The sequence below is a fragment of the Lynx canadensis genome, chromosome B1 (assembly GCF_007474595.2).
Source record: "Lynx canadensis isolate LIC74 chromosome B1, mLynCan4.pri.v2, whole genome shotgun sequence".
Taxonomy (NCBI): Eukaryota; Metazoa; Chordata; class Mammalia; order Carnivora; family Felidae; genus Lynx; species Lynx canadensis.
The window spans coordinates 149,980,403-150,041,909 of NC_044306.2; the positions used below are offsets into that span (position 1 = coordinate 149,980,403).

The 61,507-nt window shown below is 36.3% G+C and overlaps 1 protein-coding gene across 4 annotated transcripts; it reads right to left on the reverse strand.

Annotated features, from left to right (window-relative positions):
- Positions 1–2,363: 2,363 nt before the first annotated feature.
- LOC115512586 (UDP-glucuronosyltransferase 2A1-like) lies at positions 2,364–50,426 on the reverse strand. Of its 4 annotated transcripts, none has more exons than XM_030313754.1 (6): positions 50,310–50,426; positions 22,540–22,688; positions 17,455–17,586; positions 8,586–8,673; positions 6,591–6,810; positions 2,364–4,653 (listed from the first exon to the last, which is right to left on the reverse strand). In XM_030313754.1, exons 2-6 carry the CDS (start codon positions 22,660–22,662, stop codon positions 4,374–4,376), a joined length of 843 nt encoding a protein of 280 aa, XP_030169614.1. In that variant the 5' UTR covers positions 22,663–22,688; positions 50,310–50,426; the 3' UTR covers positions 2,364–4,373. The 4 variants fall into 4 exon arrangements, with proteins under 4 accessions (XP_030169614.1, XP_030169611.1, XP_030169613.1 ...); XM_030313751.1 differs by lacking the exon at positions 50,310–50,426 and adding an exon at positions 28,764–29,571; XM_030313753.1 differs by lacking the exon at positions 50,310–50,426 and adding an exon at positions 29,329–29,389.
- Positions 50,427–61,507: the final 11,081 nt, after the last annotated feature.

Genomic DNA, 61,507 nt, shown 5'->3' on the forward strand with positions numbered 1-61,507 from the left:
CCATCAGCCCAGAGCCCGACGCGGGGCTCGAACTCACGGACCGCGAGATCGTGACCTGGCTGAAGTCGGACGCTTAACCGACTGCGCCACCCAGGCGCCCCGCTAGGTCATTTCTAAAATAACACTGTGATAAAAGTAGTGTAGGTTTCTTGGAAGGAGTTTAGATCAGGCATGAGCCTGGCATGTAGTTCAAAAACAATGAGAAAGCTGATCTTATAATTTTAGAAAAACACTAAGATTGCAGAGGGAGAAGAGTGTTTGTTTCTTTTTCCTAGGTTAGACATAATTCTGCCCACTTATTTTTTAACCAAGTGTATATCTGTACACTCTTACCCCAGCTGAGAATGTTCGAGTTGTTAACCTTATTTTTTGGAAGAAAATGGATTGATTGGCTTGATCACATTCTGGATGGGCAAGTGAGGAAACATTAAATTCAGGAACCTATGTCCCAACATTTTTGTTGCCATTTCCCACCTGAAACTAGAAAAAGGACTAGCGATTTTGAACTGGCTTTTGGTTTTTCTCCTCTACTCCACAGAGTTTTAGTGGACTCATCATGGCCTATGAATCTCTCTCAGGAGATAAAATAAGTATGCTATTCCCAAATTTTACACTGCATTTGGTTTGGCAAAAGAGGGAGTATGAGCAAAGGCAGGAGTTAGAGGTCATTTTAATCTAGAGTCAGAGCTTGTAAACTCAACACTTTGCCAATTCTATACTGGTTAACAGGTAGTGGGAGTAACATGACTCCCTCTGAAACTTCTTACAGGTTTCACACTTTATCTAGAAACCACCCCACCCCCTCCAATGGGAATAAAGCCTGCCTGATGGATGAATTTAGAAATTCTTTTGCTCCTAGCCATACTGCCCAAATTTTATCCTTAATTTATAACATATAACTTCCTGAAAGCAATCCAAAGCAAGACTTGAGGAATTTAAGCAAATGAGTAAAAAGATACCTGGTTACATGTGCATTTTGAAATATTACCTCCTTTTGTAGAAAGCAATGTATCGTATGATAGAGTTTAAAGTTTATCTAACTTTCCATAAGATCTGGGCAAGGGCCACTGATTATGTTGTGTTTTCTTCTGTGAGATTTTTGATTACTGATCTCAGTGAAAGCACTGCAATACCATCTTCCCCAGAGCTCTGGGCAAATTCTTCCATTTCCTATAAAGAAAGAATTTCCTCATCTATGAAAGAAAGTCAACATAGGATTTTTTCAAAAAAGAAATGGGAGCATATATTGGAAATAAAGTGTTAATACAAACTCTTATGTCTAGGAGTTCTTGGAAAGGAGACAGGAACTAAAATGAGGCATGCTAATCAGCATAAAGGATCCCCAGGACAGAGGAGGTAGCTTCCCTTAATCAAAGAATCATGATTTGATAATCTGACAATCACTTTAGAAGTAAAAAGTAAGTGTCTGCATTTCATGGTATCATACGGATTGCTGGTATCATATGTGAAGGGAGTTCAACTGAGCGGATGAAAGGACCGTCTCTGGGAAAAATAATTGACGGGAATTAAAGTGAGAGATTAAGATTTCAGTCTCTTTAGCTGCGTTTAGAGCCAGACTCAGAACAATGGCAGAACTGAAGTGGGATTGAGAAGCAAAGAACCCGGGGAGAAAATAAAAGTGAGATTAGAAGGCACGTAGTGATTCAGTGTAAATTGTGGAACTTACATTTTTCTGTTCCATAGGCACCAGACACATTTTAGTCTCAACTATAACAGTTTAAAATATCATAAATATAGAGGTGCCTGGGTGGCTCAGTCAGTTAAGCCTCTGACTTCAGTTCAGGTCATGATCTTATGCTTCCTGAGTTCAAGCCCAGCCTCAGGCTCCGTACTGACAGCTCAGAGCCTGGAGTCTGCTTTGAATTTTGTGTCTGCCTCTCTTTCTGCCCCTCCCCTGCTTGCACTCTCTCTCACTCTTTCTCTCTCAAAAAGAAGCATTAATTTTTTAAAAAAATAAAATCCCACAAATACAAAAAAGAAATTCACAAATACTATTCCCTTTAATGTAGGGAGTATGGTAGATCTGAGCCTGCAGGTGAATCATTACTTTTGGTAAAATATGTAGAATATAACAGAAACAAATCCCTCATTGAAAAAGCCAAACAAGGGGCGCCTGGGTGGCGCAGTCGGTTAAGCGTCCGACTTCAGCCAGGTCACGATCTCGCGGTCCGTGAGTTCCAGCCCCGCGTCGGGCTCTGGGCTGATGGCTCAGAGCCTGGAGCCTGCTTCCGATTCTGTGTCTCCCTCTCTCTCTGCCCCTCCCCCGTTCATGCTCTGTCTCTCTCTGTCCCAAAAAAATAAATAAACGTTGAAAAAGCCAAACAAGTTTAAAAATCAAAACATACAATATGAATGAATTTTTATTCACAACATGTAGAACATTCTTTGTGTTAACATATGTGCTCATGTACAAAACAATTACATCTACCTATTAGCATTTTCAATTAAATTATGATCTACGTTTTAATTGACTAGAAAAGCCAGAAGTCATTCAACTCCTGAAAAATGTGTTCTTATTAAAACTTAAACTGGAAAAAATATAATGCTTCAATGGTTTTATTTAGCCTTTGTATACCTAAAATTATTATCAGAGTTTATATATTTAATATTATGCTTTATAGATTATTTAAATAGGCAAATATTTCTTTTTAAGAAAAGCTTTCATCTCCACAAGGTAGAATATATTCCTTTAATTGTTAAGGTAGTTGTTTTGAATAAACCCGGGAATTGCTAACAAGGTATGCAAATCTTTACTTTAACTCCTTTATATTATGTCATTTTATAACAAAGAAGAGAAGGAATATCTTTAAACTATGATTTTAAAGACTATTATAGGAAAGCACATTATCTAATTGCCAGATAAAATAATTCAGCACTATGATACATTGCTTTGATAGATCTTAAACCAAGCAGCATTAGGGTTTACATTTTGAAACTTTATTCTTCAAAGCATCATAATTATTTTCAAACCTCATCAAATTGAGAAAATATGTTGTTTCTTTACATTTCTTTATTGTTAATTTAACACCTAAGAATTGTTTGCCTTGCTGTTATTTAGGCCACTATTCCTGTAAAACACAGATAATCCTCCAAATGATTTATATTGTTCTAAGATGCAGCTATAATTTTAGGTCTATTAAACTTGGATTATAAATATCAAACTGTGGTAAATCATTTACTGAGCTTGTTTAATACATAATTCCAGTTGGATTAAATAATTCTTCAACCTCAAGGGTAAAGAATTGGCAGATGTACTGGAAGATAGTTTTTTTAGAAAAGAAAGGGAGAGAGAATCCTTACTTCTATTGAAATTTAATGTATATCCTCATGCTTACTGCAGATTTATGGCGAATGCTAGTTATCAAGAAGCCTAAGTATTTGTGCTTGGTATGGTGGTCACAGTACAGTTTTTGAGAGGACCAGGAGAAGTGCTGGGGTAAGGGAAAGGATGAAATGGGAAAACCCACTGCATTTCTGTTAGATGGAGAAATCATCCCCACAGCAGACAGAATTCTGAGAAATGCATATCCCCCCCCTCAAATTATCTGCAGTGCAGTTAAAGAGTTATAGTTTTGTCTCTTCTTTCCAAACATGGATATTATAAGTAAAATTGGTGGGAAGAGTAAAGGGCAGGTATTAAATTATAATTGTTTGGTTTTGTTCCACCATACCATCTATAATTCTAAGTAATCAAAATCAACTAGTTCTCTAAAGTCACAAAGTATTACAGTACAAATCTGGTACTATTATTATTAATTTTTAAATCAAGGGCAATCTTCAAATCAAAGACAAAAAATAGTGTTTTGTACTCCAAGGGGAACAAAGACCGATGTGTCATATGAAATGAAATTAACGGTTTTAAAACATGATTCACAGCAGTAGAAACTTTGAATCTCCTAATATTTCTATTAGAAGGGAACCTCTGGCTATAGCATGCTTTTTTCTACTTTGTCTAGTTTAGAGAATATGCAATAATTATAACATACTGGATGCAAAATGATGTTAAGTATTTAGAAAACGTTTAATATGATTAGTACTGAAAATAGAATTTATTATTGCATTCCTGAGTTCTCAAACACCATCCTAATTTGTTGAGCTAAAACAAGTGAATAAAGTACTAGGATTTTAGTAGTAGGAACCTCCATGTGTTTATCTTCTCTTTTTAAAGAATAAGGTATTATATACATCTTAACTCCAAATCATGTGGTGAAATCCTTGGGTGATTCTTTGATCTTTGACTTCATAAGCTGAGGAATGGACAAGAACTGGGAAAACTAGGAAAGGAATCTGTTCAAATCACTGGCTGGTTAATTCAGATGGGCCCTGTTTTCTATCTAAACTATTAAAGAAAACTATTCTCTCTTGTTCTTCTTCCCTGTCTTACCACATTTCCAGCAACAAAACAGGCAACATTTTGTGACCAGGAATATAGTAGTAGCCACACAGGCCAGCAGGAACCCAATCACATCCAACGAGTGGTACTGGACCCAGGTGAGGTCATGGGAGGTTGGCCGAAGGTGTTTGGCTCCTTTGTGGCGCATGACAAACTCGATCCAGAAGACTGCTCGATCCAAGGGCTTTGTAGGCTGATCATGGTGAATTCTTGATAACCTCATAGCGTTCTCTTTATAGCTAAAGATTGGATACATAGATAGCAATTTGAAAAAATTCATTAAGAACATGAGATACCTAAAATTATGTTTCTATCATTAAAAGGATATTACATAATTATATAAGAAATTGTCATAAATGATATCGAGTACAGAATGCCTATGACAATTTATTTCCTCTTGAGAGATTTCTAGATACGTTGGCCCTATCAGCAGAATTGTTTGTAGTTTAAGTAATAATTGGAAGTAAGGGAGAAAAGACTTGCTAATTGGAAATACCATTAAAAAGTTTAGAAATAGGAATGTAGAGGTACACCTGGTTGGCTCAGTGGGTTAAGCCTCTGGCTCCTGGTTTTGGCTCAGGTCATGATCTCACGGTTTGTGGGTTCAACCCTGAATGGGGCTCCTTGCTGACAGTGTGGAGCCTGCTTGGATTCTCTCTCTCTCCCTCTTTCTGCCCCTCCCCTATTCATGTGCACTCACGAGCTATCTCTCACTCTCTCAAAATAAATGAAACTTAAAAAAAAAAAAAAGAAATACAGAATATGTAGGTTAGAATACAGACTTTTGATCTCATTTGCTAAGCAAGGTATTAGGAATGAGCTAGTGATAGGAAGCAGTATTGAGGGGCAGGCCAATGATAAGGGACCCCCTCTCCCCCTGCCTGAGTTTGAGCTGGAGTGTTAGTGGGATGATGCAAGCAAAATGAATCTGTGTTCCTTTTCTTCTTGGGATGTTATTTTCAGTTTGTTGTTGTTGTTGTCGTTGTTGTTGTTGTTCTGATGTGTTGCTAAAATTTGTTAAGTAGACTCTAGTTCTTTTCTGGAGATGTTTTCTTTCCTGGAGGGCTCTATAAGGTTGAACTTTGCCAGGCAACAGAGAGGCTAGGGTCTTCTATCTTGCTGTTTGGATCTCTCAATTGTATTGTATCTTCTTTCTCTTGTTTTAAGTTAGTATATACCAATATAGGATTTTAAAAAATGTTTTAATGTTTATTTATTTTTGAGAGAGACAGACAGAATGCAAATGTGGGAAGGGCAGAGAGAGAGGGAGCCACAGAATCTGAAGAAGGCTCCAGGCTCTGAGCTGTCAGCACAGAGCCGGACACAGGGCTCAAACTCACAAACTGTGAGATCATGACCTGCACTGAAGTCAAGACGCTTAACTTACTGAGCTACCCAGGCACCCCAATATAGAATTTTTTTAATCAAAAAGTAGCATGATCCAATTTTTATAAAATTATTTCTTTTTCTTCCCTATTTATAGATTAGCAAAATGAAATATCTGAAGTAATATTTCTCTACTGCTAACTAGTTATATCTGCATCAGGAAAGTTATTTTTTATTTTTATTTCTCTATTTTTTGTTATATTGCCTAATTCTTTATACTGGTAATATTTGCAATTTTTAAGAAATAAACAATAAAATTGTTAGGAAAAAATAAAGATCTGCGTCTCTTCAACAATAACTTATTTTCTTTAAATAAACAGTATTTCTTTGAGGTTGTAATCTATTACCTATTAACAGTAGGTGAATCAAAAGGCCTGCATAAAATTTGAGAAGTATAAAACAATTGAATCTGATATTAGTTATTTGCTATTGATTACCTAAAAGTGTCAGCTTAGGGCACCTGGGTGACTCAGTCATTAAGCATCTGACTTCGGCTTAGGTCATGATCTCACGGTGAGTTTGAGTCCCACATCCGGTGAGCTCCAGCCCCACTTTCGGTGAACACGAGCCCTGTTTCAGGTGAGCCCTGCTTCTCTCTCTCTCTCTCTCTCTCTCACCCCCTCCTTTCTCTCCCTCTTTCCTTCCTGAGATTCTCTCTCTCCCTGGCCCCCTGCTCACTTGCACCCTCTCTCTCCATCTCAAAAAAGTATCAGTTTAAAAATTGAATGAAACAATTTACTCCTTTTAAAACACCAGATGCTTCTCAGAAAAGAATATATTCTATACTCACGAAGGGTTGTTAATAACTGCCTTCAAAGCGTTAAGTAGATCGGAACTTGTCATTGTATGTAAGTCTACTTTAAGAGCTGCCCCTCTGGCTTTCACACGAGCAATATTATCATACTGATCACCAAATATGGGAATTCCCACCATAGGGACCCCATGGTAAATAGCTTCATAGATCCCATTGGTTCCACAGTGAGTGATAAAAGCTCTGGTCTTGGGATGACCTAAGAGGAAAAAACATATCATTATTCAAAGTTGTGAGAGTTTCAGAAACAGAAAATCGTGACACCTAAAACCATTGATTCAATTAGGTAACATATACTTAAATTCAAGTTAATTAACATGCCATGTAGTATTGGTTTCAGGAGTAGAATCCAGTGATTCATCACTTTCATATAAAACCCAGTGCTCATCCCACAAGCATCCTCCTTAATGCCCATCACTCATTTAGGCCCCTCCCTCCCTCCCTTCCTCCAGGAACCCTCAGTTTGTTCCATTTTTTTATGGTTATTTATTTTTGAGAGAGAGAGAGAAAGAGAGAGCATGAGCTGGGGAGGGACAGAGAGAGAGGGAAACACAGGATCCGAAGAAGGCTCCAGGCTCCAAGCTGTCAGCACAGACCCCTACATGGGGCTTGAACTCACCAAGCGTGAGAACATGACCTGAGCCAAAGTCGGATGCTTAACTGACTGAACCACCTAGGCACCCATTCTATGTCTTTAAAAGTCTCTTATGATTTAGGCAGCATCTTCTACACAATTCTGTGCCATGAGACTATATATAAATTCCTATAAGATCTAAAGAAAGCAGCAATTCGTTATTCCAGGCTAAGCAGCAATTACTTACTCTAGCAAGTAAGTCATTTCACAAACCTCTAAGAAGGTCTGTGTGGACTTTAAATGATGGAGAGTAGTTGCCAGTTGGACAAATTGGGGTGAGGAATTAATAAAAAAAAGGATGGAGGGATTTAAAAAATGAAATTCTTGTATGGATAAGGGAAGGAGTGGTGGGAGGTACAGGGTTTCAGTGGGAGAATGTTGGCATAACAGTCTAGGAAGATAAATTAGGGAAAGTTCATGAAGCACTCTGCTTAATAAAATGGGATTTTACATTTGATTTTATAGTAGTATAGAGACATTTATAATATTAGAGATGGTGAATAGGATTCTCACTTTTTTTTTTTTTCAAACAGAGGAGGAAAGAAGAGAGGTGGGAGTAAGTGGATATAGAGAACCAGGAGGCTGCTGCAGTATTTTATGCAAGAGTTAATGAGAGCCTGATCTAAAAGTGTGTTGACTCTGACTCTGAGGAGTCATAAATGGGAGAATTATATTTTGATTGTAATTTAGAGCTCGGGAAAGATTTGCTCCTTGACCAAACTCTAGTCAAATTTCTTTGAACTCTCTTCTCAACTAGGCTCTGATTTTGGAGCTTCTGAATTTCTCTCTGCATTGCCCAATTTTAGCAAGAATCCTACTAAATCAGTTTAGCTAGACTCCCCCAGTTTGGTATCTGATCACCCATATTTATATCTGATTGGTTTCCTCATCCTTCACTTTCCCCAGGTGGTGTCTGATGACCCTGGTCTGTTTTCGGCAAGAATCTGCTTAGGTTGGTGTAGCCAGAATCCCTCCCTTGCCCTGATGTTTCCTCTTAGTATTTTTCTACCCAGTGACCCCCACTCTGCTCCTTGGCTATAAGATCCCCACTTTTTCTTATTGTATTCAGAGTTGAGTCCAGTCTCTCTGCTTCACTGCAAAAGTCCATGAACTAGTATCTATATTCATCATAATGGTCTTGAATAAAGTGTGCCTCACAGTTTTTAACAAGTATCATGAAGAATTTTTTCTTTAACAAGTTCCAGAAGAAATGTGAAGAAGAAATTAAAGAGTTTTTTGCTTGTTTTTAACACAAATTTGTTGGATTGATCCGTTACTAAATTATCATTCAGAGGATCCCTCATTCAGCTCTGTTGAGTTTTGCTTCTCTTTGGTCTTACCAAGAAGATCATTCTGGGGAATCCATTCATATAGCCGGGTATTGGGTCCTAACGTGTCTGGTTTCTTTCCTGTGTATCTCCACAGAACCTGTTAAAATATATACCTTTAATCTATTAGAAGATTCTCAGAAGCACATCCTTTCAAAATGAGACACTTACTCAGAATTAGCCTAGTTCAATGCCTCCCTGTAACAAATGAACAAAATAAGGCCTTAAATGATTAAGTAATGAATGTTTAAAGCACTGAAATGGCAACTATGTTTTCAAATGCTTGCAATAATCCTAATAGACTGTCATCATCAGGGCCATTCTCAGTAGGTGAAGAAACAAAAACAGACAATCTGTATATGGAATAACTACATATTGGTGTTATTAGGCCTTTGTGGTTAAGGGAATTTTTTTAAACAACGTTTCCAGAAGCAAAGGAGAAGGATGTTACATTCCCTTTAGGAATTTGTAAGTGTTTTGAACTTTTGTTATAAACTTGACAGTGACATAGAAGCAAGTATTGTTGGGGTGCCTGGGTGGCTTAGTTGGTTAACCGTCTGACATCAGCTCAGGTCATGATCTCATGGTTCGTGAGACTGAGCCCCACGTTGGGCTCTGTGCTGACAGCTTGGAGCCTGGGGCCTTCTTCGGATCCTGTGCTTCCCTCTCTCTCTCTGTCCCTCCTCTGCTTGTGCTCTCTCTCTCTCAAAAATAAATAAATAAAACATTTTTTAAAAAAGAAGCAATGTCTTTTTTATTGTGGTCGAATATATGTAATGATATTTAGCATTTTAATGTATTATAAGTATACAATACAGTGGCATTAAATACATTCACAATATTGTAGAACCATTACTACTATTTTTAACTCAAATGTGTCTGTCCATCATCTCCAACATGAACTCTGTATCATTAAACAATTAACTCCCTATTCCTCCCACTTGGCAGACTTTGGTTACCTTTATTCTACTTTCTGTCTCTATGAATTTGACTGCTCTAGGTACCTCATCTAAGTGTAATCATACAGTATTTGTCTTTTTCTGACTGCCTTATTTCACTTAGCATTATGTCCTCAAGGTTCATTCATGTTATATCATATCAGAATTTCCTTCCTTTTTAAGGCTGAATAATACTCCATTGTGTGTATATACCACATTTTGTTTATCCATTTATTTGGTGGTTGTGAATAATGCTGCTATGACCATTGGTGTACAAATATCTCGTTGAGTCCCTGATTTCATTTGTTTGGGGTTTTTTTGGATATGTAGGTAGGATTGTAAACACTGGGTCATATGAGAGTTTTACGTTTAATTCTTTGAAAAACAAAACTGTTTTTCATAGCTACTACATTATTTTGCACTCCTACCAACAATGTGCAAGAGTTCCAATTTCTCCACATTTTCACTAACACTTGTTATTTCCCAATTTTTAAATAATAGCTATACTAATGGATTTGAAGTGTTATATCTTTTGTGCTTTTGATTGCAATTTCCTTAATGATTAATGATGTTGAGGACCTTTTCATGTACTTATTGGCCATTGTATATATTCTTTGGAGAAATATCTGTTCAAGTCCTTTTCCATTTTTGAATTGGGTTTTTGTTGTTGAGTTTTAGGTGTCCTTTATGTATTGTGCACATTAATCCCTTATCAGATACATGATTTACAAAGCTTTTCTCCAAATCTGTATGTTGTGTTACTTTCTTGGTAGTATCTTTTGATGCACAAAAGTTCTTAATTTGATGAAGTCCATTTTTTTCTTTTGTTGCCTATGCCTCTGGTGTCATATCCGTGAAATCAAGGCCAAATCCAATGTGATGAAGTTTTCCTCCAATATTGTCTTCTATACGTTTTATAGTTTTTCTTCTAAAGTTTAGGTTTGTGATCCATTTTGAGTTAGTTTTTGTATACGGTGTAAGATAGGGTTTTAACTTCATTCTTTGGCATGTAGATATCAGGATTTTACCAGCACTTTTTCAGAGACTCTCCTTTCCCTACTGGTCTTGTTACCTTTGTTGAAAATCAACTGATCATATATGTGAGGGTTAACTTTTATTCTGTCTTTCATGCCACTGGTTTATATGTCTCTTCTGCCAGTTCCACATTGTTTAATTTACTGTGGTTTTATAGTAAATTTCAAATTTCAGAGTTGAAAAATGGGAGTCCTCTAACTTTATCCTTTTTCATAGATTGTTTTGTCAATTTATGGCTCTTGCAGTTCCATATGAAATTGAGGATTGGATTTTCATTTGTACAAAAAAGTCTGTTAGAATTTTGATAGGCATTGCATTAAATCTGTACATTGCTTTCGATCATGTTGACAACTTAACCATGTTAAGTTTTTCTATCCATGCACATGGTATGACTTTACTTATTTAGATATTCTCTGGTTTCTTGAAGAAATGATGTTTTGTTGTTTTCAACATACAAATATTTCACCTCCTTGGTTAGATTTATTCCTAAGTATTTGATTTGTTTGGTTGCTCTTGGGAATGGAATTGTTTTCTTAATTTTATGCTCAGATTGTTCAAATATGTGTGTATAAACACAGCTGATTTTTGTGTATTGATTCCACAATTTTGTTGAGTTTGATTATTAGCTCTATTAGCTCTTTGTGGATTTTTGGGGATTTTCTATGTATAGGATGATGTCATCTGCAAATAAACATTATTTTACTCTTTTGTTCCAATTTGGATGCTTTTTCATTTCTTTTTCTAGTGTAATATGCCCAGACCATAACTTCTGGTACAATGCTAAATAGCAGCAATGAGATTAGGCATCCTTGTATTGTTCTTGATTTTAGGGAGAAAACTTTTAGTTTCTGCCATTAAGTGTGATGTTAGCTATGGGTTTTCCAAGTTTACTCTTTATCATATATTGAGGAATTTACCCTCTATTCCTAGATTTCTGAGATTTTTTTATTATTAAAGAATGTTGGATTTTATCAAATTCCATTTTTGGGTAAGTTGAAATAATCATGTGATTTTTTTTTTCCTTCATAAGTATTAATGTGATGTATTGCACTGATTAATTTACTTCGGCTGAACTACTCTGGCATTCCTGGGATAAATCCCATTTATGGTGAAACACCTTTCAATATTATAGTGGATATCATTTTTTTAAATAATTTTTTTCTAGTGGATTTTATTTGCAAATATTTTATTGAGTATTTTTACATCTATATTTACAAGGGATCTTGGTCTGTAATTTTACTTTCTCTTACTGTCTTTATCTGGCTTTTGTATAAGGGCAGATTTGGCCTCAGAACCATTTAGGAAGTGATCCCTCCTCTTCAATTTTTTTGAAGAATTTGAAAAGCATTAGTTTATTTACTTATTTCTTAACTGTTTGGTAGTATTTACCAGTGAAGCTATATGTCCAGGGGCTTTTGCCATTGAGAGGTTTTTGATTACCAATTCAATGTTTTGAGTTGGTATAGGTTTGTTGAAATATTTGTTTCTTTTTTAAAGTAAATTGTGTTTTTCAAGGAATTTATCCATTTCTCTTAGGTTGTCTAATTAGTTGATATACAATTGTTCCTAATAAGCTCTTATAATCCTTTTTATCTCTGTGAAGTCAGTAATCTGCCCAGGTTCATTTCTGATATTAATTATTTGCATCTTCTTTTACTTTTTTTTAATTCCTCTTTGCCAGCCTGGCTAGAAGTTTCAGAAATTTGTTGATATTTTCAAAGAACCAACTTTTGGTTTCATTGATTTTCTTTATTATTTTTCTATTCTGTCTTATTTCTGCTCTAATGTTATTTCATTCCTTCTGGTAACTTTGGGTTTAGTTAGCTTTCTTTTTAGGTGTTCTTTTTAGGTGGTTCTTTAAGGTGTAAAATTAGGTGTTGACTTTAGATCTTGCCTCTTTTTCAATGTAGACATTTATAGCTATAAACTTTCCTCTGAGCACTGCTTTCATTGCATCTCATAAATTTTGGTGTATTGTCTTCATTCATTTTCAAAGTATTTGTAATTACTCTTGTGATTTATTTTTTGGCTTATAAGTTGTAAAGTACAATAGGATACGTTAACTCTGCTCCTTCATAGCTACATCCCCCACTCTCTGTTCCTGATGACACAAGATACACATTTATACATTATGTTTATAAAAATAGATTAGATTAATAATGGCTATTTATGCATTTTTTTTTAATTTTTTTTTTTCAACGTTTATTTATTTTTGGGACAGAGAGAGACAGAGCATGAACGGGGGAGGGGCAGAGAGAGAGGGAGACACAGAATCGGAAGCAGGCTCCAGGCTCTGAGCCATCAGCCCAGAGCCCGACGCGGGGCTCGAACTCATGGACCGCGAGATCGTGACCTGGCTGAAGTCGGACGCCTAACTGACTGCGCCACCCAGGCGCCCCGCTATTTATGCATTTTAAAAAAAATCTTTGAGAAGGTTTTAAAAAGTAGAATACAATTAAATTTTTGAGAAGATTTTAAAAAGAGGAATACAGTGGCACAAAAACAGACACTCAGATCAATGGAACAGAATACATAACCCAGAACTGGACCCACAAACGTATGGCCAACTAATCTTTGACAAAGCAGGAAAGAATATACAATGGAATAAAGACAGTCTCTTCAGCAAATGGTGCTGGGAAAACTGGACGGCGACATGCAAAAAAATGAACTTGGACTGCTTTCTTACACCATACAGAAATATAAACTTAAAATGGATGAAAGACCTAAATGTGACAGGAAGCCATCAAAATCCTCAAGAAGAAAGCAGGCAAAAACCTCTTTGACCTTGGCCGCAGCAACTTCTTACTCAACATTGTCTCCCGAGGCAAGGGAAACAAAAGCAAAAATGAACTATTGGTACCTCATCAAAATAAAAAGCTTATGCACAGGGAAGGAAACAATCATCAAAACTAAAAGGCAACCGACCAGAATCAGAGAAGATATTTGCTAACGACATATCAGATAAAGGGTTATAAAGAACTGATCAAACTCAACACCCAAAAAACAAATAATCCAGTGAAGAAATGGGCAAAAGACATGAATAGACACTTCTCCAAAGAAGACATCCAGATGGCCAACAGACACATGAACAAATGCTCCACATCATTCACCATCAGGGAAATACAAATCAAAACCACAATGAGATACCACCTCACACCAGTCAGAATGGCTAACATTAATAACTCAGGCAACAACAGATGTTGGCAAGGACGCGGAGAAACAGGATCTCTTTTGCATTGTTGGTAGGAATGCAAACTGGTGCAGCCACTCTGGAAAACAGTGTGGAGGTTCCTCAAAAAACTAAAAATAGAACTACCCTATGACTCAGCAATTGCACTACTAGGCATTTATCCAAGGGATACAGGTGTGCTGTTTCAAAGGGACATATGCACCCCAATGTTCATAGCAGCACTATCAACAATAGCCAAAGTATGCAAAGAGCCCAAATGTCCATCAATGGATGAATGGATAAAGAAGAGGTGGTATATATATACAATGGAGTATTATTTGGCAATCAAAAAGAATGAAATATTGCCATCTGCAACTATGTGGGTGGAACTAGAGGGTATTGTGCTAAGCGAATTTAGTTGGTCAGAGAAAGACAAAAATCATATGACTTCACTCATATGAGGACTTTAAGAGACAAAACAGATGAACATAAGGGAAGGAAAGCAAAAATAATATAAAAACAGGGAGGGGGACAAAACATAAGAGATTCTTAAATATGGAGATCAAACAAAGGGTTACTGGAGGGATTGTGGGAGGGGGGGATGGGCTAAATGGGTAAGGGACTTTAAGGAATCTACTCCTGAAATCATTGTTGCACTATATGCTGACTAACTTGGATGTAAATTTAAAAAATGAATTAAATTTAAAAAAATAAATAAGAAAAAAAGTAAAAAGTCAAATACAATTACAACTACAATAATACTAGCTTTTGTAATTGCCTTAGTTTTTACCTTTGCTGCACATCTTTATTTTTTCACGATTTTGTGTTACTGTCTAGTAGCCTTTCATTTCCACCATAAAGACCTTTCATTTCTTGCAGGGGAGGTCTAGTGGTAATGATCTCCCTTGTTTTTGTTTACTTGTTAATGTTTTAATTTCTGACCTCATATATGAAAGAAATGTGCCTGAAATGAAAATCTCAGTTGGCAATTTTTTCTTTCAGCACTTTGAATATATCACCCATTACCTTTTGGCCTCAAGGTTTCTGTTGAGAAATGGTCTAGTCACCTGTTATGTGTTGAGTTGCTTCCCAAGATTCTCTCATTGTCTTTGTCTTTCAACAACTTGATTATGTATCTTAGTGTGGATCCCTTTGAGTTTATTCTACTTTAAATTCATTAAGCTTCTGGGATTTTTAGATTTGTGTCTTTCATTGAATTTGGGATCTTTTAAGCCATTATTTCCTCAAATTATTTTTGCCCATTACTCTCAGGGACTCTCAGAGTGTGTTTGTTCTTCCACTTTATACTATCCCATAAGACCTTTAGGCTTTGTTCACTTTTTTCTTTTTGTCCTTCTGTCTTGATAATTTCAATTATTCTTTCTTCAAGTTTGTTGATTCTTCTGCTGGCTCATATCTGATTTTGAATCCCTGAAGTGAATTTTTTATTTCAGTTATTGTAATTTTTAGCTGCAGAATTTCTTTTTGGTCATTCTTATGATATCCTTCTCTTTACTGATATTCTTATTTTGTTCCTACATCATTTTCTTCTCTTTATCAAGGTCTTCCTTTAACTATTTGAGCATCTTTAGGGCAACTGTTTTCTTTATCTAGTACTTCCAACAGCTAGGCTTCTTCAGGAATGGTTTCTCTCAGGGTGCCTGAGTGGCTCAGTTGGTTAAACATCTGATTGGGCTCAGGTCATGATCTCACGGTTCATAGGTTTGAGCTCTGTGTTGGGCTCCACACTGCTGGTGTGGAGACGGCTTAGGATTCTCTCTCTCTCTCTCTCTCTCTCAAAATAAGTAAATAAACTTAAAAAAAAGGAACGGTTTCTCTCAATATATTTTGGTCCTTTTGATAGGCCATAGTTTTACATACCTTTGTATGCCTTGTCACTTTTTTTGTTGTTGAGAACTGGACAAACGATTTTTGTAATCAATATAATAACTTTGGAAATCAGATTTTTTTAGGCAATTTTTTTTTTTAATTTTAGAGAGAGAGCATACAGGCAAGGTATTGGGCAGAGGGGGAGAGAGGGAGAGGAAGAGAGAGAGAGAGAGAGAGAGGGAGGGAGAGAATCTTAAACAGGCTCCATGTTCAGCATGGAGCACAATGCAGGGCTTGATTCCATGACCTTGGAACACGACCTGACCTGAAATCAAGAGTGGGACGCTCAACCAACTGAACCACCCAGTGCCCCTGGAAATAGGATTCTCTCTTTCCTTAGGGTTTGAGGCTTATTTATTTTCATTATTGAAAAGTGTCTCTTTGCTAGGAATCAGACTGAGGTGAATGCTTTAGATCTTCTATATCTAAAGCATTTTTTTTGAACCTGTATCTTTCCCTTGACATGGATATTGCTTTCTAAATTCCATTGTATGTCAGGTTGTTTTGAATGGCCTCATTCCTTAATGTCTGGCTCACAGGCAGAGAAAAGAGGGAAAAAGAAAAAAAAAAAAAAAAACAACAGTGCTGCTTCAACTAATGAGTGTTGAAATAATTATGACCAACTTTTGTTTCTACATATCAGTGGATGGAAGGCAGTAGTTAGCAATCAGAATGCAGAATCATAATATTTAGAGGATAAGATCCTTTTTGTCCATCTTGGCTCCACCAAATCACACAGTAATACAGGCAGGTTAGCTGCCATGAGGCTGGGTGATACAGGATCTGAAGCTCCTGCAATGCCAAAATTAACTACAATTGACCAAAATTAATTACAATTGATCAGCCAATATTTCTCCGCAAATTGCAAGTGCTCAGATAGACTGCAGAGTTCTAATACAGTTACTTCAGAGTTTTTGCTAGTATAATTGCTGTTTAGGTGCTTCCTTGGTGCTTCCTACTTTACCTTGATGTCACCTCTAAACATATTTCAATACAATTAAAAATTTAATACTTTTATGAAGATTTTTAAAAATTAAATATTTAAATGGGTACTGCTTCCACAAACAATTTTCCAAAGGAATTTAGTTATGAATTTAAGCATTGTCATGATTGTTTGGAACTTAAAAATACATGTAATTGTCTATTTTGACTAAAGCTAGAAAACAAAAAAATATCCCTGGTAGTTTAAGAACATTATTAAGTTATAACCTAGAATGTTATTAACTTAAAAATCAGATTTTGCTAGGAACATCATAGAGTGAAATGCACAAATTTTTTACTGTATTACTAAAATTTTTAACTGTTTAAGAGAATCCTTATTTAGGAGTATTCTAGGAAGCTAAGCTGTCAGTTCCAGGCTAAACCAGGACCTGGTTCAAAACCATCAATTAAAAGTCCCAATTATATATAGTCCCAATTATGTCCCAATTATGAATTAAGTTCATATTTTTAAAATATCTTTTCCTTTACTATCATATTCGTTATAACTGGCATGTGTGCCTCAGACTTAAAAATAAACAAGAACAACAAAATAAGATTAGATTACACAGAAGCCTTAAATCCTAGACATAGAGCCAACAGATTGCTTCAGATTAGTGAATGATTTATTTTATCCTATTAGTAAAAATAAAAATACTACAATATGTGTTCCTGATAGTAATGCCAAGTTTAAAGCAAGATAATAATCAAATGTTTTTAGTGGCCCTCTCTAGCATTTAATACTTTTTCCTCAAAGTTCAGTTAAATTGATATTAACAATACTAATAGCTTTTCTTAACATTCGTTAAGTAGATTTTTAAGGAGAACTTCAAAATGGCTGCCCCTCAAAAAAAAGATAAAATTATCTGACCTTCTGTGGAATCTGGGCAAGGGCTGATGCAATTAGATTAGACTTTTCTTCTGTGAGGTTTTTGATCATTGAACCCAGAGTAAATACCACAACTCCATCCTTTCCAGAGCTTTGGACAAACTCTTCTAACTCCTGTAAAGAAAACAGTCTTTGTAATAATGAAAATTTAGAGCTTACAAGAACAAGAAAGCCATATAACTTTAGCACTGTGTTTGAATTATTGAACAGTTCTGTCTTTCCATGTTAACCATTTTGGAGTATGAAATATAATCACTGGTTATCAGGCAAATAAAAATAATTTACTTTGGAGGTTCCCTTCCAATGTGTTCTAAACACTTTTGAGGTATGTTTGTGTGTGCCTGTGTTTACAAATTATTGACTATGTGTTATCTCCTGCCATGTGCTGAGGTCTTTGGATGCATTATTTAACTTAGATATATGGTGAACTTAAGAGATACGTATACATTTCCACATGGGAGAGCTGTTTCAGAGAGGTTAAGTAATTTGTCCAACGCTACACAGCAGTAGCCGGCAGAACCAAATTTCTAAGTGAAGCTTGTTGACTGTACAGCCAGTGACCATACTTAGTACTCTCTACTGCCTCTAACATCCTCTCCATAATGCCCCAAATGTGGCATTTGATTACTGCTCTAAGTTAAATTCTTCTGGTACTTCACTTTATATTTAGCCTTGGATGCTAAGAAGATTATCATGAACTTTTATGTTCATTCACAGCCAGAATAATGATATGCTAATGGCATACTTACTTTTTTTCTGTTTCTAAATTTAAATTTTCTTTTGGTTACATTTGTGCTTTATATAAGCTTCCAGTACCACATTTAGAAATCAGGTAGCCATACAACTTATCAGATAAGTAACACAGAAATACGTATAATATAATACCTGTAAGTGACAATAATATTATGGAAATATATGGCTTTGCATTAAAGATAAAAATGGCATATTTAATCATGTTGAAGTCAAAAGCAATCTTTTTATCCCATTTTCAAGTACTAAATAAACTAAGCCAATCAAGTAAGACAAGAAAAAAAAAATGTATGATGATTGAAAGGGGAAGACAGGAAAGAGATTCATTTTAAGGAATTGGATCACATGATTATGGAGGCCGACAGGTCCAAAATCTGCAGGACAGGCTATCAGTCTGGAGACTCAGAGAAAAGCCAATACTGTCTTTCAGGTCTGAAGGCTGTCTGCTGTCAGAATTCTCTTTTGCTTCAGAATGGTCAGACTTTTGTTTTATTCAAGCCTTCAGAGGTTCACCAACATAATGGAGAGCAATTTGCTTTACTCAAAATCCACCTATTTAAATGTTAATTTTATCCAAAAATTACCTTGCAGAAACACCCAGAATAATATTTGACAAAATATTTAAGTATTTGGCCCAGGAAAGCTGACAGATAAAATTAACTATCACACTGTGATGATAGATGGATTGACTTAATATGTAAACCCAACAGTCTCTTTAATTTTCAATTACAGCAAAATCTTCTTGAGAAATTGGCAAATATTCTATAATGTATGTAGAAGAATATCTTTCATAAATAATTAATGAACTTTGGAAAATAAAAGGAAATACTTGAGAGTACCTCAGATAATAATATGTAATATGTAACATGAAATATGTAAAATGATTGCTCTGATCTCCTACTAGATGATGTGAACAATAGAACAAAAGTAGTAAAACCAGAAAAAGAACTGAGTATATGAAAGCCTGCCATGGGATAAGAGTGATGTCAGAAGTTAGTGAGACAATCAGTGAGAAAAAAAATCACACTGAGTAGATTATTAGGAGTGGTGTAATAATATATAAATTATTGAGACAAAAAAGGGAAGTGAATATTTATCTCCTACATATGTTTATATGATATTGTAATAATAATATAAAATCTAAATAAGCCTGTTCAAGCCTTTAACTGACTAGATCACCTACATGATGGGGAGCAATTTGTTTTACTCAGAATCCACCTATTTGTTAATTCTTTAATATGCAAGCATTTTCACAAAATTTCATTCCTTGGATAATTCAGGTGTTTAGTTTTGGTATTAGAATATTGCAGGATTTTCAGTAATATCCCTAATTATAAAAAGCAGATTAAGGACACTAAATGTATGTTACCTACAAATAGAAGAGTCAATGTGAATGTACAAAGTAACCCATAATGAGGATGAAAAGTGAAGTAATCATGAGGTTTGAGGCTCTAACAGAAAGAAACATGATGACAAAATCTGATAAAACTTGATTCTTTCCACAAATAATAACCACATTTGTGTGCTGTTTTTGAGTTAGTGTTTGTACACTTTTGTAGTGTCCCTGGGGTCCTACTATGCTCTGGTGGGAAGAGATAGGGGAAATAAGATTGCATTGGAGAAACATATATTACTGGTGAAATAAATAATTATGTAAATACACACAAACATAGATTATGTAAACACATATGGCATGTTATGGTATCAGTAATAAGGCAATAGGAGGGTTCTGAATAGTACTGGATTATTAAAATATAGCAAATACGCCTATAAGTAAATCTTACACTATCCTGACAGTTTTTTCTTTGTCTTTAGAACTGAATCTATACAGTGCATGGATATTTTATCAAAAACTATGAAATAACGTAAAGAAGGCTCAGAATATTTAAGTGATTACTTATTTTTTAATGTTTATTTTGAGAGAGCAAGTAGGGGAGGGATGGAGAGAAAGGAAGAAAGAAAATCCCAAGCAGATTCCATAAGGTCAGCACAGAGCCCAAAATGGACCTTGATCTCATAAACTGTGAGATCATGACCTGAGATAAAATCAGTAGTTGGAGCTTAATAGGCTGAGCCACCCAGATGCCCCTAAGTGATTACTTTCTGAGCAAAAGCAATAGTTTAGAATAATATAGAATGGATTTCCAATATTAAGTTGTCAAAATATTAATTTATATAATGAAATAAAGTAAAACTTCCTGTTACATGGTTTAAAAATTCCCAAATATTCTGTCTCTTCGATGAGTATTCCATATACTTTCTGGTCTTACTGAAAATTGGATTTTGCCCTATAATCCTTTAAGTATACTCTATTCATTCTACCATACTTATATCAGTCAGGGTCCAGATAGACACTTGATCTGTGTTCTCCTCTCTTCTGACTGTATTTCCAACAGTTTCCTCTACTATGCCTTAAAAAAGTATCTTCATCTTTATGTTTTTAATCATAAAAACATATCAATATCAATAACCCATGATTCCTAATGCCAATTGTCAATCTTTTAGGAACAGCCCCCGTTCACAGAGGCATCTAGTTCGTAGTCTTATGCTCCACCCCAACTTCTGTTTTTACTCTGGGTAACTTAATGTTCACGATAAGCACCCAATATGAAATCATGTTTTTTTTATCCCTTGACATCCCTAATTTAAGACCATTGCTTATTTAAAAGGTAAAACCATGGAGGCAGTAAAAAAGTGGTGATCCCAGGGATTTAGGGATAGGGATAGATGAATAAGTGGAGAATAGGAGATTTTTAGGGCAGTGAAACTGTTCCGTATGATACCAAAAGGGCCGATACATGACATTATACATGTATCAAAACCTATAATATATATAACATAAAGAGTTAAATTTAAGTTATGGAAATTGGTTGATATTGATTGTAACAACTGTGCCCCACTAGTGTGGGATATTTATGGTGGAAGAAGCTGTGTGTAGGAAAGAGGCAGGAAAGGGTGGGAATTCTCTATATTTGCTGCTAAATTTTGCTGTGAATGTAAATGGCTCTAAAAACAGTGTATTAAAATTAAAAGAAGAAAAACACAAATACTGCCTATCCCCTGAGATTAAGACACTGTATTCAACAGCTGCTTACTTAACATCGTGTTGGTACCTCAAATTTAGCATGCCCAAATATGAACACATTATTTTCCCTCACAGCTGCTCCCCTTTAATTCTTCACTTTAGTAAATGCCACTATTCTCTGCTAAATTGCCTGTAAGAAACCAACAAAGACATATACACAGAAACAACAAGCCAAGGATTCATTCTCGAACTCTCTCCCTTAATCCCCACCTCCAGCCAATCACCAAATCATAATGATTTTTTTTGTAAGTACTTCTTAAATCTCTCTACTTCTACTCAAAAATTACTATCATATTATAGTTTGGATCTCTATAGTCTCTTGCAGGAATTATTGCAACTGTATCTCAGCTCATTTCCCTGTGTTAAATCTTGCTTCATTCCAAACAATAGTCAATGTTTATGAAAAGGTAAGCTGTATCACATTGCTGTTTAAAAATTATACACTGATCTTTCATTGATCTTAAATTTGAAGAATACTTAGTATTGCCCATTTGTTGTTGTTGTTGTTGTTGTTGTTTTTTAATAAACTATCTCCTGATAACCTTTTCAGTCTAATTTCTCTTCTTTGTTAAAACCAAACAGTTCATCATTGTTGAACTTTTGCCAGGTTTTTTGGATGGGCCATTATAGCTCTATATGAAATATTCTCAGAGTATTATAATTTCCCCACTATTATCCATTTCTAAGACTAGGTTATGCTAAATAACATGCAGCTACAAAATCTCAGTGGCCTAAGACAACAATTTATTTTTTTCTTATGTTGAATCCTTATCTATTGAGCTGCAGCTGGTTTATCCATTCTTTAATCGGGAACTCAGGTTGATATATTATCTAGAACACTACCTGTAGCTACTATCTGTAGCCCTTTGACATAACAAAGGAAAAGAGAACTCTGTAGTAACCAGATCTGACAATTAAATAGTGGGCCTAGAAGGGATACATACCACTTTAGCTCAGTCTCATTGTGCAGAGTACTCCATGGTTCCACTATACTCAGGGGCTAGGAATCTCATCCTTAGCAAATATGTGGCATAGCTGATGAACAACATCACTAGTGGTTGCCATGATAATGTTATAAGATACCTACGGTAGTATAATAGTCTAAGAAAATAATGTCCATTAATTGCTGTGTCTATGTTTTCAGCTTAGGGATTAAACATTATAAATAATAAACTAGAAATAATTCCAGGAGATAAAAAGTTAAACAATCAAAAATAAACACACTTATTTACCTTCGGCAGGGGCTTTGCAGGTTTGCAGTGCAGTCCTCCAACAAATTCAATGTTAGGTAAATAAGGGTAAGGAAATTCAATATCCCAGTAAGTTCGAATCAACCATATTTCAGCTTTCCCCATAATCTCACATAATGTGGCAGGTTTTCCTGAATAAAAATGAAGGATAATGGAAAACAAACTGGTATGTTAAATAGGAAATGTTTGACCATCTAATTTTCTAAGAAAAATCTTTAAAGAACCAATATTGGGCCCATGCAAACCATACAAAATCAATTCACCTTTTCCCCCTGAAGGCACATAATAGTGAGATTTTGAATAACCAAGCAAGGATTTAAGTCTAGAACAAGACCAAAAGCCTGCTGCTTTCTCCTGCCAATGGAGTCTGTCTCTTCAGCTAAGCCTGAGCCCTACTTCATGCTCAGAATTGGCAAATACTCTCAGCAAAGGATAAGAAACAAGCAGTGATCCTTGGCTCATTGTAGTAGAGTCTCTGACTCTTCTGGAATTACAATGTATCTCATTCTTGTTGCTCCAAAAGCCTTTTGATTTCTTTAAAAACTGACCTTTGAAATTCATCTGTCTTCTCGTGTTTTCGAGTGTGCTATAAACACCTAATCACACCCAGCCAGGAATAGAAATCTTTTAATACATTTTTGAAAAGTCTTATCTCCTTTGCTATGCAAAATTAAAGTTCCTGTTTCACAAGAGTTTGTCCTCTTTGATGGCAAAATATTAGCTATTCTGACATATTTAGTTGACTGACAGCAACAAAGGAGTGCCTTTCAACTGATGTGGCAACCAATTGAACATTAACAGAATAAAAACTCAAATTAGTGGCTGAATTAAATGATTTTCCTTATTTAGGAGCCAGAGCTTTATTTCTGAATTCTAGTCAATTACTATGGTATAAGGAAACTTACCCAGAGGTTTTGTGTCCTTTTGAAATATATATTCAGTATTGCTGATACGAGGAAATTGTAACTATATAGTTTTCCACCATAAGGCCTTTTAAATATTCTCCTTGATAATTCTAAATATGCTAAAATTTTGATCAGAAAATATGAGGGATTTTGAATTGACCAGGACAATCTATCTGTATAAGCAATCACAAACAAATCTCAGTAATTTATGGGTTTGATTCTGGTAATGGCAATGGTATTGAAAATCCAACTTCATACTCAGTACATACTCCATTTTAGTGACTTCCTGGTGTCAGCCACGGATGTAATCTTCTTCTCTTTGTGTAATGCTTCACTCGCCCCACCTTTTTTATAACAGTTTTGTAATTTATATGCCATACAATACTTCCTTCTAAAATACACAGTTCAGTAGTTTTTAGTATATTCATAAAGTTATGCAGCCATCACCATTATTTAATTTTAGAATATTTTCATTACCCCCTCTAAAAAACCCTGTATCCATTGGCAGTCATTCTGTTTCCCCTTCTTTGCAGCCTCTGACAACCACTACTCTACTTTCAGTCTGTATTGGTCTGTTCCAGGATAATCTCACTCATTTCATATAAATAAATTACAAATGGTCTTTTGTGCTCCCATTTTTCACTTAGCATAATGTTTTCAAGGTTCATCCATGTTGTAGTCTGTACCAGTTCATTACTTTTTATCGCTTAATAAGATTTCTTTATATGGATATGCTTCATTTTCTTTATCCATTTATCAGTTGATGATCATTTAGGTTGTTTTCATTTTGGGCTACTATGAATAATGCTGCTATGAGCATTCATGTATATGTTTGTGTGGGCACATGTTTTTATTTATTGTGGATACACAGCTAAGAGTAGAATTGCTGGGTCATAATGGTTGATTCACTTCTTCATAACAAGATAGTATCTTTTTGCTGTTGAATCTCCATTCCTGAGATATTAATTTAGGACACTTAATGCAATTTATTGAAATGAAGTCAATATAGTACAAGGGAAGTAAAAATAATTGATTTGGATAGAGATTTTTAGAAACCATTGTCTCAAATTTGGAAGTCAAAAGAAACCACAGCATGCCTTTTTGATGTCATACTGAGACACTGTTAAACAATAAATGATGGAAGAATTATTTAATTCTTTAGAAGAATGTGCCTATATTTTACTTTTTTATTACTGATTCCCTATTTACTTTTGAGTCCACATATAGTTAGGTTAAATGTTAGCTTGCATATTTCTGTCTGGTAGAAAATATCATCCCCCAAATTATGATTTTATTGCTCTATATGACATTAAGCAGTTTTGTGTCTAACTTTAGTAGTATTACCCTAACATTACTTTTTCTCCCCAGTTGTTTACAAGTAGCTCCTCAAAATATATTTGAACCACACTTGCATTCTTAACTGGTTTCCTCCTCAATGATTGAATATATATACACACATATATATATATATATATTCATATATATATATGTGTGTGTATGTATATATATGCATACATATATACATATATATTTATGATTCATTTAATGATTGTATAAGAATTATGGGTTGTATTTTTTTCAAAAATAATTCAAAAAATACTTGGAATACATTACATAATGAAGATCCTAAATTCTGAATAACCCTAAATAAAAAATAACTTTATTCTACTAAAGTAATAGAATTTTTAAACTTCTGAGTCAAAGAAATGTTTTCCGTCTACCTATCAAGCCTTCACATTTTTCTTTCTCAGATTATTGATATATTCCCAAAAAGAATATTCTAGGGTGCCAAGAGCTAAGAATCAGAGACAAAGTCATGTTCCATCAATGATGGTTCACTATAAAAGAGGTTCCAAAACTTCATGTTAAGTTTCTGGAACCAGAAATAAACAGACAACTTAGATCCAGCAACAGATCACTCACCGCTTTATTCATGACTCAGAAAATGTCTCCAAGATGAGATGCTGTTACCTTTGCTCAGTTTTGCCTTTTGCTGTTTGGCCCCTGACCATGGGTAAGTGATGGGCATAGCAGATTCTGTCCACATGTTTTTAGGGCCAAATCTAGAAGAAATAAGCACCTGCTTCCATCCACAGAAGGCCCAGAAAAAGTCACAGTGCTGTGTGTTAGATCTTATACTGTCCTGAACTAATCACTGGCATATCTTGGGCAGCATACTTCATCAGCAAAGGCAATGCTGTTTGATATCGATTATATGCAGAATCTAGAAAAATCAAACTCATGATAAGAGAGATCCGATTCGTGGTTGCCAGAGGCAGAGTGTAGAGTGGACGAATGGGACGAAGGTTGTCAAAAGATGTCCATTTCCAGTTATAAGATAATAAACACTGGGGAATATAGTGTACAACATAATCATTATAGCTAAGAATACTATTTTGTTTATTTGCAAGTTTCTAAGAGAGTAGATCTCAAAAGTTCTCACCATAAGGAAAACAATTGTAAGTATGTGAGGTAATGGGTGCAAACTTATTATGGTAATCATTTCACAGTAATATATCTCTCAAATCATTGCGATGAGTATCTTATAAAATGTTATACATAAACTGTATCTCAGTAAAAGTGCAAAAATTCATAACAAGAAAAGAGTTTTGGTTATCACCTATTACTCATGATCTTATTGGAGCAGTCAGTCAATGGAATACGCAGCACACACACATACACACACACTCACACACTCACAAAATCACACAAAAACAAAAAACAACCCTCCAAAACAAACCAAAAAGTGAGATCAACTTCTGAAAGAAAAAAAATGACTGTCATTACTTACTGACTTTTTATGAATTGTCAGTCTAATCTATATCTAACTTAAATACTAGTAGAGTTGCTAAGGGATTATATTTAGGTTGCTGAATTCAAGAGTGAAATACAAAAGCACCAACGGATCTCCTTTATCTTTATAACTATAAAAAAGAGATATTAATGGTAACTAGACTATAAAAATAATGCTAGAAATAAGAGTTTTAGCAAAGAATGGTAAAATATTACTGATTGTTATAAAAAAGATCTGAATAAAAATTTGTTTTGAAAAACTTTAGATGTTCAAGAGGTCAGTTTTCCCCTGATTGATCTCTGAATTCAGTGTAAACTTAACTCAGTAAACACATAGAATGCTTCATAAACTTTCTGTAAAGTTCATTTGAGAGGAAAGATGCAGAAGGCTATCTACAAACATTTTATAATAAACAAACATAGTAGGAATTTATACTCTTAAGCTCCAGAGATATAACTGAAGAATCTTATGTGGGAGTTTTTTTCCTGACATTATTTTGTTCTGGCATTGAGAAGAATGAATAGAGAGAGACCTAAAAGCAAAGTGAAACTAATATGTATAATGTGAAAATGTCTCCCACAAGGAAGTGTGATTCAACGGTAATAGTTGATAAGCTATTTGGCCATGTTAAAATTTACACTTAAGGTATTAATATTCTAAATCTTTAGGGTTACATAGAAAAACTTCATAGGGAGGGTAAGTGATTATTTTGTTATTGTTAAGATGCCAGTAGTAATGCCCAGGGACCAAGTTGTTGAGAAGAGTGATTTTGCTTTTAAAATATACTTTAAAGAGAAAGACAAGGATGTAAGATGTCCAAAATATGCAGACTTGTAAATTGGAAGACTAGGCAAGCATAAAATAATAATGAAGATACTTTCTATTCTTACAGCTTTTTTTTTTTTTATGTTTATTTTTGAGAGAGAGAATGAGCACACAAGTTGGGAAGCGGCAGAGGCAGAGGGAGACACAGAATCCGAAGCAGACTCCACACAGAATCCGAAGCAGGCTCCAGGCTCCTGGCTGTCAGGACAGAGCCCAACACGGGGCTCAAACCCACAAACTGCGAGATCATGACCTGAGCCAAAGTCGGTGCTCACTCAACTGACTGAGCCACTCAGGCGCCCCTATTTATATAGCTTTTTGTAATGTAAAACAAGACAAGCCGTAACAGCAAAAACTTCCTAACCTTTTGGAAAAAAGAATTATTATTTTTAATGTTTATTTATTAGAGAGGGAGGGGGGAGGGGCAGAGAGAGACAGAGACAGAACCCAAAGCAGGCTCCAGCCTCTGAGCTGTCAGCACAAAGCCCAATGAAGGGTATCATGTGGTATCATGACCTGAGCTGAAGTTGGGACACCTTAACCAACTGAGCCACCTAGGCGCCCCTGGGAAAAGAATTATAATGGAACTTCCCATTGAACTAATCTATAGTATGGGAATGTAGAATATAAAGAGGTAAAAGGAATTGCTGAAATAAGAGAGAAACAGTGTGCTCAGGGTCAAAGCTCACAATTTGACCTCTAATGCAATTTTGAATAGAACAAAAAAACAAAACAGTGAGATTTAAAAATCTGGAAACATGGTCTTTTAGGGGAAAAAAAAATCACATTTTGCCATTGGGAGAGAACTACATATGAAACCAATATATATTTATTTATTTTCTAGTTTTGTGCTCATCACATGCTAAACCCTGCAACCAGCAATAAAACCTAAATTGGATGCAAACAGAAAGCCTGAGAAAAAGCAAGTCGATCCGGAAAAAAAAAAAAAAAAAAAAAAAAAAAAAAAAACCAAAAAACCAGACTGTATAAAAGCAAAACTAAACGAGAGGAATAGTCCAGAATTATGTCAAATTCAGCACACAGTTTTCTAGATATTGCAAAAACATTAGTAGCAGCAACCAGGATTTATGTGTATACATAGAGAATATTCTTCCTGTGATAATTTGTAAAAAATCAATCATCCAAAACCAAAAAAATTTTTTTTTGTTTTTTTTTTTTACTGAAAAAGCTTGGGTCCTCACTTAAAAATATTTTTTTAAGGGATGCCTGAGTGGCTCAATCAGTTAAATGTCTGACTTGGTCTCAGATCATGATCTCATAGTTTGTGGGTTCAGAGCTTGGAGCCTGTCTTTAGATTCTAACCCTCTCTCTCTGTCCTTCTGCTACTTGCACTCTATCAAAAATAAATAAAACACATACAAAAATTTTTTAAAATACCTTTTTTAAGATTTTATATCGTCAGGTAAATATTTACATTTTATTTTATTTTTTAAGTGTTTATTTTGAGAGAGAAAGCACACAGGTGTGAGTGCATGAGTGGGGGGAGAAGCAAAGAGCGAGGAGAGAGAGAGAGAATCCCAAGCAGGCCTCGGACTTGATCTCATGATCACAAGATCATGACCTGAGTCACAATCAAGAGTCAGATGTTTAACCAACTCAGCCACCCAGTCACCCTTTTTCTTATGAAGTAAGAATCTTTAATGCATGCAAATATATCTTACCTAAAGCCTTGCTGTAATAGTCATCCCATTCCGGAAATACAAAATATAAAAACATAATATCAGTCACTGTGTACAGTAACCAATTCTCTAGTCTCTGTACAAAAGTCATGCGGTCTGTCAGTCCTGATGTGATGCCAGGAACATATGAAGAAGGGATAGGAAGCTGAGCACACAGTCTCTCAATGACATTCCCATAAGAAAATCGAAAAGAGTATATAAATGGAATATTGAGGAGCTCAGCCAACAATTCCCCACAAAAGCTTAAGGGATCAGCTAAACAGATATCAAACTTAGCTGCTTGTAGCCTGCTGAGTAACTCCTTATTTGTGATAGCACTCTCACACATTCTTTTGGCTGTCCTAGAAAACCTGTAGACAAGTTCTGTCACTTTTCCTTGCATGCTCCACCATGAAAGTTTTGGCAGTTCAAAGGAAACATCATAGAGAATACCATTGAGCTCTTCCATGAGAGTTTCTTTAGTTACTGGAAGTTGAAGGATCTCCACATTAAAGGGAATCTTGGTATGATCAAACAGATAACTTGGTGAAGGTACCAGGACAGTTACCTCATGCCCATGAAGCTGGAGTTGATCCAGGATAACTTTTAAATTAATCCAGTGACTAAAATCCAAGGGCCACACAAGTATTTTCCCAGTCCTTCCAGAGTCGAAGAAATATAGATGTAGCATGAAAAGAACCCAGAAACCTTTTACAGTCCTCATGATCAACTCTTGCTCTAACTAAACCGAGGCTTAAACCAAGTTCATGAAGTTCACAATCCCACAGATCTCTTTCATGACTTTCTCAATTTATAGTAGGTTGAGCTGAACTTTGGAGTACATAGTTGGTTTTACCAAATGCAGCTGTTTTGTTTTAAAAAAAAATCAATACAGTTGGGGCGCCTGGGTGGCTCAGTCGGTTAGGCATCCAACTTTGGCTCAGGTCATGATCTAGTGATTCGTGAATTTGAGCCATGCGTCAGGCTCTGTGCTGACCCCTCAGAGCCTGGAGCCCACTTCAGATTCTGTGTCTCCCTCTCTCTGCCCCTCCTCCACTCGTGCGAGCGCGTGTTCTCTCTCTCCCTCCCCCTCAAAAATAAACAAACATTAAAAAAATGTTTTTAATCAGTACAAACAATGAAATGAGTTAGGAAGAAAATAGAATGAGAGTTTTAAAACTTCTTTTAGAGGATATGAAAACAAAAAAACTTAAACACAAATTGAGAATAAATTCTAAATGATGTTAAAATCCATCACCATGTAAAGCATTATTCAATTAAGATTGGGTATTTTGGTAACTTTTTCTCTGGTATCTTAAGTTCCTTAGAACAGAATGGTCTGTGTAGTATTTTTCTTATGGACAACTCTGCTAGGAATTCTAGAGGAAAGAGGTTATCACCTACTTCCAGAAGCAGAGTATATGTGCCAGAGGCATTAGGGCAGGGAGAAAATTTAAATCCAAATGTTCTCATGCTGAATTCAGTGCCCTTTCTGCCAAATCACATCTATCTTTAAGAAAAAAAATATTTTTTTTCTTTTGCTATTACTTCATATATGAATTCAAGTTCTGATTCTAGATCAGATTCATATTATGTTGAAAAGAAACAGAATAAAGGCAAGTCATGAAGAAGATACCTTAATAATCTTATTCTTCCTTCCAGCACATTCAATTCTATTTTCTTTACTTTCTTGTTCTAACAAACTTTTTATAATGTAAAATTCTACTTTCTTTTTTTTTGCTTGGATCCCTACACCTGGAAACCACCACCCCATGGAGAAATGGGTCCAATGATATTTAGGACAATAACTTTATCAATAATCCTTTTGCTTAAAAAATTGATTTTAGGGGCGCCTGGGTGGCTCAGTCGGTTGAGTCTGACCTCGGCTCAGGTCATGATTTCACAGCCCATGGATTCGAGCCCCACATGGGACCCTGTGCTGACAGCTCAGAGCCTGAGGCTGCTTTCGATTCTGTGTCTCCCTCTCTCTCTGCCCCTTCCCTACTTGTGCTCTGTCTCTCTTTCTCTCCCTCTCAAAAAACTAAAAAAATTTTTTCTTAAAAAAATTGATTTTATACAAGGAATTAGTAAGAAATATATCATAATAACATTATCATTTCCAATATCATAAGAATATCTGACTAATAAAAAACAGGATTGAGCAATTATTCAATTGATCACCGTATCTATAAGTTCTACTCCCAAGTTATATATTGATCTGTTCTTCTCTGTCAGTTGTTACTATCACTTTAAACCTAGCCATTTTCATATCCAACTTGGATTTACTGCAATAGTTTTCTAACATCCCTACTTTCATTTTTACACTCTCATAACCCGCTTTATACAAAGAAACTTTCCTGACTTTCAAAAAGTTTATTTCAGAGAATGTCAGTCTTGGGTAAAATATGTTAACTCTCTTTTTCGTATATGTTAAAATCTGTATTCTCTGAAATGGACCCATGAATCCTGACTGATATTCTAATCTTATGTTATTCTACTTTATTCCTCCATCCACATCAGCTATATTTGAGCTTTTTTATTATTAGCAATTGTTTTCTGAAGTGGTATCAGCAAGAATTATGGACTCCATCAGGAAGCCTGCCTACCAGCTTTTGGGGACATCTCATCTTCACACCTCCCTTCCCCAGCTAGGCCCACAGTTGTCCCCAACACTGCATGTACCTCACTCCTATTAGCTTGACAGCTCAAGGTGCATGACCCCATTGTGGTGAGACTAAGCCTTTGTAGACAGCTTTTGGGCAAGTGAAAAAGGCTAGCCTGGATCTGTGGGATTGGGAGAGTTTACACAAACTTAAACATCTCAGGGTTCTGCCCTAGGGAAAATGAATGGGAAGCTCTCAACACTAGGTCTGTTTTTGTGGGTTAGGTTAAGTCATACAATCTGAAGACATCCCCTCAAGAGGGAATAAGAAGTAAGGAGCAGACATATCCATAGAAAAGGACTGAGAAAGCTAGTTGGACTGACGGATGAAGGTGTTTTTTTTCCCCCCAGAGCCAGTCAGCAAACCCTGGAGGGAATGATCACTTCTTTAATGTGAAAACTGACACAAGACTTCAAGGAACAAGAAAAGTCAAGGAAATATGACACCACCAAAGAACAAAAAGAAATGCAAATCTGTGAACTGCCTGCAAAAATTACAAATTAGATTGTTCTAAGGAAGCAGAGTAAGCTTAAGAGAACACAGAAAAATCAATGAAATCAGAAAAACAATATATGTACACAATGGGAGTTTCAATACAGATAGAAATCATAAAAAAAATGAGCCAAAGATAAAGTTAGAAAACAATTAAAGAGGATATTTTGCTTATATGAGGACCAAACAAACAGAAATATTTGGTCTGAAGAATATAATGAATGAAATAAAAAAATGAATACAGATCATCAACAGCATACTCTATGAAGCAGAAGAATCTGTGAACTCAAATACAAGTTATTGAGATATTGGAGGAGCCAAGATGGCAGAACAGCATGGAAGTTTTTTGTGTGTCTCGCGTCCATGAAATACAGCCAGACCAACACTAAACCATCCTATACACCTAAAAAACTAATTGGAGGATTAACACAACAATCTGCACAACCTGAACCACGGAATTCAGCAGGTATGTGGCACGAAGAGGTGAACTTGGGGGAGAGAGAAGCCGGTGGAGGGCAGGGAGCCACTTTTGCAGGCAGAGAGAGGATGGAGACTTGGGAGGGGGAGGAATACGGGAAAAGTACCCCTCCCCAAAAGCAGCTGGAGAGAAAGTGGAAAATTAGAAACAGCCGCAGGGACTAAACTAAAAAGGGAAAAGGAGAAAGGAGAGGGTTTAAATTCCATTAAGACTGTAAACAAGGGGAGCACAAAGTCTGCAACTCCACAGCTCAATAACTGGCAGTGCTCTGGTGAGAAGGGTGAATCGCCAGGAACAGAGTGGGGTCCGGGAGGTTCTCAGGCCACACGGGGAAAATCAGTTCCACTGCTGGAAGGACATTTGGTGGAGACTACTGAAGCCACCGGTCGCAGCAGACCCCAGAAAACAGCCACATTCGCTGGTGCTGGAACAAGGTCGTTAAGGGTGAAGCCTGGTGCCAGATATGTGTTGTGATTTTCCATAATCCCTGAAAAGCTGCTGCTACACTATCTTGCAAACTTTTTATGGGGCAGGCAGGCACCTGGCCACAGTCTCGGGGCATGGGCAGCAGCAGGGTCCCACAAGCGTTCCTGGGTGCAGCCAGCTTTTGGCCATTGCTCAGTGAGACCCTCCCACAGAGGGGCAGAACAGGTCAAAGCCACAGTCCTTCAGAAGTAAGAGACCAGGGTAAAAAGCCGCATTTGATACAAAACTTGGGAGAGAGGTACTGCCTGGGTGGGGCCTGGTCACGAAGAGTGAAAAAGCAGGGAGCAGATGAAAGCTGAAGACAGAGGACAAGTGCACGATTGCTGATCAGGGAGAACATAGATCCGATACTAGAGACTGGGTAGCTGTGACGTCATTTTCACCTCTCCCGTGCATGCGCATACACACCTACGAGCACTACAACAATCCACCCCCGTGGACTAGCAGTGCCATCTAGTGGAGAACGGAACCGTTACAATGAGCCCCACCCAACAGGGCCAACCTCGTTCTTCAAGAACACAAGTCTCACCACCTACTTAGTTTATGGACTATAAAGCGCTACATAGTCTGACTTCTATGGGAAAACGAAGTAATTTCACTATTTCAATCTGTAGGTCCATCTATTCAATTTTCTTTTTTTTTTTCTCTTTACACTATTTTTCTTTTTCTTGAATACAGAAAGAGAAAAATTCATTTTTATTTTCAATTTTTAATATTTTTAATTTACTATATTTTTTACTTTTGTGTAAATTTTTTCAAACTCTCTTACTTCCATCATTTTTAGTCTACTTCAGTGTATTCACCTTTTCAAATTTTCAAACGATTTCCTTTTTATTTTCTTTTTCGTTTCTATTCTTTTTCTTGAATGCAGAAAGAGAAAAACTTCATTTCTACGTTCAATTTCTATTAAAAATATTTTCCTTTAATTTTTTTACTATATTTTTTGCTTTTATGTAAATTTTTTCAAATTCTATTTTACTTCCATTGTTTTATTTTAGTCAACTACAGTGTATTCACTTTTTCAAATTTTCAATCATTTCTTTTTCATTTTTCTTTTTCTTGAATACAGAAAGAAAAAATTCATTTTTAGTTTTTATTAAAAATATTTTTCTTTAATTTGTTCTACTATATTCTTCACTTTTGTGTAAATTTTTTCAAATTCTATTTTACTCCCATCATCTCATTTTAGTCTACTTCAGTGTATTCACTCGTTCAAAATCTCAAATGATTTCCTTCCCCCCCCCCTTTTTTTCTCTGTCTAATCACTATCAACACCCAGACCAAAACACACCTAGAATCTAGCACCATTTATTAGATTTTCTGTGTGTGTGTGTGTTTATTTTTTAACTTTCATATATTTTAATTTTAATTTTTTCATTTTAATTTTTCTACCTCATTAATTCCTTTTCTCCCTTCAAAATGACAAAACGAAGGAAGTCTACCAAAAGAAAGAGCAGGAAGAAACGACAGCCAGGGATTTAACCAACACAGATACAAGCAATATGTCTGAGCCAGAATTTAGAATCGCAATGATAAGAATACTAACTGGAGTCGAAAATAGATTAGAATCCCTTTCTACAGAGATAAAAGAAGTAAAAAATAGCCAGAGTGAAATTAAAAAGGCTGTAACTGAGCTGCAATCATGGACGGATGCAGCAGCAGAAAGGATGGATGAGGCAGAACAGAGAATCAGCAATATAGGACAAACTTATAGAGAATAATGAAGCAGAAAAAAAGAGGACGATTAAGACAAAAGAGCACGATTTAAGAATTAGAGAAATCAGTGACTCATTAAAAAGGAACAACATCAGAATCATCAGGGTCCCAAAGGAGGAAGAGGAGAAATAGGGGTAGAAGGGTTATGTGAGCAAATCATAGTGGAAAACTTTCCTAACCTGGGGAAAGACACAGATATCAAAATCCAGGAAACACAGAGGACCCCCATGAGATTCAACAAAAACCAACCATCAACAAGGCATATTATAGTCAATTAAACAAAATACTCAGGCAAGGAGAGAATCATGAAAGCAGCAAGGGAAAAAAAAGTCCCTAAACAACAAGGGAAGACAAATCAGATTTACAGCAGACCTATCCACAGAAACTTGGCAGGCCAGAAAGGAGTGGCAGGATATATTCATTGTGCTGAATCAGAAAAATATGTACTCAAGAATTCTTTATCCAGCAAGGCTGTCATTCAAAATAGGAGAGATAAAAAGTTTCCCAAACAAAAATTAAACGAGTTTGTGACCACTAAACCAGCCCTGCAAGAAATTTTAAGGGAGACTCTCTGAAGGGAGAAAAGAAGAAAATATATAGAAAATACATACATATATACATACATACATAAATACCAAAGGCAACAAAGATTAGAAAGGACCAGAGAACACCACCAGAAACTCCAACTCTACAAGCATCATAATGGCAATAAATTCATATCTTTCAGTACTCACTCTAAACATCAATGAACTAAATGCTCAATCAAAAGACATAGGGTAATAAAACGGTAAAAAAACAAGATCCATCTATATGCTGTTTACAACAGACCCACTTTAGACATAAAGACACCTTCACATTGAAAATAAGGGGATGGAGAACCATCTATCATGCTAATGGTCAACAAAAGAAAGCCGAAGTTAGCCATACTTCTATCAGACAATCTAGACTTTAAAATAAAGACGGTATCAAGAGATGCAGAGGGCAATATATCATAATCAAGGGCTCTATAACTAAGAAGACCTAACAACTGTAAACATTTATGCACCAAATGTGAGAGCACCCAAAGATATACATCAATTAATCACAAACATAAAGAAACTCATCAGTAGTACTACCATAATAGTAGGAGACTTCAACACCCCACTCACAGCAATGGACAGATCATCTAATCAAAAAGTCAACAAGGAAACAATGACTTTGAATGACACACTGGACCAGATGGACTTAACAGATATATTCAGAATATTTCATCCTAAAGCAGAATATACATTCTTCTCCAGTGCACATGGAACGTTCTCCAGAATAGACCATGTACTGGGACACAAATCAGCCCTCAGCAAGCACAAAAAGATCGAGATCATACCATGCATATTTTCAGACCACAACACCCTGAAACTTGAAATCAACAACAAGAAAAAATTTGGAAAGGTAACAAACACTTGGAGACTAAAGAACATCCTTCTAAAGAATGAATGGGCCAACCAAGAAATTAAAGAGGAAATTAAAAAGTATATGGAAGCCAATAAAAATGATAACACCACAATCCAAAACCTCTGGGACGCAGTACAGGCGGTCATAAGAGAAAAGTATATAGCAATCCAGGCCTTCCTAAAGAAGGAAGAAAGATCTCAGATACACAACCTAACCTTACGCTTAAGGAGCTGCAAAAAGAACAACAAATAAAACCCAAAACCAGCAGAACACATGAAATAATAAAGATTACAGCAGAAATTAATGCTATCAAAACCAAAAAAATAGCAGAACCGATCAATGAAACGAGAAGCTGGTTCTTTGAAAGAATTAACAAAATTGATAAACCACTAGCCAGTTTGATCAAAAAGAAAAAGGAAAGGACCCAAATAAATAAAATCAAGAATGAAAGAGGAGAGATCACAACCAACACAGCAGAAATACAAACAATAATAAGAGAATATTATGAGCAATTATATGTCAATACAATGGGCAATCTGGAAGAAATGGAAAAATTCCTAGAAACAGATACACTACCAAAACTGAAACAGGAACAAATAGAAAATTTGAACAGACCCATAACCAATAAGGAAGTTGAATTAGTAATCAAAAATCTGCCAAAAAACAAGAGTCCAGGGCCAGATGGCTTTCCAGGGGAATTCTACCAAACATTTAAGGAAGAGTTAACACCTATTCTCTTGAAGCTGTTCTAAATAATAGAAATGGAAGGAAAAATTCCAAACTCTTGCTATAAGACCAGCATTTCCTTGATTCCAAAAGGAGGCAGAAACCCCCACTAAAAAGAACTAGAGATCAATTTTCCTGATGAACATGGATGCAAAAATCATCAACAAGATATTAGCCAACTGGATCCAACAATACATTAAAAAAATTATTCACCACGACCAAGTGGGATTTACACCTGGGATGCAGGGCTGGTTCAATATCCACAAAAACAATTAACGTGATTCATCACATCAATAAAAGAAAGGACGAGAACCATATGACCCTCTCAATAGATGCAGAGAAAGCATTTGACAAAATACAGCATCTTTTCTTGATAAAAACCCTCAATAAAGTAGGGACAGAAGGATCATACCTTGAGATCATAAAAGCCATATATGAACGACCCAACACTAATATCATCCTCAATGGGGAAAAACTGAGAGCTTTCCCCCTAAGGTCAGGAACAAGACAGGGATGTCCACTCTTGCCACTGTTATTCAACATGGTATTGGAAGTCTTAGCTTCTGCAATCAGACAACACAAAGAAATAAAAAGCATCCAAATCGGCCAGGAGGAGGTCAACCTTTCACTCTTTGCAGATGATATGATACTCTATATGGAAAACCCAAAAGATGCCACCAAAAAACTGCTAGAATTGATTCATGAATTCAGCAACTTTGCAGGATATAAAATCAATGCACAGAAATCAGTTGCATTCCTATTTACGAACAATGAAGCAACAGAAAGAGAAATCAAGGAATTGATCCCATTTACAGTTGCACCAAAACCCATAAAATACCTAGGAATAAATCTAACCAAAGGGGTGAAAAATCTATATACTGAAAACTATAGAAAGCTTATGAAAGAAATTGAAAACACAAAAAAGGAAAAAGATTCCATGCTCCTAGATAGGAAGAACAAATACTGTTAAATGTCGATACTACCCAAAGCAATCTACATATTCAACGCAATCCCTATGAAAGTAACACCAGAATTCTTCACAGAGCTAGAACAAATAATCCTAAAATTTGTATGGAACCAGAAAAGACCCCGAATAGCCCAAGCAATCTTGAAAAAGAAAACCAAAGCAGGAGGCATCACAATCCCAGGCTTCAAGCTATACTACAAAGCTGTAATCATCAAGAGAGTATGGGTACTGGCACAAAAACAGACACTCAGACCAACGAAACAGAATAGAGAACCCAGAAATGGACCCAAAAATGTATGGGCAACTAATCTTTGACAAAGAAGGAAAGAATATCCAGTGGAATAAAGACAGTCTCTTCAGCAAGTGGTGCTGGGAAAACTGGACAGCAACATGCAGAAGAATGAACCTGGACCACTTTCTAACACCATACACAAAAATAAACTCAAAATGGGTGAAAGACCTCAATGTAAGACAGGAAGCCATCAAAATCCTCCAGGAGAAAGCAGGCAAAAACCTTTTTGACCTTGGCCGCAGCAACTTCTTCCTCAACACGTCTCCGGAGGCAAGGGAAACAAGCAAAAATGAACTACTGGGACCTCATCAAAATAAAAAGCTTCTGCACAGTGAAGGAAACAATCAGCAAAACTAAAAGGCAACTGACAGAATGGGAGAAGATATCTGCAAATGACATATCAGATAAAGGGTTAGTATCCAAAATCTATAAAGAACTTATCAACCTCAACACCCAAAAAACAAATAATCCAGTGAAGAAATGGGCAAAAGACATGAATAACACTTCTCCAAAGAAGACATCCAGATGGCCAACTGACACATGAAAAAATGCTCAACATCACTCATCAGTGAAATACAAATCAAAATCACGATGAGATACCACCTCATACCTGTCAGAATGGCTAACATTAACATCTCAAGCAACAACAGATGTTGGTGAGGATGCTGAGAAAGAGGAAGGATCTCTTTTGCACTGCTGGTGGGAATGCAAAGTGGCATAGCCACTCTGGAAAACAGTATGGAGGTTTCTCAAAAAATTATAGAACTATCCTATGACCCAGCAATTGCACTACTAGTTATTTATCCAAGGGATACGGGGTTGCTGTTTCGAAGGGGCATATGCACCCCAATGTTCACAGCAGCACTATTCAACAATAGCCAAAGTATGCAAAGAGCCCAAATGTCCATCGATGGATGAATGGATAAAGAAGAGTTGGTGTATATATATATATATATATATACACACACACACACACACACACACATATATATACATATATACATATATATATACACATATATACACACATATATACACATACATATATACACAATATATACACACATACATACATATATACATATATATACACACATATATACATATATATATACACATATATACATATATATATACACATACAATGGAGTATTACTCGGCTCAAAATGAATGAAATCTTGCCATTTGCAACTGCACGGATGGAACTGGAGGGTATTACGCTAAGTGAAATTAGTCAGAGAAAGACAAAAATCATATGACTTCACTCATATGAGGACTTTAAGAAACAAAACAGATGAACATAAGGGAGGGGAAAAATAATATAAAAACAGGGAGGGGGACAAAACCGAAAAGACTCATAAATACGGAGAACAAACAGAGGGTTACTGGAGGGGTTGCGGGAGGGGGGATGGGCTAAATGGGTAAGGGGTACTAAGGAATCTACTCTGAAATCACTGTTGCACTATATGCTAATTTGGATGTAAATTTTAAAAAATAAAATTAGGGGCGCCTGGGTGGCTCAGTCGGTTAAGCGTCCGACTTCGGCTCAGGTCACGATCTCGCGGTCCGGGAGTTGGAGCCCCGCTTCGGGCTCTGTGCTGACAGCTCAGAGCCTGGAGCCTGTTTCGGATTCTGTGTCTCCCTCTATCTCTCTGACCCTCCCCCGTTCATGCTCTGTCTCAAAAATTAATAAACGTTAAAAAAAAAATTTTTTTTTAATAAAATTAAAAAATATAAAAATACGGTTTTTTGTTGCAAAGTAACTACTATAATTGAGAAATAGTGTGTGAAAAGATTTCCCCCTATAGTGTGTGAAAATAATTTCAAGGCCCCCTCTATATTGCCTCATTCATGGTATAATACCCAACATTTTTTTCTCAGGCCTTTTTGCTTATATGGAAATGACAGGTGCTTTAAAACATACTGGATGTTAGAATTTGCTTACAGATTGTTGAGAAACTACATGAATACGAACTATCTCATTAAAAATGCAGATTATGTATAGAACACCATATCTTAAGTGTTTTCTGTTTCAAGTAGAAGTACTTTCTCTTGGATTTTTCTTTTTACTTCATAACACTTGTCATTGTCTTTCAGGTGGAAATGAGGTATAGTCAGCACTGTTGCAAATGCACCTACATTCCTGTATATATTATGCATTTGTGCATAATTAGCCTCATTATAAACTAAAAGCCACATAAATAATGCAAACTGTCCCTGTGATAACTGTGCATACCATAATGTATCTAAGTGCTGGATGTAAATGTGGATAAAAGCATCAGTGAAACTGAAAATATTTTAATGTTTTCTGCTCTGCAACAACAACAATTTTCAAAGCTTTAATCACTTAGAAATTAAATACCAGAAAGGTATTTAATAATACCAGGCTTCCTCGGAGCCTTCTCTGGTAAGAAGATAAGCTAGTATTTTATAGACCAATTTCGATGCCTTTAACATAACATAATTTCTAAAAGATCCAGTTTTATAAATCTAGAATAATGGTTAAATACAAGGCTTTACCAACAGTTTTGTTCAAATAAAAATAAAAGTGCTAACAGTCAAAATCTAAATTAACTGTAATTATTTTCTCCTAAGTGTTGTAACCCTTGTGGGAAACAGCATTTCTGGCAGTGTTCCCACAGGACTTGAATATAAAGCAAACCTAAAGCACAAGCAAAATTGCTTTTATTTACATTGTCCTTGAGTTAAGCACCTATTCTTTATATTTGCATACATATTAATAATTTGTGTTAAGGGAATTAAATTACTTTAAGTGTAATTTTATTCCACTGTATTTTAGCTGGATAAGTAATTTTTATAAGTTGACTACAGTGGCTTAAAAACATGGAATTTAAGTAAAATCTACGCTGAAAATAATACCTGTAAACCACACCAAAAATAACAGAAAATGGGTTAGGTAGTATATTTGGTATACAAGGTAAAGTTTTAACAATATATTCATCAAACAGTGTATAATGTTATTACCAAAAATCACTTTAATAATAAAATAATTTTATGTCATTGTTATAACTGCATTCAGAAATTAAAAATGTTTTTAATTGTGTAATTTTTAAACATGTGTTTTGACTATATTAAAATGTAATAGTTTTATTCTAAAAAAAATTGATCTTTGCAATTCTTAGACCATATAATCAGATACATAAACCTATGTCCAACCATACATGATCAAAGAATCCTCTTATTCACTTTAATTTTGCAGTTTCACATAAAGCAATATATATACATAGAGTTAGGAAAAGACGTAAACATAGACACATTGAACAGAGTCACAAAAATCCCATTATACATTGCAAAAACTACAATACTATCCATGTGGTTGTTTCTTCAAGATCAATCCTAACAGCTTTCAAATGTCTAAATTGTCCAAAAAAATTTAAACACAAAAACTCCAAGCGGTTACACAGAATGACAGGATTGATGTAACTTTTTTCATCTTTATAATCTCTGTGTTAATACTGTTTATTTCAAATATACAGCTTACAGTCAGAATTTTGTAAGCAACATAGAGGTCAATGACAAAAATCAAGTGATTATGAAGTTAATCTTGAAAATAACACAGGGAAGATGGGTCCATCTACATCAGGAACTGTGTAGGAGTTTTAATTTCCATATAGAATGCAGTATCTATTAAAGGATAAGTAATACAAATAAGTAATACAAATATTAAGATTTCTTATATTTTTTAAAGTATCTTTAGAATTTTTAAGTACATTTTTAAAAATACATGTTCTTAAAATCCAATAATATTCACAAAAATTACCAGATAATAATAAAAGTCACTCCAGGAACCTCTACTGGTGAAGCTTGACATTTATCCAGTTAGCAAAGAAGAAATGTTTACAGGGCCCAGATTCAAGATCACAAAGCTGAATCTGAAGCTGAGACACAATAAACTGAAAACTGGCACGGCAGATATTTCAAATTTCTCATTTTTTAGCATCCCAAAGATTCTGTACCTTTGGGTACTGCACCATGATACAACTCAGATGAATAATTTTAAAGTGAAGTATGTGAAATGGGGGTTATATGAAGCCCTGACAAAGATAAGCATGAAGGAGGCCCACCGAATCTTCAGCCCCATTGATCTCCAGAAGTATAATCCAAGTAGACATACGAGCAGGCTAGATTCTTTGTATCAGTAGTAGTAGCCCAGTCATAGTTAGAGGGAGTCATTCTGTTAGGCCATGTGTAAACCATCTCTGCACCCATCACCAATCTGTTGAAAGAGCCATCAGACCAGCTCTAGAGTCACCAGTTGTTTGGTGCCTCTCCTATGGTGGATATTTATTTTACCAATGCAAAACATATGGAAATGCAGTTTATTGGGTTTAATTGGCCATCTTTTTGTATGTTTTTTGTCTCTTCAGGTTTGTTGTTGTTTGCACGTACTGCACACATTGTCTACTGTGGTGTTTTTTCTACTGACTCTTCTTTGGTGAAGACAAGTTGCAAAGGGTAAACTTACTATCTAAAAAATATAGAATTCTGGGGTCATGGATGACAGGGCCCAGAGTGGCAAAAAAACAAAGATTGATTATACAATCAAAAATAAGATCATATAAACTAGCAACAATTAATTAGAAATACTAAGTCAGAGATGAACTTTGGAGCTATGACTCATCAATCATAATGAGGACATGCAGGTTTTGAGAGTCAGAATGGAATGAAATAAAAACTGGGGCAAAGGGACACCTGGGTCGCTCAGTTAATTTACTGTCTGACTCTGTTTTGGGTCAGGTCACAATCCCAGGGTTGTGTGATCAAGCACCACATCAGGGAGCTCCACGCACTGAGTGTGGAGCCTGCTTAAGATTCTCATTCTTTCTCTCTCTCTCTCTCCCCCACTTATGCACTCAATCTCTCTCTCTCTTTCTTAAAAAAAAAAAAAATGAGGGTGGCTCGGTCTACTGAGTGTCCGACTTTGGCTCAGGTCATGATCTCATGGCTGAGTTCGAGCCCCACATCAGGCTCGCTGCTGTCAGTGCAGAGCCCACTTCAGATCCTCTGTCTCTGTCTTGCTCTGCCCTTCCCCTACTTGTGCTCTCTGTCTCTCAACAATAAATAAAACATTAAAAAAATTATTTAAAAAAACTTTTTAATTGAGGCAAAGACATTGAAATCAATCCCAGATGCTGCAATAAAATATAGGATAGGTGATCAATGCCAGGAGAACAATTAGAAACAAAAAAGCCTTCGAAGTACAACAGGTAACCATCAGAGCTCTAATGTAGGCGGTCAGCATGTAACACCTCTATTTTAATCAGTTTACTGTAAATTCGTAGAGCCTTTAGGTCTAGGGGGCTCTATCAGTCAAGGTTCAGTCAGGAAAACAGAAAATTCACCAATTCCATCTACAGCTGATCTTGTTCACTCTTCTATTCATCCATTCAGTTCAGTTTCACTTCATATAATATTAAATTTCATATAATAAATGAATTTCTGATTTCTAGAATTTTGGAATGGTTATTTTATATATCTTTCTCAACTCATTCCATTCTTATATTAACTTACCCTTTCATGTCTAAACACTTTTTTTCTCTGTCTACAATCTTTAGGTGCAAATCATCCTATTTTGTATAGTTGTTATCTCATGTGGTTTTCATGAATTAATCTTCAATAGGTACTGATCTCTGCAAACACTGCACATGTCCTGGATTGTGAAAGCATCCATTCAGAATGTTTTTTTCTGACCTCCTTTGCTGCAGCTTAACGTGATCACCAATTTCATTATAATTTAACTTTTTTGGCCTGAAGTCATTGCACTCTACAGATAGTGTAAATTTTGATGCCTATGGTTAAGGCACTTATCTTTTAAAAAAATTTTTTTTTAGTTTTTTTTTTAATGTTTATTTATTTTTGACACAGAGAGAGACACAGCATGAGCAGGGAAGGGGCAGAGAGAGAGACACAGAATGTGAAGCAGACTCCAGGCTCTGAGCTGTTAGCACAGAGCCTGACACGGGGCTCGAACTCACGAACTGTGAGATCTTGACCTGAGCCGAAGTCGGACGCTTAACCGACTGAGCCACCCAGGCGCCCCAAAAGTTTTTTTTATTCTCCCCCAAAACCACTTTTTTATACTTCCTACAAGCATCTATTCATGGAATTTCCTTTTATTAAACCTAACAATTGGTGGATATCCTTTCGTGGTTTCAGACTTGGCTGTATATGTTGTTCTATGTTGTCTTTTCTTCAGGATGTATATGCATGCGATTGAAGAAGTGGAAAAGCATGGAGTCCATTAAAATCAACTCAGTCCACTACACTGAATAGAACTCTTAATGTACATGTTTGGGGGAAGGATATTCCTTTTAATTAATGATTTTTTTAAAATTTTCTTGCACTATAGTCAAGAGTTGTTTTACATAGATACATTAGAATTTGTTGAGGTTTTATCTGTGACCATGTCTAAGTTCAATTTTACAAAATTTTTCATCTGCACTTGAAAAGAATGTACATACTTCCTTTGAGCTACCGAATTCAACTGATGAATCTTGTTACTTGTTTTGCCAAAATACTCAACTTCCGGTGCACCTGGGTGGTTCAGTAGGTTGAACATCTGACTCTATGTATCAGCTTAGGTCTTGATCTAGCAGTCGAAAGATCATGCCCCACGTTGGGCTCTGCACTAACAACATGGAGACTGCTTGGGATTCTTTCTCTCCCTCACTCCCTGCCCCTGCCCCATCCCCTCTCTCTCTCAAAATAAAAAAAATGAACTTTTTTAAAAAAAAATCAACTTTCAACTTTTGTTACAAAAACAATTTTCATACTAATTTATTGTTTGCTTGATTTACTGGTCTCCGAGGTATACTGAAATCTTACAATTTTTCTTATTTGTTAATTCTTAGTGAATTTCATACTGTGCATCTTTTATTCTACTTTGATATTAACAGCATTACATTAATTTTCACTTAGTACTGGCTAAATACAGACACATATATAAAACAATTCAAGGTCATTCTGTATTAGTTATTTTCATTTTAAACAAAAATAAAAGGTGGATTAAACAATCTTTCTTAATAGATGAGTTTACTTGATTCATACTTAAATTAATGTAAAAGTAATACATTAAATGAAAATGAAAGCAACTACATTAAAATACTAGTTTGCACTTATCTGTAACAATTTAACATTTAATTACCATGTTTTTTCTCACTGCATTCTCTTTTTCCTGCCTTTTTATTAGAATGATCAAAATGTTTCTATTCTCTTGAACTGCCAATAAAAGTTATACTGTACACATATTTTTCTCAACTCTAAGAAGGGCCTAGAAACAGTAACATCCCAGCAACAATGAGCACACCTACAACCCAGATCTTAATTTCTGTATATTACTCCTCAAAAAGAGGAACCACGACTTCCTGGACAAATGACTGATTTTAGTTCAAGGCAAGAAAAACTACAAGATGAGCATGAATGATCTTGAAGTACATTAAATGATGGGAACACATCAAAAGGGTAGTGAGCAACTGGAGAGGGCTCCAATGAATCAAATCTGGAATAATTTGAGTGTAAAAAATTAATAATGATAGTTTTGGATTAAACTCCATAGGATAAATCAAATATCCATAAATCTATACTGACAGACACAGAAATAAATAAATAAAGGAAAGGGGAAGCTCTTCCTTATGTTCTAATTCCAATTAATAATTAATGGATACTAAAAATAGAGGGCAAAAGTATGATGACAAACAAGGTATTTACACAGTTTCAAGGTACCTCCTCACAAAATACTTAATTTCAAAAGGAAAAAAATGTAACTTTATAGTGCAGAAACCTGCAAACATCATCTTAATCAAGTGATCAGAGTTAATTTTACCATTAATGAGATACATTATCATATGAGTCATGAAAATCATAATGAAAAGAGCATATCACTTCTGTCATATTCTTGCCAAAAATGCACAACTGGAATTTAATCATAAAGAAACATCCAACAAACCTAAGCTGGAAGTCATTCTATAAAATAACTGGCCAATAATTCATCAATAGTGTTAAAATTAAGAAAGACAAAAACAAAACGAAACAACAACAACAAACACCCCAAAGGATTATCTCAGATTAAAAGAGACTAAGGAGGTATGATAACTAAATGCAACATATGATCCAGGACTAGATACTGGTACAGGAAAAAATGTATATACATATCAGCTTCTAGACACTTACACTTGTGGTCCATACACTTCTACCCCCCTCCCCGCACTGACCACAAAAAAATTAAGAGTCCTTTTCTAAAGGAAATGAAATAAACAGTCCAAGATGAAATAAAGTAACCAGAATCAATGTACCACATCCAACTAAAGCCTTTTTCATTTTGACATTTATAGTACTTAGTAATGTCTAGTAATATACACATACTTAGCATAAAAGTCAACATCAATCAAAAATAAAAATCTCAAATTAAAAAAAAAAACTAGCCAGTTAACAAGTCCTTCACTGGTGCAAAGAGATCCCTGTGAGTCAAAATGCATGCGCACGCATGAGCGCACACACACACACACACACACACACACACACCCCCTCAGGACACAGTGAAAAAGGATAACTTTAAAAAATGAAAGGTTAACTGTTTTAGCAAATATAGATATCCAAAATATTTCATCCATATAAATAATATACTGTAAAACAGAACAGAAAAAAGGGAGGACTCATATTTCACACCTCTTATGCCCCACCTCATATCTATCTCTTCAGCCCATTTTTCTCCTCCAGTTTTTGCTGTGGCAAGGAGCTTCTGCACAGTTGTAACCTAACAGCATAGATCTCTCAGCTTCTGCACTATGACTTCTTTGGCACCACTGCATACTGCTGAAGAACCTCACCTAGCACTCACATGTATATAATTGCAGTATGTTCAGTAGGAGTGCTCACCTATACTTCAGGTAGTCGGGTCCCAGCTGGATTAAGTCCCAATTGTTCACAGTGATGATCAGCTTGGTATTGTACTTTCCTCCTTTCTCTGGACTTTCCTGGTTTACCTTTCCCTGTTCCCTACTCCTGTAACCCTTGGATTTCTCAAAATAAACTACTACATTCTGATCCTCATTTCAGGCTGTTTTCGAGGAGAACACAGACTGAGACAGTCTGTAACAGAACTGGAAATAAGAGCAGAGCCACAAAATAAGACTTGGGAATTGGACAATTAACTTGTAACTGGCAATAACAATCTCATTGCTGATGACATGAGCAATAACTATAACATGAGTGATAACTTCTAGAATTCAATGAAATCAACAACTTATGATTCACACAGGGGAGTAAAGAATTGGGAGATGGTAAAGTACTGATTTATGGACAGTATGGACACAATGGTAATTAAATACTATACAGAGTGAAAATGGCTTTTGTTTACAGTTTTCTATGCCTTGTAAAAAAAATGACAGCATCAGTTTAAATAAACATCAAATCAAAAAATGCTGTCAAAGTCAGAAGTTCTCATTGGCAGTGTTTAGACTCTTCTGAAGCAGCAGAAAAGCAGGTTTAGAATTGCAAAGGTAGCAGAGCTACAAAGGAGACTCAACTCACAACTTCAACAGGCCTCCTGTGCGAGAGTCAGGGCCTAGACAGAAAAAGAATGAAACCCTGGGAGACTTGGGGTGAGGGGAAAAAGCCTGAAAATCCTGAATCTCCCAGATTCTTCTGGGTTCTGCTTCTGGGGGTAGGTTGGTAGAGAAATTTCTATCAGGGGACACAGTAAGGTTTCCACTCAACTAAAGCTATGACTTGCTCATTTTGGACTCCTCGTATCAGTGGGGACAATGGGCAAAGAAAATAGTTATTATTAGTGGGAACTACTAACTTTGACAATTACCCTGATTAGGATCACAGTTACATGGTAGGAAAAACAGATTTTTCCAAGACCCAGGAGATGTAGAGGAGTGCCTAAAATTCAGAGTGGTAGAAATCATTGCCTAATGATAACTCTTACAAGTTTACCTGCAGCAACCATGATCGAAGAATGCTAAGGTAACTTGGGGATGAAGGCTCATGTCATCCCATCAGACTAATAGTTCAGAACAGCCAAACTGCAGGCCCAGAGAGAAGGAAACAAGAAATTTGTAAAAGGGGAGGAGGATGATAGATACTTTATTATTCCTTCAGGGCCAGCTGCAGTAGCTAGGACCAAAGCCTGTTCCCACTAATTCCCTTTGGTAAAGGGGAATGAACTTGGCCACCATATTGAAAACACTGTAACTAACTGCACTCAATAGAGGGCACCAAGGGATATGAGCATTGCAAAATGTGGACTATAGTTATCACTCATTTTACCCTACCTCACCTCTCCACTGCTTTCTACTCCCCAACCATCCTTCAGCCACTGCCATAGTCAAACCAACTTCCTTAAAGAGATAACCAGACACTAGCCAGCGGTCCTGAACAATCTTGCTTTCTGCCCCGGAGTTTCTCTGATGCGATTGTGGGATGTCTATGAGCAGCTATGTTGACCACATGCATCCAAATACGGCAGAGAGTTACTGGCACCTTACACCAACCTTGACAAATGGGGGACAAGAGCCAATAATACATTCTCTCCTTCCTCTACTATTTTTTAGGTGGCCTAACTAATCTAAGAAGCATTCTACATACCACCTGAAATGGTCCCAGGAGGATAGAAACCAACTCTCCACAGTACTGACCAGGCTGGTAACATACCCTGGTACTGGCTTTCCCTCCTTCTTTATGTCACTTTCCTTGTCCTACACTCCTATTTCATGGAATCAGTTCTAGAAACAAAACACTAACATGCAAGTCCTTTTCTTAACTGCAGCTTTCTGGGGTAACTAAGCTAAGAGACACATTCTTATAAGAGAAAAAAACACAGTGGCTGAAATTGAAATAGGTGAAAACAAAAGGTATGTTGGAACATAATATAAGGAAATCTCTTAGAATATATAAACAAAAAACAAAGATGACAGAAAATGTGAGAAATGAGATAAAGTGAGTTATTAATAAAGTAGAGGTCCAACTAAGATCAAATGAAGAAAAAAAGAACTGAGAAAATAAAAAGCAGCAAATTATTAGCAAACCAATGCAATGAAGTTTCCCAGAACACAGACATGCATGTAATCTTCAAAAAGAAACAGCCAATGGAGAGCCAAGCTGGATGCATAAAATATTCATTACTATCACATTTTAAATGAGGATAAATGGAAGATCCTAAAAGATTTGAGAGGAGGAAAATTTTGATGACCAGGAAAGGAATAGGAATTGCACTGCCATCAGCATATCATCAGCAACAAGAAATGCAAGAGGACAACATAACAATGTCTTTATATTCCAGAAGGAAATGGATTTTTAATATAGAATTTTACATCTCTCCAAATTAACTATCAAGTATTCAGAAAATAATATAATTTGAAATATTTTAGGAGTTACACTCATATCTTTCCGACGTCCGTCAGGATATACTAGGTTATGCTGCAATAATCACTCAAAACTCTTCCAGGCTTAAAACAATAAAGGTGTATTTCTCTCTCATGTTATATGTCCACTGCAGTTATATTGAGAGTTCTGTGTCAAATAACCCTCATTCTAGAAACCAGACTGACAGAACTGCCACTATCTGGAACACTTCTAGTGACTCTCAGACAGGAAAAGAGGCTTTTCACTGAAAAGTTAAACTTGAAAGCAAGTTAACTTTTAGGCAGCAGAACTATACAAACCTACAGTGTGCCTAGAAGTTGGGTGGTATGTGCAGGGGAGAAAAATACATGCTATACAGCACTAATGACTAATATACTTTCTCAGGCAGTTATGTGAATTTACTTCAATAAAACAAAACTCTAAACCAAGGAACAAAAAAGAAACTGGAACCACCAAAGAGCGGACTCACAGGGGAACCGCTGTGCCAAGTGTAGGCACCATCAAGTTGGAAAAGGATGACACATGGCTCGCAGAAGACTTAGTTAAAAAAGAGTGAAAAAGACGACTGAGAAACTGGAAAAAAGTGAGGACATGATGAAGAAAATTATGGGGTGGGGGTGCTGAGGAGGAGGAGGAAGAAAAGAGGTGAAGAAAGAGGAAAAAGGAAGAAGGGAGAAAGATGGGGGTGGGGAAAGAAAAGAAATCCAATTAAAATTTACCCTAGGAATATTAACCATTCAGTAGCATGGGTGTCACAACATGGAATATGTAAAGAAGTAAACGGTATTATTTGGCTTTGGAGTAATAGTGGCAATAAAGAAAGCAAAGAAAACTGTATTTATTGACTGTTAAGAATCCAACTATAAAGACAGAAACTTTATGCTTACAAAGCAATACAAATGTCACTAACCTTGAAAATGTAAAAGCAGCAGCGTATTTTATAGTAGTTAGGTAAAGGCAGGAGGTTAATGGAGGTAGAGAGGTAGGTGGAAGGATAGAAGAACCAATGTCCTGATCTTAAAAATGAAGAGACAAGTGACGCTGTCTCTTAAAAAAAAACAAAAACAAAACAAAACAAAACAGTGGTTGCAGTTTCTCAGTGGAGAAACTGAGACTAAAAAACTGGAAGGATTTGAAAGGAAGTAAAAAGTTTTACAAGGGTTAGGTAAATTTATTCAACACACATACATTATCTAAACTTTAGAAGTCTTTTTGTTTTTCTTTTTAAGTTTGTTTATTTTGAAAGAGTGCCCCAGTGAGCAAGCAAGGGAGGGGCAGAGAGAGCGAATCCCAAGCAGGCTCCGCACTGTCAGCGCATCCAGAGCTGGACTTAGGGCCTGAACCCATGAACCAAGAGGTCATGACTTGAGCTGAAACCAAGAGCCAGACATTTAACCGACTTAGCCACGCAGGCACCCCTAAACTTTATAAATCTTCAAAGAGCTACATACCATTATCTAGAGATGTGATAACCATCAGTAAAAACCAAAACTGAAATGGTTAAATAAGGCAGATTGTCAGAAGATACTTCTTTTTCTTTTTTTTAATGTTTTTTTTTTATGTTTTTGAGAAAGAGAGACAGAGAGTGAGCGGGAGAGGGGCGAGGAGAGAGGGAGACACAAAATCCGAAGCAGGTTCCAGGCTCTGAGCTATCAGCACAGAGCCCCATGCGGGGCTCAAACCCACAAACCATGAGATCATAACCTGAGCTGAAGTCAGGCTTAGCCAACTGAGCCACCCAGATGCCCCACTTCTTTTTCAATAAGCCCATATATACCATTTGATCTATCTAATCACAATTATAAATTCCCAGGATTTTGCTAAGTTGTGTTTATTTTTTTCCTTTCCCCAGTGAAATATTATCCTTGAAGTACTGGACAAGAATGTTTAGTTGTTAATCTGAACTATTCACTGTGGTACTGGAAGTCTTAGCCAATAAGAAAATTATGTAAAAAAATAAATAAAATTTGGAACACAGGAGGAGAATTTGTCATCATTTGTGAGCAATGTGGTATTGAAGAAAATCAAACACAACAAATAAAAATTATCACAGATTATTTTAAATTCTCTAGGATAACCAAATATAAGATCAGTATTAAAAATCTAAATATTTCCTGAAAAAAAAATCAATCATAAGGTATTGTAGAATTTGCCACAATAAACAGAAACACAAAATAAAGGATGATTTCTCAATGATAAATCATGTTGGAACAATTATGCAGTGAGATCTCAATACCATATTCTCACAAAAACAAATTTCAAATTGAATATTACATCTTTAAATGCAAAAAACAAAAAAACCCAAAACTTTAAAATTTAAAAATATGTAAAAAAAACTTGAGATGAAAGCAGTAGAAAATCAAGAACTCATAAATAAACTACTTACATATTTAACTATATGAAAGATTTTAAACATTTATATGAAGGAAGATACCATAAACAAACAGAAAGCCTATCATTGGTAGAGAATACATACCACAAACCATTAATATTCATGTGTATTATTCATACGCATAAAGCAAAATAAAAAAGTAAACTCATAAATATATGAGCAGAGACTGCAAAAAGACAATTGCCACAAAAAGAAATATAAACGGTTAAATGAATTATGAAAAGATGCTCAAACTTATAATTATAGAAATACAAATTAATACAAAAATGAAAATAGTGTTTTTCTCTTGTTAGAATGGCAGGAATTTAATGGCTCTATATTTTCCAGTACTGATAAGAAAATATAGTAAATGGGCAAGTCTCAGAGACTGTGTAAACTGTACAACTATTTGGAGAAGGACTTGACAATACCTACGAAAATGTAAAATGACCAAATTGTATCATTCAGTATTTTATGAAAAATAGTATAAGTGTTAAAATATATGTGCAAGAATATCCATTACAGCACAGATGCAATAGCAACATTTAGAAGTTCTCTGCCCAAGGATAAGTAAATAGATAAAGACATTTTGGTTCATCTATACACTAGAAAATATGAAGCTACTAAAAAGAAAAAGGGATGGCTGGGTGGCTCAGTCAGTTGAGCGTCTGACTTCTGATTTCAGCTCAGTCATGATCCCAGGGTAGTAGAATCAAGTCCTGAGTCGGACTCCATGCTGAGCATGGCCCCTGCTTAGGATTCTGTCTCTCTCTTTTCCCCTCTCCCCCACTCGCTCCTCTCTCATTTTCTAAAATAAAATTTAAAAAAAAAATTTTTTTTAAAGAAAAAAGGCAGTCAATATGCACTAACTCAGAAGTATGTTCATGATATACTGTTGAGTGCAAAGAAGCTATCTACAGAAGTATTTATTATTCTCTAACACAATAATCTTAAAACATAAGTATACAGATGATTACAGAAATATAGGGGAAAAAAGCCTGGAATAATAAATAACAAACTGATAACACACTACCCATGGAAATGAGATTCGACTGGAAAGTGAGACTCCCATTTTATGTATTTTAATTTAGTATTTGTTCAAGGGGCATGCACTACTCTTGTAATTTCAAGAGATAATTACAGTACTTTTTCTACAGTTGTTACTTTACATAAAAAAACCATTCCCAGCAAATAATTCCTGGCAATCTAGCTCTAACATAGCTTTTGAATACACTTTCAACTATAGTCCTCTCCCATGTTCCAACACTCCACCTTACATGTAGCATTTCTAAATCTCACCCATTTTCCCCAAACAATCCTGCTTCATCATTTGAATTTATACTCATATTCTTCTTGCTTATATACTTTATCTCCATATAAGATTTAATCTCGGGGCGCCTGGGTAGCTCAGTCAGTTGAGTGTCCGACTTTGGCTCAGGTCATGATATCACCATTGGTAGGTTTGAGCCCCCGGTCAGACTCTGTGCTGACAGCCCAGAACCTGGAGGCTGCTTTGGATTCTGTGTCTCCCTCTCTCTCTGCTCCTACCCCACTCATGCTGTCTCTCTCTCTCTCTCAAAAATGAATAAACATTAAAAAAAAAAATTAAAAAGAAAAAAAATTTAATCTCCTTGAGGGCAGAGATTGTCCTTTTATCTCCCAAAGTGTCCCACTGAAAATGTTTAATACGTTGTTAAATTGAATTAATGTAAATTTACAGATATGCTATACTGAACATACTTTGAAAATCTGCACTAGTTCATATTCGTTCACCATTTTTTAAGGGAAGCTCTAAGAAAACTAGATAGAAGTGTTTTTATAGGAGATAGTTCAAGACAGTGACACAGAAAAGATCCTGAATTTGCCTCCTCCCACAGACAAACCAAGTCTACGGCTACGTATGTAATAATTTCCTGAGAAAGACCTGAAAACTACCTGAGTAACTCCTTCACATTGGGCAAATGAGAAAGAAGCGACATTAAGGCAGAGTGCAGAGCCTAAGACCCAAGCTCGCCATAAGCCCCACCCCCAGTGCAGTGAACCACAACTGGGAGGGAATGCACAACCCTGAAGCTTCTTCCTGAGAAGCAAAGGGTTAGTCCCCCAAATTAGACACACCAACTTTTAAGACCCCCAAAACATATGCCTTGAAAGCTAATGGGACTCCCGTCCACAAGCCTCAAAGCCTCTGTAACGAACTAGAAACGGCTCTTAAAGGACTTATGTGCAGACTCACTCACCACAGGGCCTAGCGCAGAAACAGCCACAAAGCACAGAAGCAGCCATCTGAGAAAAGGTAGCAGACCTTATGTGGAAGAAATTCATTTGCTGACCTTAAAAGCACTGGCCAGAAGGGCAGGGGCTTTTGGGGATCTCTCAGGGGATGGAGTCTGCTGGGATCCACTTTTGACATTTTCCTCCCTCTCTTCTTGTCATCTTCACACTCTCCCTCTACCACTCCCCAGAGTGTCAGTATCTCCCAGAGGAAGTTTTTACATTCATCTGGTGCCCCGGTTTTTACATCTGTTTTTACATCTGATTTTACAGCTGCAACTCAGGTGAAACCCCTGGCTCACTTGGCCCTGGGAGGCCTGTGGGGCTTGCATTCCTGGGTACCATGGGACTAAAATAACTGGGAAGGTGGTTGTTAGCAGATTCCAGTCCCCATAGTACTGCACAGATAGCAGACAGAAAGACATCCGTGGACTTTCTGAGAAAGAAGCCTATGTACATAGGAGCTTTGGCCTGAGGGCTAGGCTTCTGGTCTGGCACACTTCTAGAGGCCTATGGAGATGTTCTCAGGGTACTGTTAAAACTAATAAATTCAGTGAAGAGTATACAAAATCAATATAAAAAAATCTGTTGCATTTATATACACTAATAATGAACTACCAGAAAGAGAAATTAAGAAAACAATCGCATTTACAATGCATCAAGCAGAATAAAATACCTAGCAATAAATTTAACCAAGGAAATGAAAGAGCAGTGTACTGAACACTATAGACACTGCTGAAAGAAACTGAAGATCCAAATAAATGGAAAAGATATTCCGTACTCACAGATGGGAACTGTTAAAATGTCCACACTACCCAAAGCAATGCATATAGACTCAATGCAATTCTTATCAAAATTACAATGACATTTATCACAGAAATAGAAAAATAATCATAAAATTTATATGGAAACACAAAAGACCCTGAACAGTCAAAGCAATCTTGAGAAACAAGAACAAACCTGGAGGCATCAACTCCCTGATTTCAAACTACATTACAAAGCTATAATAATTAAAATTGTAAGGTACTGGCATTAAAAAAAAAAACAAAAACAAACAAACACAGAATAATGGAACACAATCCAGAATTCAGAAATAAACCCATGCATATACGGTCAATTAATTTACAACAGAGAAGCCAAGAATACACAATGAGGAAAGAACAGTCTCTTCAATAAATGATGCTGGGGAAACTGGACAGCCACATATAAAAGAATGAAACTAAAATCACTATTTTACATCATACACAAGTTAAGTCAAAATGGATTAAAGACCTGAACTTAAGACCTGAAACGATAGAACTCCTAAAAGAAAACGCAGGTGGCAAGCTCCTTGACATTGGTCTTGGTGATGATTTTTTGATAGGACTCTAAAAGGAAAGGCAACAAAAGCAAAAATAAACAAGTGGGACTATACCAAAGTAAAAAGCCTCTGCACAGAAAGGAAACCACCACCAAGATGCAAAGTCAACATACAGAATAGTAGAAAGTATCTCTACGTACAGAAAGTAGAAAGAAATCATGTATCTGATAAAGGGCTAATATCCAAATAAAGAATTCATACAGAGCTCCTGGATGGCCAGTTGGTTGAGGGTCTGACTCTTGACGTTGGCTTAGGTTATCATCTCAGTGTCCCGGGGTTGAGCCCCACATTGGGCGCCATGCTGAGCATGGAACCAGACCACTTGGGATTCTCTCTCCCGCTGCCCCTCTCCCCTGATCACACTTTCTCTCTCCAAAAACCCAAACAAAACAACAAAAACAAACAATCTAATTTAAAAATGGGCAAAAGATCTGAACAGACATTTTCCCAAAAAAGGCATACAGGTAGGCAACAGGTACATGAAAAAGTACTAACATCACTAATGATCAGAACCACAAGGTATTAGTCACGCCTGTTAGAATGACTATTATCAAAAAAGACAAGCAATAGTAAGTGTTGGTTAGGATATGGAGAAAAAGGAACCCTTGTGACTGTTGGTGGGAATGTAAATTGGTTATAGCCATTGCGGAAAACAGTGTAGAGGTTCCTCAAAAAATTATATAGCTACCATGTGACCCAGCAATTCCACTACTGGGTATCTATCCAAATAAAACGAAAATACCAGTTCAAAGATATATATATGCACCCCCATTTTCGCTGAAGCATTATTCACAATAGTCAAGATATGGAAACAACCCAAGTATCAATCAAAGATAAACAGATGAAGATATGATATACACACACAAAAAGGACTACTACTCAGCCATAAAAGGAATATTTATCTTGTCATTTGCAACAACATGGAGAAACCTTGAATGTATTATGCTAAGTGAAACAAGTCTAACAGAAAAGGACAAATACCATAGGATTTCATTTATATGTGGAATCTAAAAAAACAATCAAACAAAACCTAGACTCACAGACGCAGGAAACAGACTGGTGGCTGCCAGAGGTGAAGGGGGTGAAGGTGGGAGATGACAGGGGTGAAGGCGATTAAGAAGTACAAAAAACAATGTCCAACTCTTGACTTCGGCTCAGGTCATGATCTCATGGTTCATGGGTTCAAGCCCTAAAACTGCCTCCTTGAGGAGCCTGCTTGAGATTCTCTCTCTCTCCTCTCTCTGCCCCTCTCTCTCAAAATAAATAAAAATAAACTTAAAAACAAAAGAAGTACAAAGGTCCAGTTATAAAAGTAGTCATGGAGATACAATGTATAGCATGGGGAATATAGTTACTAACAATGTATTAACTTTGTAAAGTGCCAGTGACTAGACTTTGGTGGTAACCATTTCGCAATACACACAAATGACAAATCACTATGTTGTACACTTGAAACTAATATATGTCAATTTACCTCAATAAATTTTTAAAAATATGATTGTGGGCTACTGAGTTAAAACAATGAGGCTCAAAGCCTGACTTTACTGCATGCTGGCTATAAAGTCTGAGGCACCTACCAGAGATGATGTGAGAATTAAATGTGACATCATAAAAGCTCTCTTTTGCTTTTCCTCCTTTACCTTATTTTTTTACTATGCAACTCCAATGTGCTCTGAGCACCTTTCTGCCCCCATCCACGCTTGAGTCTCATGGATCCAGTCGTAAAACCTATCCCTGTGTGATTTCTAGACGAGCAGAAATGTACTTTAACAAAATCTATTTGTCCCTATTAATCCTGCACCCTCACCCTTTACTTTATTCAGATGATCTCTTCCCAAATAGTTTTTGTTTCTGTAAGTCTCTGATCATGTTTAAAGGATCTTTAGGGGGCGCCTGGGTGGCTCAGTCGGTTGAGCATCCGACTTCGGCTCAGGTCATGATCTTGAGGTCCGCGAGTTCAAGCCCCGCATCAGTATCTGTGCTGACAGCTCAGAGCCTGGAGCTTGCTTCTGATTCTGTGTCTCCCTCTCTCTGCCCCTCCCCCGCTCATGCTCTGTCTCTGTCAAAAATAAACTTAATAAATAAAAAATTAAAAAATAAAAAATAAAGGATCTTTAGGTCAAGGTCCAGTGGAAAAAAAAAAATTCCTCAAAGATTAAAGAAAGTTCTATTCTATGGGGGACCTGGGTGGCACAGTCGGTAAACTGTCCGACTTCAGCTCAGGTCATGATCTCACGGTTCCTAAGTTCGACCTCCACATCAGGATCTCTGTCAGCGCACGGCCTGCTTCAGATCTTCTGTCTTCCTCTCTCTCTCACTGCCCCCCTCCCGCTCGCAAACACTCTCTCTCAAAAATAAACAAACATTAAAAAAAAAAGTTCTACTCTATAACGCAAGATATTTCTGGCTTTGTCTTCTTGTTTGTTGGATTTATCTTAAACCAGTTTCCTGAAGCTAACAAAATAGTTCTAACAACTTCAGGCTTGTCACATAAATTAGTCCCCTAAGGTGAAAAAGTATCTATTCTACTGTCTCTTTCCTAAGAGCAAGTAAATCTCTTTTCCAGAAATCCTCAGAAAAAACTCTCATAGCATTCGTTGGCATATGTATGGTAAACTGCTCAGTTCTAAACCAAGTCTTGGGGAAAAGGAATGCCATGCCCAGACTGATTTAGGAGTTCCTGTGGGAAAAAACGAATACAAGGCAGAGCCAGTTATTTCTGAACCACATGGGTTATGGGGGGGGGGGGGGAGGGGGGGGAGGGATTCTTCAGTGATAGTTCAAGAACTGTTAGGATAACAGAGCCATACAGGAAACCAGTAACGTTCACCATAACCGTTATTTAAAATTTATTAATAAAAGGAGTCAGTGGAATCTGTTCTCAAACTCTTCAACTGTGTGTCTTCATGGCAGTGGTAACAGACAGCTGCTATACTAAAGGTAATGTATGTTTCTGAAGATGTCTGTTTGCAAAGTATGAGAATAGCCCACTTTTGCATGAGGTTTTCTACACAGGACATGGGTGTGATTTTGAAATAAGATATGACAAAAATGGGATTTAATCATACCCAAAATCCCCCAAAGAAAGTCTGTATACAGTACATATTTTATATGCATTTAAAGTTTGAAAACACAAAAATAAAAAAAAAACAAAACACATGAAGTATTGTGAGCTGAAAATTAATCCCAGTAACATTCTATCTCCACAGATCTCAGTTAAAAACTCTCTCGAGTTAAATAGACAAAAAATACTTCATCTAGAGAATGTTCCCATAAAAACCACTTAAGTCTTAATTTGTACCACGATTCTCATACACTTCTGAAATACCACCACAAATGAACTGGGAAGTAGGCATGTTTGCATTCTATAAGCCAGTTATGTGCCAAGTGATCCAATATTTCCAGCCAAAAACTAAGCTTACATTTCAAATCAGAGTCCCCTGGAAACTTTGAGAGGCTAACTGTAGCCTCCTGTGTTCTGGTCATATAATTTAAAAATAAAGTTCCTTTCAGTGGCATCAGTGGAAGTCAAATCTAGAACAATAATTTACTGACCTGTTACACCCTGAGTACCGTTAGTAGGATTGAACAGTCTTTCAGATGCCACACGAGACAGAAAAAACTGAAAGGGAAACACAAAATGTAAGATTTAGGGTCACGGAAAGAGGCAAAAATATCAGATGACCTGTATTACTATAAATTAAATTCGTAAGATTCCTATCGCCACTACAATGAACTTGAGGTCTGAAAGTTTGCCCCTCCCCTCAAAAAAATAAAATTTCGCCCCCATAGTATCATATGCCTCATTTTTAATTTGTGTATCAAATTGCGTTAGGCATCTTCTATCCAAACCAAACAATTCTAAAATTCAGGACAAAATGACTTACGTGTCACCCTTACCTTGAGGTCGGGGAACTCTAGCAAAGTCAGTGAAATGCTGGCAACAATTCTCATTTCCTTCTTTGTATTCCATACATCCGACATCCCTTGGGATCATTTACAATAGTATGGCAAAGCAGAATCTATGTCCTTCAGAAGAGTGACCAATGCATTCTACAGCAGGAAAAGAGATATCCAGGAAAAAGAAGCTATGCCTATGACAAAATACTCTCAGTGAGTGAAAAGTGAAGACATTCAGATGTTAGTTCTGTATGAGATCACACATTAAGTTTTATCAGATATGTTACTCTGTCCACCATTTGGAAGCCATCCTTCCTGACAGAATTCCTCTGGAGCTGACCATTATCATCTCCTGCCTCTTTTGCCTCCCACACTGGTTGGTCAAAGAACCCCACTTCCCTGGACACACATTAGGTCAGAGCTGGCCCCATGAAACTAGCATGGCTATTCAGTCCTTTTGAGGAAATGCTATAGAAACATAGTGGAAAACTGATCGCTCTCTTTCTGACATTGAGAAGTATATGGATAATGGAAGCCTGGAGATGGTGATGGACATTTATAGAACACTTAAGACTATGACTGGGGCACTTAGGTGGCTCAGTCAGTTAAGCACCCAACTCTTGATTTCTGCTCAGGTCATGATCTCACAGTTCATGAATTCAAGCCCTGTGTCAGGCTCTGTGCTGACAGGGCAGAGCCTGCATAGGATTCTCTCTCTCCCTCTCTCTCTCTGTCCCTCCTCCACTTGTACTGTCTTCCAAAATAAACTAAAAAACTTTTTAAAAAAAAGACTATGACTAAGAATAAAGCATAGAGGGAAAGCAAAACCAAGAGAAGTGATACACCTGAATTCACACTCTTGAACTTTTGCTCTAGCCAATAAAATCCCAGACTGATTTTTAAACTTTGAATAACTGAAATTTCTTTTACTTGAACCTATGTTATATGTTACTGATTAGAGATTTTTAGAATTAACATCATAGAGTACACAGAAGAAACCATGCCTCTCCCAGTAAGAAAAACGATCATGTCTTCAACTATTTACTATTATGACTCCTTTGCAGAGGGGAAAAATTGTAAAGCAAGCAATCTTTCACACTATGTTCCTGTCAGTTTTTTCATCCAAACAAAAAAAAAATTAGAAATCAATTCTTGTGAAGATTAAATAAGCTAACGTAAGTATACAGAATGCCTAATAATTAGTAAGAAATCAATAAATGTTAATTTTTTAAAATAAATTGACTGGATAGCAAGCTTATAAAGCATAGGTTAACATCTAAGTGACTACACACTCCAGGAATAACTTCTCCATAGTAAGAAAGCTTTAAGAAAATGTTTAATATCCTTAGGAGAACCTAGCACCCTGGTTTTAAACATGTATTAATTTATGTTCTCTTTCTTTCCAAAACAGATGAGGTGACTTCTTTGGAAAGACCAAATTAGATACAATATGGATGGACACTTGCTCCATCAACTGCTACCTTTGTACTCTTGGGCAAGTTTAATCTCTCTGGGCCTGTCTCCCCATCTATAAAAACAGTAAGTGAGATGTTACAGAAGGATGAAATAAGTGACGGAAGCACAAAGTGCCTTTTTATACTAAGCACTCGATGATTTACAATTTATTACTATTATTTCAGGAAAATGACTTTAGTATTACCTAATTTTGCGTAACTGGTTATTTCTTAAAATAACATTTTTGGTGATTCCTCTAAATCTTAGAAATTTTCAGTTTAAATTTTTTTTTTTCAACGTTTATTTATTTTTGGGACAGAGAGAGACAGAGCATGAACGGGCGAGGGGCAGAGAGAGAGGGAGACACAGAATCGGAAACAGGCTCCAGGCTCTGAGCCATCAGCCCAGAGCCTGACGCGGGGCTCGAACTCCCGGACCGCGAGATCGTGACCTGGCTGAAGTCGGATGCTTAACCGACTGCGCCACCCAGGCGCCCCAGAAATTTTCAGTTTAAAACTTGAAGAAAACCATTAGCTATTAACTTCTGTATCTTACTGATGAATACCAACAAATGTCAGTTATATTATCAACTGTTTTAAGTCCAATTAAAGGCAATGCTGCAACCAGAACCCAGGTTTCCTAACCTCCCCCCCCAAACCCCAGCTAAATGTTCTTTCTTCTCTACTACACTGCACATAATTAAAATAAATTCTTAGGCTTTATTTCTGAAACAGGTAAATAAAACTAC

What these genes read in the sequence shown, in the direction of transcription:
- LOC115512586 (XM_030313751.1), bottom strand. Translation starts at nt 29,484, where the DNA reads ATGAGGACTGTAAAAGGTTTCTGGGTTCTTTTCATGCTACATCTATAT. An exon ending in CTGCAAAGCCCCTGCCGAAG is followed by an intron (nt 17,587 to 22,539) that starts GTAAATAAGTGT and finishes TTTTCTTTACAG; the next exon opens with GAGTTAGAAGAGTTTGTCCA. An exon ending in TTGCCCAGATTCCACAGAAG is followed by an intron (nt 8,674 to 17,454) that starts GTCAGATAATTT and finishes ATATTTTAACAG; the next exon opens with GTTCTGTGGAGATACACAGG.